The 72089-nt window shown below is 39.2% G+C and overlaps 1 protein-coding gene across 1 annotated transcript; it reads left to right on the forward strand.

Annotated features, from left to right (window-relative positions):
* The first annotated feature begins 37410 nt into the window (after nt 1-37410).
* On the forward strand, nt 37411-44936 carry LOC148018265 (NAD(P)-binding Rossmann-fold superfamily protein). The gene is made up of 6 exons (XM_087661719.1): nt 37411-37683; nt 38071-38243; nt 38410-38595; nt 39051-39213; nt 39453-39639; nt 44434-44936. The coding sequence occupies exons 1-6, from the start codon at nt 37560-37562 to the stop codon at nt 44579-44581; spliced, it is 981 nt and encodes a 326-aa protein (XP_087517845.1). The 5' UTR covers nt 37411-37559; the 3' UTR covers nt 44582-44936.
* Nucleotides 44937-72089: the final 27153 nt, after the last annotated feature.

Here is a 72089-nt window from a genome sequence, read left to right on the forward strand (position 1 = left end):
CCTCTTTTCTTCATCCAAAAAAGTTTGAATGGTACTTGCCAATGTAGGATCTGGAATGTTGGTGAGAGTGGTTACAAGAGTAGGAAACACTTGTTTCATAGCTTTTAGGAGAATAGCAATAGCATCTTCTTCATGTATTGGAGCTTGTATAGAGGCAAGCTGTGCCATAAGTCCCTTCATGTGAGAGATGAATTTTCCCAAATCTTCTCCTGATCTATATTCCAAGCTAAAGAATTCAATTTTAAGGAAGAATTTAGTATTTTTACCAGTGTCTCCATAGAGCTTTTCAAGCTCATCCCATTTTTCTTTAGCAGTGTTTAGTTGATCAACATGATGAATCATCATCTAAGTGTAGCATTATGATTGCTTGGGCACGTTGGTCATCCTCTATATCAACCAGATTTGCACAATTTACAACTCTAGTGCCTTGAATGAGAGCCCAATACCCTCTCTCCATCATTTTGTACTTTATAAGTACCTACCATGGGTGGAAATCTTTGCTATCAAACTTTTGAATTTGAGGACGGACATCAGCATATGTTGTGGCCATTGGGAAGGTCTTACCACTTGTTAGGACAAGGGCAATGTCTAGTCCCTTACAAATTTTCCACTAAATGTAGAAGCAAATCAAACAATTGAAATCAAAGTTGCAATGAAGAGAAAGGCTGAAAATCATACAGATGTAATATTTCAAGGTATGACTGTGGTGGTCCTTTCTTATGTGCAATCTTCTTCTGAGGTTTAATAGTATTTTTAGGTTTTAATGAAGTAAACCTAGATTGGACTTCAGGCTCCTCCTTGTGGTATGGCTTAGTGGATGAAGCTTGTGTTGGACAAGGTTGGTCTATGATCTCAATGCTTGTTGTTGATGATTCCGAGGAGAGTACAATGACACTCATCCTTTTGATTTCATTGACCAGTGTACTTGAAACAAAGTCACTCAAGATATGCAATACACTTCTAGTTTATGATGATCTATGTGTTTATAATTGTACACATAGCCTTACAATTTTAAGCAAAGCACTTAGTTGTTTTCATTTCCTGATAAAAGCATTCAGATTGTGTAGGCATTAGTAGCAATGATGATTTAAACAAAGTGCCTTAGTGCTTACAAGCACTCATCTGTAGCTCATGTTGCTAGAGATGGTAAATGTTGGTCTTAATGAGCTTGATGTTGACTCTTCGAGTAGAGGAATTCTTAAATGAGATTCCCAGATTAATAGTACACCTTGTAAGAGTTGACTCAGTGATTAAAATCACTGTTGATGACTAAACATTAATAAAAATTGAAAATGGATGAAGCTTGAAGCTCCTGGCTATGGCTGCCAGAGACCCACAGTTAGGGTTTTGATCATTGCAGACTGTAGGAGATGAATCAGTGAAACCCTCTTAGATGAGTATAGTCCTCTATAGGGGCTACAATAGCCCTAAGGTAGCTGGCATTATTGCACCCTATACCAGACGAACTTCAGCTCAAACCAATCGCCTGCGAAAACTGTGCCAAATCTGGAAAACACGCAATGTCGGGCTCAGTCGTGGACAATATTGGGGGCAAACTTGACGAGGAGTTGCGCCCTGATGTGGGAAAGAGATCTCCAAAAGAAAGTAGGGGTTGATATGGCCTGCTTTTCCTCCCCAAGTCCTCCATCAGAGGTGGGTTTGGTTTGGCTATGGAGGCAAGAGGTAAAAGATGAAGATGATGGACAATCATGTGCACTTAGTGAGGCTAAGGGTATAGGAAGCTGAGGGAATCAGAGGAGGCTCTGATACCATGTTAGAAAACAGAGTTGTAGCATTGGAATATGTGCACAAGAGGGAGAAAGAGGCTCAAAGTACAAGAACAAATTCTTGTTTAATAAGTTGCTCAAGGTACAACTTGGGTACACTCTATCTCACACTTGATAGTGACCCATAGGCTGTTTATATAGCCTCTACCAAGCTAGGGTTAGGGTTTCCCCTGCCCCTAAGGCTATTCACACCCATCTGCCCTCATACTCCCTTGTTTATAGTGGGTTCCTATCCCTATCTTCTAACAGCTTTTTCAAACATTCATGAGTTTATGTTGGTTCATCAACCTATTAGAGAAAATTATACTAGAAAGGGGAGGGTTATAGAATGGGCTGCAAATCTCATATTCTTGGACCTTCCATTTGGCGGTTTGCATTTTGCTAATGTCCCTATCCCCCATGGGATGAAATTTATAAGGATCACATGCACTATGGTATTTCTTTGGCCTTCTTTATTGTGGTAGATTTTGGATGGTTGTGAGTGATGGTCTCCGTTGGAGGTAATGTATGTTATATAATAGCAAGTGTGTTTATTGACTATCTAAAATGGAATATATTGTAGAAGACTCCATTATAGGGTGGGTTGAGCATTATGTGCATGTTTATGATTTGGAGATAGTGGGTTGAGTAGTGTTTATTCACCACTCCTCTTATGGTCTCTATCAGTGTGATGTTTATCACATGTAGGTGAGTATGTGAGTATGAATATTCTTAGTATCGTGGTTTGATGGTACAAAAAATATATTTTCTAATCTACTTTCAAACTTGTAGTGCTTTGTATCCATGTTAATCATAATTCACAGAAGTGCAACGCAACCCCTCTTTTCATTAGAGTACATCAATGTTTGAGGTATTATATATGAAACAATGGATACATTAGCCTATCACTACATTCTAGATATATCATGAGCCATTGGGCCTTCTAGGGTGCAATGACATGGTAGCTTTAAGAGGAGCCATATATTCTTGGGTTTCTTTATCGAGCTTTACTATCATCAGGGTGAAGCCACATTCTAGATACATCATGAGTCATTGGACCATCTAGGGTGCAATGGCATGGTAGCTTTGAGTATCTTTGAGAGGAGCCACATATTCTTGGTTTTTAGTCCCCATGACTAGTGAGATTTTACTACTTTGACTACACACATCTTTGGGCATTTGTTTTTTCATGACTTTAGACTAAGGGGAAGTAGAACCCAGGAGGAAGAAGCTTGGCGATGAGAGCTATGGCGGATGGAGAGAGAGAGAGAGAGAGAGAGAGAGAGACTCAAAGTGGGAACTCCAACAACCCCAATGTGTGGTCGAGCCTTCCTTTATTCAAACTGTCACTAAAATAATAAAGAATAAGTGACTGTGACAGGCGCCTGCACTTGCAATGTGCAGTGGTGGGTATTGTTAGTGTAATAAAGTGTAGTAATACACGGGCGGCTAGGCGGAGGCGTCTTTACCCTGAACAACCTCCCACTTAAAGGCAAATCTGCCTCAGTGAGAGAGAAAAGAAAAGAAAAGACAGCACAACATGTACACACGTACCAACAGGATGAGGAAAAAGACGTCATCTCATCCAACACCCATCAATCTTCTGAGAAAGGCAAAACACTCTGTAGTGAGGCTCTTCTAAGCAAGTCTGCAGGATTCTACTCAGTCAAAATCTTGACAAGGTCAACATATCTGTCCTCGATGATCTCGCGAATAAAGTGATACCTCACCTCAATATGTTTCGTCTTTGCATATGGAAGACCAGATTCTTGGCCAACTGAATGGCACTCATAGAATCCGAAAGCAATGTAGGTATAGCATGTGTCATACCAAGGCCTGCAATCAAACGGCCTAACTAGATAGCCTCCTTGCAAGTGTTGGGGTAAAAGGCCCTTGGCCTGCCCCTGTATAGTGACCACCCATATTCTTTATTCTAATATATATGAAAGTGCAATAAGGCCATCATAACATTGTTGACAGCACCTACATTGTGTGTGCTCTTCTCTCCCGTGTCTCCTGCATCCCTTTCAACTGGTATCAGAGACACTTCTTCGCAAGCTCTTCTCAGCATCTGCACGAGGTATGAGGTCTTCTCCCTCAGTCATTTTCAGGTACATCAAGGTTTGAGCTTGTGGCAGCCATTAGAGAGCTTGGTTGCTTACCTAGCTTGATCTGGAGCCTTCTTTGGCTTCTTAGCAACACCCCCCGACCTTGGCAAACACCTACAACAGCCCCAAGACAAGGATCTACATTAGGCCTCATCACGTGATGGCCTGCAGGTCTATTTCAGCTTGATCACAGACTCCATTAGCAGCTCCTCCCCTCTTATCTCACCTGCTACCTACCATGGCTTGGTTGAGGCTTGTGTAGGCCATCTTTGGCCCCTATTGGTGCCCCCCTTGGGCTTCTTGATGATTGGCCATGTGTTGAATACCCCCAGGTAGGTCTGCGCTGAATCTGTGCCTGTTTTTACAGCAGCAATCATGAGTTTTTCTATCCCCCCCTTTACTCCTTGGGCAGCCCTCTTATTCCATGAGCAATGGACTTCAATGTCTCTATTGTGTCCTAAGCATTGGCTCTTGGACTTACCACCAACATAAGCACTCCCCACTTTGAATTACTAATAGTACCTATAGCACACATGTTGTCATATAGGGTAGCCCCTTGCTCCTCTTGTTTGGAATCAGTAGAGGTGGTCAGATGATGCTCATTTGTGCTTAGTGGCTACCTATACATATGGGGATATATGCTTCTTGGTTAGACATCAATTTGATCTTGGATTGAGGACCATTTTACTCAATTTAATTGGTTTTTTTTTACATGCTAGAAATAGGGCAACACACAATTCTTGAGTGTGTAATGCTTATGACTCATGGCTATCTGATGCCTACTGGGTGCCTATTGATGCTATATGACTTGGGAATGTATGTCTTTTATTTGGACATGAAGTTGAGCTTGCATTGAGCAATGATTTGCTCAAATTGAACAATCTTTTACATGCTAGAAATTACAGGGGCTGAAGGTATTTAATGCTTTGCCTTGCTATGACTATGGTCTATGTGGTGCTCTTGACTATTCGGGGTGATATGGGTTTATGTTTCGTGGATGCTTCTACATGTATGAGCAGTGATTGCTCTAGTCTTTAGAAGTTGGTTGATTGAGCTTTGATTGCTCAGTGATTCTTGGATTTGTTGCGGGATACCTGGTTGATCAGTGGACTTTACAGTGCTTGGGATTGGCAAACAGTTATGACTTTCTTGCTCCTCTCTTGTCTAGCTTCTATGCTAGTTGGGCTATTGTTGCCCGTCCATGTTAGAGAGAAGATGCTATCTATGCTTACCCATCTATGCACATGGTCTATTGTTGTATACCTTACAGAGCCACTTATTTGGATGTTGTTGTATAGATGTTTGGGCTTCACCTAGAGCTTGACTCTTGCAGGATGCTTTGCCACTTGTCGGTCTTTACTTGACTTGGATGTTCCTTGGTGGCGTGATGTACTGCATAGCTATGCATATGCATATGGTTATGGGATGATTTCATGGCTAAATATCATATTCTCTTATGACAGATGTCTTATGCTTTATTGTACTATGGTTGGTTATGTCATGCAGTTGGCTATGACTCTTCTTCATGTGGAAGCTTTTGCATCCTTGATTGATGCCTTTATATCCTCCCATCCATTGAGGTTTCATGAGCATTTGCAGCATGTTTCTACCATCGATGTACTAGCAGATGATTGTCTTTATGAGCAGGTTCCCTATGTTGGGATAGCCCTCAACTATTTGAGCTCCATGGATGCTACGGATAGCCCTATTCATGATGACTTGGATTCCTTGTCATCTTCTACAGGTTCTTCTACTTCATATGTTGTTTGCTTCCATTGCGGGAAGCTTGGGCATGTTCATAGAAAATGCTTTAGGCAGATTAAGAGCAGCAGAGATAGAGATGGACTCGACATGAGCAGAGAGTCAGAGATACAACAGATGTAGCAGGTGTTACCACTCTTACTAGTGGTGAGGTACATGTTGTTACCCATGAGGATGTAGTTGAGCATGTACTCCTATCATCTAGTTTCCCTACAGCTTTCTTGCTCAGTGATATGGCCTACGCCTCTGATTGGCTATTGGATTCTATGGCATCTTGTCATGTTACTCCACATAGAGCATGGTTCTTTACTTACACGGAGTTTGATGGATGCATTTCTTTGGGCCTTGAGCAGACTTATGCTATTCTTGGTATAGGGGACATACACCTAGCTTTGCCTAATGGGACTTCTCTTATGTCTAGGGATGTTTTACATGTTCCCATGCTTAGTAAAAGCTTGATTTCTATCAGTTAGTTGCATAATGCAGGATATACTATTTCTCTTCAGGATAGGTCATGGAAGATCTGTCGTGGTTGCTTGGTTTTGGCCAGAGGTTCTAGATTTGGTTCTCATTACCTAGTGCATGTCTCTCATGTGGGAGATTCTATGGTTGTAGTTATCCAGATACCACATGCATTGTTATGGCATTATTGCCTAGGCCATATGCACCACAAAGAGATGGAGATCTTGTCTCGTTCAGACTCATTACTGCCTCCTATGCCACTTACAGATCTTGATGCTTGCCCTGATTGTACTCTTGGTCTTTGCAAAGTCCCCTTGGCTTATGGCAATCGTACAAGGCATGCTCCTCTAGATCTTGTCCATTGTGCAGTATATAGGCCTATACCTTCCCATTCACTTGGTGGAGCATCGTACTTTGTGACCTTTGTTGATCATGCCACCCACCTTGTTTGGTCTTTTCCCTTGGTGTAGATTGAGGATGCTGCAGTTATGCTTGATAGGTTTTTGGATTCTGTTGGTAGCAGGCCTAGGTGCTTATAGATGGATTATGAGAGTCATGCTCTCGCTCCCAGCTTTCAGACCTCTTGTTAGCAGTATGGCATTGATTTCTTGTGCCCACGGTATTATGGGATTGCTCATGGCATGTGCCTGACCTTACAGGCAAAGGTTACTTCTATGCTTACCATAGCTAGGTTGTCTTATGGATTTTGGGCTAAGGCCCCTATGATGGCAATCTATTTGGTTAATAGGATGTTGTTCTTGACCTTGGATCGTATTACACCCCATGAGGCATGGAGTGGCATGCAACCCTCCTATGATTACTTGAGGATGTTTGGCTGCCAGCAGTATGCCACATCAGTCTATGTCACGCAAATGCATACTCCTTGGTTATGGAGATGGTGACTTTACGGCTTACAGGATGCCCAGCAGGTTCTATGCAGCCATCATGCTGTCTTTTATGAGATACAAACACCTCTCAGGCTTCTTGATGTGCATTTAGTGTGCTTTATGGCTGATTCTACATCTGTATGTCAATCTTTTGCTTTGTTGAGGCCGCATACTATCTTGAGACCCCGTTTGACTTGTGTCCGGGATGATGGCCCTCTTTCAAAGAATTGACGTTGGAGAGTCTGTATGCTCTCCGCTATCTTTTATGCACTGCGCTGATGCTATGCACCACTCTGATGCTTTACAGCTATATACTTATGAGTTGTGTTGGGAAGCAATCATGGATTGCTCTATTTCTAGAGCTATGGGATCGCTTATCTCCTGGATGTCATGGACTCAAGGATGCTTGACTCTTCTTGTGAGGAGGTTCCCGCCACTTATTGCACAGCTCACTCTCCGATTGGGTGTTGGGTGAGTTGTCATGATTCCTCACCATGTCTCTTTTCTTTTCTTTTGTTTTTTCACTTCCTATCCCATTAGCCTTTTAGTGGGAGGTTGTTGGGGTAAAAGGCCCTTGGGCCTGCCCGTGTACAGTGACCACCCATATTCTTTATTTATATATATATGAAAGTATAATAAGGCTGTCATAACATTTTTTACAGCACCTACATTGTGTGTGGTCTTCTCTCTCGCGTCTCCTACATCCCTTTCAGCAAGCCTCTGTGGCTGCAATATACTCGGCCTCTGTAGTAGAAAGAGACGTACACTTCTGCGCCCTGGTGGAGCCCCAAGAGGAACACCAAGGAAAAGGGGATTCTACTGCAAGAAAATCTATCTTGTAACATCAACAAGCTTTTATTTCATTCTTTTGACGACCAAAACAAAGGAAACAACAAATCTTCACGCAACATCATAGTAGATATCTCCCACGGATTTGTTAGAATCAACCATAGTCTTCAATATCTTCATAGAATCCACCAATAGAACAATGAACACAAAAGAATACACCATCTTTGAATGGAAATCAATCACATAATATTCATCTTCAATGTCTCCATAGTTCTCTCTCTCAATCTATCATACACAGTTACACTGTTTTGATAGAATTCACTATCTCTGACTCTCTCTCTCTCTCACTCTCAATAGTACATCATCTCCTCACTACAATACTTTTATAATAACTCTCAATAATCCTTCTTAGCTCGTGGATACACCTCCCAAGAGGTATGTCTGATATGAAGAGGCACCAGAGCCACTACAATGTCTCTTCACAGCTCACTACTATCATTGTCACTCAGTCTTCTCTTCAGTCTTCAACACTGCTTCTTCCATTTGTTTTAGCTCTTTTGAACTTAGATTCATCCTTTCCAAAAGTTAGAAAATTTTTCCAAAGTCACACATACATTCTACAGAACACTTACAAAAGGTCTACAGAACAGTACAGTACAGTACCAGAGCAGTTACAGAACAGTTACAGAGCAGAGACAGAGGCTCTACAGAAGGTCTACAGAGGGCTACAGAAGGTCATCAAAACCTCATAACTCATACTCAAACCATTCCAAACAAACTATTCAATAAGCTTCCAAAATATCTCAATCTTCATCAATCATCAATCCATGCTTCATACAGAAGAAAATTAGAACAAAAAAAAAGCTCTATAGAAAATGGTTGGTTAAAATGGACCTATCCACAATTACAGACCCTCCGACCATATTTATCCAACAAAATATTTTGTTGCTCCACCCCTTAGATAACTACATAAGTAAGTGTTGATTGTATTTTTTGAGGCCCCCATACGAGGAGAACATATTTATGAGCAGCACATTTACCTCATAGGTCCCAATTTTAACACCGAATGGTGGGTGAGTGTGGCTAGATAGGTACGAACACATCAGTCCTTATTTGGAGGGCATGTCACCGCACAACTTTTTCCACTAGACTTCTTATGGTGGGGAGGGGTGGATGCCCCCCTTTGGCAACCCAAAAGGACCATGTTGCTAAATACTGTGCATTATTCATGGATCTATTGTATATATGTTTGTCAGTTTGTTTTGGTTGCACTGCTTGAAAAGGCATGCATGCAATGATCTATTTAGCATAATAGTTTATAACTCATTTAACAAGATTTAGCTATGCTTTTTTGCATACATAGGCTTTGCTCTCTCCTATTGCACATGTGCTATTGAAGCTTCCTAATAGAAGCACAAAGCTAGGAAGAATTAAATATCACTTGTAATCATCTACAATAATTAAAGTTTTTGATTCTCAATATTCTATGTTTCTGATGTGATTATAAATTTCTTATACTCTATTGCATTCTCTTTTCTTACATATTTGTATAATTTTTTGTTGCATTCTCTTTTCTCACATATTTGTACATAGAATATTCTGTATAGGGAATGTTTGTACAAAGAATATTTTATTGTTGTGGGTACCTATGGAGCAAGCAACTTTTACACTCACAAGGTTGGATGAAGACCACGAATATTTTTATAGAGAATATGTTGGGGTTAGGGAGTGCTTTTAAGGCCATTTAGCATTTTTTGTATGGCTTCCATGTACGTGATTTTGACATACTTTTTCGTTTTCCTTGCCTATGGAGCAACTTTTACACTCACAAGGTCGGATGTAAGCAAACTTCACACTCATGAAGTTGGATGAATACCATGAATAATGAGAGAGAGAGAGAGAGAGAGAGAGAGAGAGAGAGAGAGAGAGAGAGAGAGAGAGAGAGAGAGAGAGAGAGAGAGAGAGAGAGAGAGAGAGAGAGAGAGAGAGAGAGAGAGAGAGAGAGAGAGAGAGAGAGAGAGAGATAGCATTTGTTGAAAGTGATTGTAGGTGTGTAACTATTATAGTATCATGTATGAATATGTGCTTTTTAGAGGTAGACAATAGAATCTTGACCATTGACCATTTGGCAATTCAAATAATGAGGAACAAGAGTTGTGGATATTGTGTTCTTTGCTCTTCAAGTATTTAGGCAAGATAGATGGTTGAATAAACCAAAAAAGTGTAGATATGGCCGAAAGATAATAATAAAGAATACTTTTATGTTTCTTTTAATGATTGGGTGGTGATGGATACAAAATCAATTATGTTTATTCTAAAGTTGCATGTGCTTCCTTTGAATGCAAGGTAATTTGTTGGGAAAAAGGTTGCCATTATCTAGAGAGCATGTAGGTGGAGAGATAAAAGAGGCTATCATGACATGGCCATCCATTGGAAAATACAATTCATGTTTTTCCCCCAAAAAAATACATGGCTTTATTTTGGCCCAAAAGTGGCCCTTTAATATGGATTTATTGGGGCGTGCCTTCTTATCATGACTATTACTCAAGCCCCTTATAGACATGCTCTATAGCTTAATTGGTTTGACTGTGGGTTCAGTTTGCCGAGTTGCATGATTTCTAACATTGAGCTACACTTCTCTAGTGGAATAATAAAAAAATATTCACATCCAATTGTGGTAGTCTAAACCTCATGCCCCTTATAGACATGCTCTGTAGGCAATGTGCAAACAGGAGGGTGACCTCCTTGCCTTTACACACACAAATTTACTTAGGTCATTACTTTTCTAATCAAGCTATTTTCAACAAAATAGAATGGGACAAGTGGAAAGATGATTAGCAATCAACATTGGGGGAAAAGGTTTAGATATTAGATTGTGTAGACATGTAATCACTTTGTTGGGTAGTAAAATGGAGTGGATAACTTTGAAGTCTTAAGGCAAGTTCAAATAGGTCCAAACACTTGCTTTATGCATGCATATTTGGCAAACAAAATAAAAGGAGTGTTTCCTTGGAAACAATATTTGGGAGTGGAGCTTCTTCACCATTCCCATACCAAACAATAAGTGGACAAATTTACAAATGTGAATGCAAGAATTGAACTCACACCATGTATGACAAAGGGAGGACACCTTCCTAACTAGCGTACATAATCAATTGAAGTGATAACACAAAAAATAATATCAATCACTTGTCCACTTGTTTGCAAATAGAAGACGAAATGTATTTTTCACAATTTGCATGTCCTAACTTGCCATTAGCACCCTCATGGGCGCTATCTCCCTTTGGACACATGTCTAAAGGATATCCATTTTTATAGATGTCTACCATGTGTGTAAGAACCCTCATTTTTTTCAAAAATATGGTTTATCTTTAATAAAAAACCATGAGCTTCATGTACACCCAAATCACTGATTGAGCTACCATGGTTCATATAAAAGTTGGATTGTAACCTTCTATCACAATATGTCATGTGGGAGGGCCATGAGTGAGTGCCCATCATAGCCAGAACCACTATCCAACTAGACACTATAAGGATGACACTAGCTTACTTCATTGGTGTGGGCTCTAACACTTGTAATTCCTTGGATGTCCAACTTTTGATGGTCCATGGTAGACACTATGAGGAAGACCAACATGAATTGCATTTTGGTGTGCTTGGGAGAGATCCTACATGAGCTGTTGGGATGGCATCCACCTCATCAATGCTAAATACAGGGCCATGATGTAGCTCATCCTTTGCAAACCTTGCTTCACCTTGTCCTCACACAACTTCCTCACCATCACTACTGCAATAATGCCCATATGACAACAACGAGTAGCGATAGCAATTATAGACCCTACTAAAAAGTAGAGTTTGTGATAGATACGCTAGAGCAGCATTGATGCCAAATATGAGGCCATGATGTGCCTCATGCTTCACAAATCCTGTTTCACCTTTCCCTCACACAACTTTCTCAAGTACAATGATGCCCATATGACAATGAGTAGCAATGACAATTTGCAGAACCTACTAAATAGCAAAGTTTGTGATAGATATGCTAGAGCAACATCAAAGTTGGGTGCAAAATGCTATCAACATTAGGATAAAAACAAAATTTTTATGGAATTCCCTAGTCAGAAATACACACAGTTAAGGAATGTAAAAACTAGGAAAAGTGGGGCATTTCAAAATTACATAGAAATTTTCCTAAGTAGGAAAAAATTCATATCTAAGCAATATTTTCTATATGAATAAAAAGTTTAGATGCGTTTCCCTACTTATTTGTAAGTAGGAAATGTACCAACTTTCCTAGTTTACATGTATTCTTACCTATGTGAATTCCTAACCAGTGAATTACCTAAGAAATTTTTAGCTAAGGAATTACAGAAGGAATTCTCATCTATCTAATGATTCAAAATAGATTGAACAAATCAAGACATCAACATCTAATGCAAGCAATAGAATTTTTAAAAAAATATTTTCAAAGTAGCATAAATGATACATTAAGAAATGATTATGTTTATAAATTGCTTAATATCTACCATATTGAAAAGTAATAAGTAAGATGAATATAGTAAATGTTAAATGAAAATCTATATATAATCTAGACCAAGCACATTATTAGTTGCATATATTAAAACCTTGCCATTTTCTAGAAGCCAATAAACAATCCCATAAATCATATTATCTCACTCATGGCTTCTTGGTGTCCTTACATATAAGATGAAAAAGCTAGCATTTGTCTTTTTGAGATTCACCTATGTAGTTTTCAAAGCTAAGTACATATCATGAATTATATGAACACCAAAAAACTTGAAAAGTATAGTTTCCCTGTTCTCCTTTATCATGTCAACCCACATTGAATAATAGACCAATAAATATTTACTTAATTTACAATTGAAATTTAAATAAAGTGAATTACAATGTGAAAAAAAACTAATTTTTGAATATCATTTGAAATGTTAACCTCAATGCCCCTAGTTTGGGAGATCCTTAAAGTCCTAAGTCAAATGGAATCATCAATTAAGACTATGCTTTTAATATATAGATAAAACAATAATATACAAATTTATATGTAGTACATCTGATCCTTTTTTCTTTGATGTTTTACCTTGCTTCACACTTATTTATTGCAAATGATATTGCGTCTTCTTACTTGTCTAGCGTAATTGTATAGAACAAACCACTTGTGTGATAAATTGTATTTTCAATTATTCAATAAATTATGAAAATAGTCCTACCTCACAGATATATATCACAGACCTTTCACTTTCTTTGACTTTTTTGGAATAATACATAAACGTCATTATCTTAATGGGCCTATATTCAAAAATGCACTTAATAATCAAGGGAGAAACATATATTTGTAAGAAAAGACACTACAAACATTATCTTTTCTTGAATTATGGACACTTTCTTCCATGGTTTGTTTACATCGGTTGAGTATACTCTTTTGGATAGCCATATATGAACAAATTTGAAAAGCTTGCAAACTTTCTATACCTAGTATCTCGCCTTCATTTTCAATATCGTTTATGAACAATACATTTTAAGCATATAAATATCAAGATAAAATATTAAAAACATGAATCATATTATCAAACTTCAACTTAACATAAAGGTAATAATCTCATCTAATTTGTAATATTGAGATCCTTGAAAACTCTTTTCTTCTTCCACAAACATATTCATCTATGATAAATAAACTTTGTGTGTAAGCATTTGTAGAAAATACATTTTCAAAGAAAGTTATTATATGTTAACTTAAAACCATGACCTACAATGATAAATCTATTTGCTTGTAGTCTTGCCCTTTCTCTGCCCTTCAAACAAGCTTTTTTCTTCAAGAGGATATATCAATAAGACAAGGTTATATGTATGCAATGAAAAATTAAGTATTAAAAAATAAGCATATCATATTTTAAAAAAACATTTTCCAAAGCTTGAACATTTGGAACATTGTTCATGATTGAAATGTATACATCAAGTTGATGAGAGTCAACTATAGGAACATATGCTTCACACAACTATCAGTAGAGTAGATACGTATATCATTCTTCTCTTTGATGGTGTTATGATATTAAAGTTTGCAATATCTTCTTATAGATCTTTAAGCTTATCCCAATCATCAACTTCAAGAGATGTTGACAATTCTTTCTACATGCCATAAGTAACTAAACTTCTATTCCTCAAATATTAGGAAAGCCAATTAAAATAGCTTACATTCTTTGAAAGGCTCTTTTTTATCAAACATTCCCTTTCATCGTGCTTTATGTTCTTTCACCATGTGCAAATGTCATGCTCTCTCCATATATATTGACATCCATTAAATATCCATGATAAAAATTCATGATGATTCCCTCGACCAGAAGAGCAGTAAGTGGACTCCTCTGTATAGAAAGAAAAGCTGGGCTTAGAAGGAAGAGAGAATATCAGAGAGGGCATAGAACCCTATCTTATGGGGGGTAGAGGACTCAAATTTTTGGCAAAACAAAGTTTTCGAAGTACCCAAGGCAGTGAAGGGCTATGAATGCCAATCAACGTGGAGAAGGCACGTTTTTAATGCAAATATGGACACTTGGATGGCATTTTGTAACACCCTACCCTTCAAAGGAATAATCCGACTTTCATGCCATATCCAAGAAGGGTAGGAGTGGATCTTAATCCAAGCATCCATGCAAATACAACTTTCCATGGATCTATAATGTGAATGCTACTAAACCCGAAGAAGCTCTAGTATTCACAGCAAGGGACCTATACAACTCAATAGTCCACTTCATCAATGAACTCTCTTCTTGCCCTAATCCCACTTTCCTCACCCCGTGAACTATCTTAGGTTGCTTAGGATACTACTAAGGCAAGATCCGACACCACAAGAGCACCGCCTCCCAACACTCTTTTTTAATCCCAATGGCATAGACAATTGCATTATGGCTAGATTAATGGTGCGAGCTACTCTACTCCCCTCATTTTGCCTAGCCCTCCTAGAAGATATGAATGATAGCCGCTTCGCTGCAATCATCCGTTTCTTTCCACCACCCCTCTCCAAGTATGTCTAAACCTCAAAGGGTACATGCAGAGCTATACATTTCTTGAAAAATGTCTTAAGCCCCTAGAACCACCCTCTCACGACTCAGATGACGAAGACTAGCTTCTCGTCATATGTATGTAATTCCAAAAAAAGGAGAAAAATAAAAACGAAATAAAAGAAAAAGAAAGGAAAAGAAGAAAAGAAAGAAAATGAAAAAACTAAGTTCCTGAAATCATTCGAGTGCCACAATCACTGCACCTAGGCTTTCGTACCTAGCCCCATCCCCCACTTCATGCTTAGGGCACCTCAAGGGCAGGATTTCCAGACTTGTCTCCCTAAGCCACACACTGCATCTACAACGATGCACAAATTGGGTCCTCAAGTGTGGGACAACACCCAAGCTTTTAACTAAACTCCCAGTTCCACTGGCACAAGCACAATGCACCACACGGTAAGATGGACACACCCCCAGGTAGTAGTGCACCCCTTCTTTTGTCTTCAGGTAAATACAAATGCTGCAACCCACCAACTTCGGAGGCCCCATCTCACTCTCGACCTCCACCACCTCAACCGGTTGATTAGTTTCTTCCCAGGACAAATCTCCACGAAACCCTATCATCATCGACTTGCGGGACCATTGTTGCACAACATGTCACCATGCAGCCGATATGAAGCAGAGGAAGACCAAGGAAGCCCAAGTCAAAAAGTAAATGAAGAAGCTCATTCTTCTCAGACAGGAAACGTGCGAGAGAGAAGGTAAGCTCAGAAAAAATGTGGGAGAGCTCCGAATATTTTTGCAAGGTTCTCTCAAGGATGAGGGAGGTCCTGTCAAGGATAAAGGATGCTCTCTCAAGGATGAGGGAGAACCTCCAAGGGATCTCGCAAGGAAATTGCGGGGCACAATGTAATTCATTGTATAAGAGCACCAGGTTCCCTCCTGTGAAAGTTGTACAATCTAAACGAACATAGGAGAAGGGATAAGGCAACTTGAAGGGAATAGGGAAAAGCCAGCTTAAGATCACATCACATCGACCTCGAAGGGTGAGAGGAGGGATCCATCTAACACCATCATCAATTTCAAGGTACAGATCCGCCACCTACCATTCTTCAAGGGGGATCCATCCAATACCATCATCAATTTCAATTGACAGATCCGCCCATCCACCATTCTCCAAGAGGGATGCGTCCAACACCATCTGCAATCTCAAAAGACAAATCCACCCACTGTCAGCGTCAGGGAGCAAACCGCCCCAACGTCATCTTCAATTTCAAGGGCAGATCCATCCAACACCATCCTCAGTAAGGACTTGTATACAAACTCAAAAAGGCATCTGGCTACACCCATCCCACCTTCCAACTACTATCCATCAGTGCCATGGGACTGGCACTCAGCTAGGAGGGGGTAATGTTAACCTCTACACAAGAAAAATAAAAAAAAGTGAAAAAGTGCAAGTCGGGAGCTGAAAGAGGCAGCCCATAAGGAAATCAGACACAATGGAAGAAGCAGGAAGGGAAACAACCAAAAGTGCAATGGTGGCCTCAAAAGCTAAGTCAAAGGCAAAAGTCCATTTTTAACATTGGCCCCTGAAACTTTTGTAAAAGAGTGCCAGGCTCCCTCCTGTGCAAATTTTAAGGGTAGACGGGCAAAATAAAGGAAGCTAAGAAGATAAAAGAACAATAGAAAATATGGGCCTAGGCCACGATCGGTGATCGGCCATGTAAAAAAGGGGATGATTGCCCAAAAGGGATTAGGGTTTTGTATATAAACTCAAAAAGTGAATGAGAAGCTCATTCTTTGGTGTATGGCAAATGTGATCTCTTCTTCTCTCCTTCTTGCTTGCTTGTGTGTGCTTGAGAGAGGGAGTGTGAGAGTGTGAGGGTGTGAGTGTGTGAGGGTGAGGGATTGAGGAGAAGAAGCTCTTGATCTTCTCTTCTCTTCTCTTCTCTCACGCGCGGCTATGGAGGAGAACTAGTAATGGGTGGGGTGGTATGATTGTGGATGGAGGGGAATAGTAAGGGGCAGGGTAGTATGATTGTGGGCAAGGTGAAGGCTTGGGAGGTGGGTAGGAGTAGGAGGGGGAGGAGGAGCATGAGGGAGTGGCAGAGGGGTAGTAAGGGGCAAAGTAGCGGGGGCCGAGATGAAGGCATTGGCCAGGCAACGGAGGCGGCAAGGAAGCAAAGGGGAGGCGATGATAGCCACAGAGAGGCAGTGGGGAGGAGGCCCAGGTTGTGGTGACCTGAGGAAGAGGGGGAGAAGGAGCAGGAGCAGGAGCAGGAGCAAGAGCAAGAGCAAGAGCAGGAGCAGGAGCAGGAGCAGTAAGAAGGGCAGTAGGGGAGGGAAGAAGAAGGAGGAGAGAAGGAAGGGGGGAACGGAAAGGAGGAGGAGAGGGAGAACGCGTGGATGGGGGTCGGATAGAGAAAAAGGGAGAGAGGGGGAGAGAGAGAGAAGGGGAGAGGGAAGGAGACGGTTGGGGGGGTTAATAAATGGTTTTTGGTTTAAATTAAAAAACTTGTTTTGTAAATTTAAAAAAGAAAGTGGGCCCCCTCGTCCTGCGCACCAACACGGGCGGGGAGTAAAAAAATTTGTATTGACAAGAATGGACAAGAGTAAGAGAGAATTCGAGGCAGCCAAATGTGACATGACAAACACCTAGCACGTGTTTCGAGGTGAAAATTGACCGTTTACATGACATGCAAGGGGTAAAAATAAAAAATTAGATGAAAATTTTAATTTGGAGGGATCTGGGCATCAAATGAACATGCCATAAAAAGCAAAACTAGGCAGGGCGATGGGAGGAATGGTAAGACAACGCGTCATGCTTGTTCGACAGTAAATAGGGTTCATGTGGAAAAAGATAAAAAATTGGCCACAAAAAATCACACCGAAATTAATTTTGCAAAATTCATCGATCTAAATGAAATGCAAAAAGAAGAAAAATTGGTCATAATGAGGAGATAGACAGGGTTATCACGTCAGAACACAATTCCGATGAGAAAAGAATCCGTTTGCATGGAAAAAATAGAAAAATAAAACTAAAAAATGTAATAAAAATTTAATAACAAAAAATCAAAAAGTCAGAATGAAATTTAGCAAGAATGAAAAATGTATAGAGTGACAAGTGGATAGAGTTATCAGTTGAAACATAGTTGCAGTGGAAAATGGGATGGTTCCCATGGAAAAAATGATAAAACACATCCAAAAATACAAACACAAATTAATTTAAAACAATCCGTAAGTCGAAACGAGGGACAAAAAAAAAGGAAAAATGTCCAAGGAATAGTGGTCAATAGGGCTTAGAACTGAGAGCCATAAAAAGAAAAAGTGATAGTTCAAAGGGAGAACAGGGTTGTAGGATCAAATTGCAATTTTGGTGAACGTAGGGTATGTTCACCAAAATGGAGGATACATGAAATGATAAAACAATCGAAAGGGTAGAAGAAAGCTACAAGAATGGGTTAGAATAGGCCGGCAGGTGGGTGGCGAAGGGATCCCAATACGGCATAAGGAAGACGAGGTATCTTGTAAGGATCGATTAACAGGATGTTCACAAATGTATGCAACCAACACACGGAAGGACACATCCCCACACTTAAGACATGAATAGATTGGGTTGACTAATCAACATGGCCTAACACTTGATCGGGACCCATACCCATATGTCCCCACACTTAAAACATGACATACACATAAATGAACACAAGAGGCAGGGTTAGAAACACTTGGCTCATTCAATTGGTTGATGTAGATCGTCGACATGCAGCATTGGGAAGTTGAAGTCATCCACAGGAGGTACCAAGGTTCACCTTAGCACGATTATATCATAGTAGGGACCATGCAACATCACCCAATGAGGTAGCATTGTCAATGAAGTTCCAATAAGTCGCCAATGGCGAGGTATACATCACTCAATCTTGACAATCACTCATGTTGGAATGATAGATTAGGCACTCATGCCACAACTCACATCACTCGAGGAGAAGGATTAAGACCCATATCTCACATCCAATTTAGAAATCGACAAGAGAGATGGTTTAGAAGGAGTATACCAACATGCACAATTGATGGTGCATCAATGCGTCCCAATCCATATGGCATAAGTACGAGAAGGAAGGCCAAGGAACTTGGTAGTGTAGTGCGCCAAACAGAGTGAAGTGTATGTTAATGATGGCGGAGGTCCATCCCGTATGTGCAGATGGAAATGAAAACATACCTGACTCCAATTGTTGTAATGTCCCTCAATCCTCACCTCTCTGTTTTTCATGGAAGAAAAATCAATCACGCTCAACCCCCCCTTTGTCCCACACTATATTGATGAATACAAGAGGGCAACCCGATTCCTGACACCCATGGATGTAATCCTCACTATTACTTGTGTAGAAGATTGTATGCCTTGTGTGCAATTGATGGTGCAATAGAGTATCCCGCCCTATGTTAGTATATAGTGCAAGAAGAAAGGCCAGCGAGCCTTATAGTGTCATGCATGCAACACTCCATTCACACATCTCACCTCTCTGTTGGATTGAAAGGGCAAAGTCTAGTCACTCATCCCACCCTCTATTTCATATTTGTCTGATAAATATAGAGGGCAGCCCATACTCACATCCCCATCCAGTTAGGATGAAAGTTCACGTCACTCAAGGGATTGTCAATGAAGAGCGGCTTCGTCTGGTTGATGATGTCAACTTGTGTCGATTGATGAAGAGGCGTAACCAAGGAGGTAGCCAATAGATTTGAAACTTTCGATTTGTAGGTGAGAGACATCATTTGTTGTAGGAGTCAAATGCACTAATGGAGTTGCAGGATACAATGCACAAAGGGGAGCGGCTTCAAAACTACATCTTGGAACGTCGACTAATGATTCAGTTGATCTGTACTACATGGTATTGCCACCTTTTCCACAGCCAGCTTCCCATCCAAGGGTGTTTGCTATCTTTTCTTAGAACGAGGCCTATTATGATAGGGAATTTCTTCTTTTTCTTCCATAACAATGTTTATTATTTTTTCTCTTCTTTTTTCCCTACTCCCAAGGGTGTGTCCACCTTTTCATAAAGAATAGGTCGGCATGACAGGGACAGAAGTCCTTTTTTCTCACAACCGATATATATTTAGATGTTTTATTTTTTGTATTTTATTTTTTGTTGTTTGTTTTTTAATTTCAAAGAGAAGAATCACAAGAATACCATGTATCATAACCATCCTCGCCACCTCTGTTGGATCAAATGAGAAGGGAGCAAAGTAGGAGTGGGGGGTGGCTATGAGGGGCTATAAGAATGAGGCCACCTCATCACAATGAGAAGGATGGAAATCAATAGCAGTATAAGAAGTAGGAAGGAGCAACATCTCAGAAGGAGAGGAACTGTCGGCTATGATTGTTAGGATCCCTAGGGAGGGAAGTACTTCTTTAGGCAATAGCCATTAATTAAGAAGGGATCATCAAAAGTATCGATGACCTATATCTTAACAGAGTCGTTAGGGTTGTCAGCAAGTATCTTATAGGGGCCCATCCAATGTTGTTGAAGCTTTCCTAGCAATGGTCAAATCTCGAGTCATAGGCCAAGACTAAGTCACATTCCTTAAATTCCTTATGCTTGATAAAGCTATCGTAATAGGTCTTTTGTCATGAGTGTAGTGTGGCTTTCATACACTACAGGGCCATTCTATGAGTCTCATCCAAACATTCAAAGTGCAAGAGATGACACTATTGCAGGGACTCATTACCACTTAGGTGATCTTTGATAGCCACGTGTAAAGAGGGTAGCTCTAACTCAATAGGGAAAACGTATTTTGTAGCATTCCTTATGCTTGATAAAGCTATCGTAATAGGTCTTTTGTCATGAGTGTAGTGTGGCTTTCATACACTACAGGGCCATTCTATGAGTCTCATCCAAACATTCAAAGTGCAAGAGATGACACTATTGCAGGGACTCATTACCACTTAGGTGATCTTTGATAGCCACGTGTAAAGAGGGTAGCTCTAACTCAATAGGGAAAACGTATTTTGTAGCATGCATAAGTTGAAAGGGTCTTTGTCTTGTAGCATCCTTATGGGAGGTTCTGTATACCTAGAGGGCCTCTATAAGTCAATTGTCCCAATCCTGACAATGTGCAGCAATCACCCTTGTCAGGATTGATTAGAGGATGTGATTGGTAACTTTGACTTGGTTGTTGGCTCTAGGGTAGTAAGGCATGGACTTGCAATGGCTAATCTTATACAAGTTTGTCAATTCTTCTGTAATATTGTTGAGGAAGTGAGTGTCTCTATCACTTACTAGCTATAAGGGACTACCGAAATAGGTGATGATGTTCTCGTATAGGAACAAGGCCATGTTATTTTTGTCATCCTACTTGAGAGCCTTAGCTTCACACCACTTTGCAACATAGTTCGTATAGACAAAAATGTATCTATTTTGCTCCCTTCTAATTGGCGGATCAATCGGCCCCACGAAGTCAATTCCCAACTTCTCAAACAATTTTAGGGAAAGGATGGGCTATAGTGGCATAGCACAAGATTTGGTAGGCTTTCCCATCCATTAACAAACATCACAATGTTCACAATAGTCATAGGCATCTTTGTGAAGGGTTGGCCACAAATATCTTGTGAGAAAGGCCTTTCTAGTGGCTATTGCTTCTCTTACAAAGTATCCTCCACAGGGCTTGTCATGGCATACTTTTAGAACTATCCAGATCTCATCTCTTGCCACATATATTCACAATACTTCATATTTGCCTCTCTTGTACAGAGCGCTGCCTAACGAGGTATAAGCGGCTAATTCCAACAGAAGCTTCTTCTTCTCACAGTTGAAGATGCAAGGAGGATATTGTTGAGTTGCCAAAAGATTGGCTATATTTGCATACCATGGGGTTATAGTTTCAACCAAAAAAAATAGAAGCATCAGGGAGGTCTGGGTTATCTTGCTTCTCTTCATTGCTTTTCTTGAGGGATTTGTGATAGATGATCAGCCACACAGGACATGGGAGCAACTAGGCTTTGTAACCAATTCAAAGTCAAACTCTTGGAATAGAAGGAGCCATCTCATCATTCTTTCCTTCATATCTACTTTTTTCATCAAGAAGGACAAGGCCTCATGGTCCACATAAAATTTGAAATGAGTTGATAGTAGGTAGTGTCGAAGCTTTTGGTAGCCGCGTTGACGCACACTCTAATATTTCCAATTTTTTTCAGTACAATCACTAAGGGTGACACCCAGTCCGTGTGCTCAAACTGTAAATGAATCCTACTCTCAACAGTTAATCAATTTCTTATTTGATAGCATGAGCGTGCTTGGGATTCATAGCATATGGTCGTTGCTTTTGACCGGCGTTGCATCGAGGGTCATGGGTATATTGTGAGTCACTACACTCAAATCTACCCCTTTTAGCTCATCCAGAGACCAAGCAAAGATGTCTATGTACTCCCGTAAGAGAGCAATGAGAATAGCTTCCTCCTCCTCAGTCAAGTCATCGGCTATGAAGACAAGTCGAGGTGTCTCCCCTTCCTTAGCTAGATTAACCTTCTTGACTTTGGCTGGCCCTTCTATTAGTTCACTCATCTGCCCATGTCGTTTGGCTCCTAGCAAGATCACTACCCTATCTGTTAACCCTCAAAGGAACAAGGTGGAAACGCCAAAAAATCTAAAGCAGAAGACAAGGCCAAGGCAAAAGTGAAACGGAAGACAAAGGCACGCCAAGTAAAATATGGAAACACAAGAAGTGTAAAAAAATCCTAAATCAAAGAGAAAGGCGCACGAGAAAAGTGCAAGTCGATACTTTTGTAAAAGAGTGCAAGGCGCACCATGTTTTATTTTAAGAATGCCACCGTGCAATTTGTAAAGGTAGATGGGCGGTAGGAAGGAAGCTAGGAAGATAGGAGGACAATGGGAAAAAGGGCCTAGGGCCATGTAAAAAAGGGGATAAGGGGATGACCGCCCAAAAAGGGATTTAGGGTTTTGTATATAAAGTTGAAAAGTGAATGAGAAGCTCATGTGTGGCCAAAAGTGGCTCTTCTTCTTCTTCTTCTTCTTCTTCTTCTTCTTCTTCTTCTTGCTTGCTTGCTTGAGCTTGTGCTTGAGAGAGGGAGTGTGAGAGTGCGAGGGAGTGTGTGGGAGGGTGAGGGACCAAGGTGGAGAAGCTCTTCGTCTTCTCCTTTCTTCTTCTCTTCTCTTCTCTTACTCGTGGCAATGGAGCTTGGAGCATGGAGCTTGAGATAGAGCTCGCTTGAAGCTTGCACTTGGATCATGGAGCTACCAAAGTGCTCGGGAGAGGAGGTAACTCGATCAGGCATGGAGGTAAGCTCACTACATCCGTAGGGATGGATAGTGTGTCGGCTATGTGAGAGGTAGCCATTAGTGCTTAGCTTGGAATGCTTGAAGCAATAAGCGGTCTGTGGGTCTTGGCGGTTGATCGCCTCTACACTATCGCCATTCTTAAACTTTGTGCATTGTTTCGGCAGGTCTTGAGGCGTTCTTTGCTCCTCAGCTTGGAGTTTCTTTGACTGCCCCCTTCATTCCTCCTTCAAGTTTCAGTACCTTAAGTGGACTGGTAGGTCCCCCTTGGTATGTTTGGTCTTAGGCAGTTGAGGTATCTCAGGATCAGTATCTAGGCTTGCTTCTGACTCAAAATCAAACTCTTCGTCTTCGCTAGAAGAGGGGGTCTCTCCTGGTGGTCGAAGCTCAGATGGTGACTCTGTCCTGAATAATGAGACAGTGCTTGGTTGGGCTAGGCCTGCTTGCTCATAGTCAATTGCACTTATGTGCTCCAACCATGTGCAATCACAACCCATGCACATAACTCCACTCTTGATTTCTAAAAGTGTTCTCCTTTTTTGAGGTTTGGAGTCTGCTCGTATTTTCTCAATTATATGTCCCTTAGTGTCATATTCTATCCTATCAATTTCTCTTTCGGTTTCCTCGCTGGTAGAACAGCTATCTTCGTACTCATCATCCAAACTATTTCCCTTTGACTGCTCATCATCTCCTAAGCTCTCATCTCTAGCCTCACTATCATTAGTGAGACTAGGGCCCAATTATACATCAAGTTTAGGTCGTGCACCTTAGTCCACTCCTACTTAGCTTGTGAGATCCTTGAGTGGCTTCAGGTTAGCAGTAGGGTTATTGGCTAAGCTACCCGTCATGTACTTCAAGACCTTGTGGAGTTCTAGCCTATTGCTAGGGACATGGAACATGATAGGTTTGGGTCTCCTACAAGAACCTCCAGCCATCATGCACAGTGGTGCTGTAGGATCCCTATTAAGCACTCTCACTTAGGGTCCTCAATTACCCATCTAAGTTTTGGGGTCTTCTCCTACTGGTGGGTTCGTTTAGTTCCTTGAGTCTGACTGAGTTCCTTATTATTTACAAATAGTCCTCAATCAACTGTCACTATGTGTGTGTGTGTGTGCATGCACTCTTTTCCATGCACTATGCAAAATCAGGCTTTCAGTTGTTCTTTAGGTGCACTTCAAGCGTTGAAAAACAATGTGGGGTGCCATGCAGCTTCGACATTCCTGTCTATGTTCTCGGCCTGATAGGGCTTTAAGCTCGGCCGATGGCCGCTCTCATCTCGCCAGTCTCTAGGGTATACATTGCGTCTTTTCGCTCAATCAAGGTCCAACTCAGGGTCTATGGTTCAGTTTGGCGCTTTTAGCGGGGTGGACAACTAGCAAGTTGGCTAGTGTCATTGCTAGATCTACAATTCATTGGTTCTCTTGTTTCTTGTTCCAGAAAGGTATTCTATTCATTAGTATCGCTCTTAGGGTTCGTACGACTATGGTCCAGATCAGTCAAGGTCTATAGATGTCAACTCTGAAAGATTTTAGATTCGCCCCTTCTGGTTTGACTTGGAAGGTCTGAGTGTCAGATTCGGCCTGTCTGAGTGGCCTAGGTTGAATCTAAGGGTCCAGTGTCCGACGATCGAACATCGTTCAAATGCCACATGGCAAGATGGGCCGAATGGCCAATCGTCTGATTCAGACGAGTTGAATATGGTGGTTCGAGTGGTCAGGGCCCGAGTGGACCGTGGGCCGAATGGTCGAGTGAAGTGTTTGAATGTGACTGGGCCAAATGGTGGAGTGGGCAGGTTCGGTTGAGTGGGCCAAATGTGAGTGGTCGAGGGCTAATTTTGGGGATTGGCCCGAAGTGGCCGTCCAAATTTGGGTGGCATTTGAATGATCGAACATCATTCAAATGCCACGTGGCAAGATGGGCCGAATGGCCAATCGTCTGATTCAGACGGGTTGAATATGGTGGTTCGAGTGGTCAGGGCCGGAGTGGACCGAGTGGGCCGAATGGTCGAGTGAAGTGTTTGAATGTAACTGGGCCAAATGGTGGAGTGGGCAGGTTCGGTTGAGTGGGCCAAATGTGAGTGGTCGAGGGCTAATTTTGGGGATTGGCCCAAAGTGGCCGTCCAAATTTGGGAGTGTCTGATTTCCAGGGATTAGACATCCGTGTCCGATTCTAGGAATCGGACCCATGTGGACCATGTCTGATTTCATCGGCACGTAAACAACAGCAACAAAATATCAATTTGTGGCAACGACTTTGGCCACACCCACAAGCAAGGTTCTCCAAAATCCAATTTGGTAGATACACATGAAGGTTTCTACATACCTAATCCAAGCAAAAAACTCCTGGGAACACCAATTGATTCATTGGAAGCTCAAAGTCTAACTCTGTATGTGTGTGTGTACTGTGTAATTTAAAATGAGCCTTCCAACCCCCTTCCTTAGACCTTAAGCCCTTGTCCTAATGCCAAGTGCTGCCCCGTTAATGCTCATGCCTTGTCATCAAATTGCAAGCCCATTTTTTTCCCGGTTTTGGCCTGTTTTACAGTAGAAACCCTAAAGCTTTTTCCTTCGATTTCTTAATCCTATCCTACTCTAAATGCAACAAAAATCAAAACGCAAATACTGAAATGAATCCTCCTACTTGTCTACTCATCAAAAACTGAAACACTTACTTGTTTTGAAGATTATAAAGCCCAAATCTCCTACCTATCTCAAGCTCCGGTTTGGGAATGAAACCCTTACTTCGTCGCTCGATTTGAGGTGGGCAAGTACTCAAGCTTGAATCTGTTGGTTCCGACAATGAAATCAAAATTAATGGAAGCTCATGCTCAACTGCCAAGACCCACGAACCGCTTATTCTTTCAGGTGTTTCAAGTGAGCACAAATGGCTATCTCTCACCTAGCCGATGCACCTTCGATCCTATGGGGGTGTAGTGAGCTTACCTTTGATGCTCTAACAAGTAGCCTCCTCCCTCAAGCAAAGTAGTAGCTCCATGATTCTAGATGTGAGCTCAAGCAACCTCAAGCCTCCACCTTCAAGCTCCATCCTCCGTAGCCACACGTGAGACAAGAGAAGAGAAGAGAAGAGAAGAAGAGAGGAGATGACGGAGAGCTTCTTCTCCTCGATCCCTTACCCTCACACACTCACTCTCTTACACTCTCACACTTCCTCTCTCAAACACACACAAGCAAGCAAGAAGGAGAGAAGAAGAGATCACGTTTGCCACACACCAAAGAATGAGCTTCTCATTCACTTTTTGAGTATATACACAAAACCTTAATCCCTTTTGGGTGGTCATCCCCTTTTTTACATGGCCTGGCCTAGGCCCTCTTTCCTATTGTTCTCCTATCTTCTTAGCTTCCTTTGTACCACTTGTCTACCCTTACAATTTGCACAGGAGGGAGTCTAGTGCTCTTTTACAAAAGTTTTAGGGGCACCTTGCATTAAAAATGCGCTTTTGCCTTTGACTTAGCTTTTGAGGCCTTCATTGCGCTTTTGGCCATTTCCCTTCATGCTTCTTCCATTGTGTTCGATTTCCTTCTAGGCCACCTCTTTTAGCTCCTGACTTACACTTTTCCACTATTTTCACTTTTTTTTTGTGCTGAAGTTAACACTACGACTTGTTGGACATGGAATTTTGCTTCACAAGCACCGTAACACACATATAATTGTAATTAAAAATCAACTGACCATTGCACCAACCAAATAAACAAAATGCATCTCATAAATTTTTATTTAAAATAAGTCAATCATTAATTTATAAAAGGAACTCTATCATCGCACATACACATAGCACCATAACCCACTTAATTTTGTAAATTAAAATCTATCCACAGTGCACATGCACACATGTTATATGCACATTTAATTCGTAAATAATAATGACCCCCAAAGTCACACATGCATGCGCTTTGCGTCACAAATCATTTAATTTTTTACAAATAAATTACATTGGTACAGACCCCTAGTCCAATCCAGTCAAGTCAATCTAAGTAGGGGTTGGGATGCGAATATGACTCACCATGCATTAATATGATAATTTACTAATGAACTATGATTAATTTTTCATCTAATAAAAATGGGTCGTGTAGTTTTCATCCACCCCCTTCACCGCACCATAGGTATATGCCATACGCTTACGAGGATTGGGGTTTTTTGGTCAAAGACATCGACCTTATCCATTTGTATTTATTTTGATCATCCGAGTCTATGGTTTAATCTTGATTTTTGAATTGTGTCTAGGATACAGCATGCATGGTATTTTCTTTTCTTTCGAGTGTTTGCCTACGGGGTTTTCAAGTGTCTATATATCTGCATAGCATGAAGCTTTTAGTCGCATATGTGCATAGGTCACGTCAAATTTTCTATAGGATTATGTGGACTGTTTGGGGAGGTCTCAGTCAGTTTTTAATGTTGTTTTTGTTTCCCTGTTGTCTATCTCAGTGGTCGTATGTGTGGGTTTTGTAGGAATACTTTCTCCTTTTCCTAGTTTTTGTGTGTGTGTGTGTGTGTGGGTGATCTAGTGGGTCTAAATGGCATCTTCTTCCACACCTCCACTTGTGATTCAGCATGTACCGTTACGAATCCATGACTGCTCTCTCCTTTTGGATGTTGATTGTATTCTCAAGGCAGGTCTTCATCTCTTTGTGGCCCTGAAATCCCTCCCAATGGATGCAAAGCTCTATTACTCTTTTCTCGAGACTTACAAGAAGCTTTCGGGCTTGGTTTATGCCGTCAGTTCTGTTTATCCTCTTGCTATTGTCAATGAGGCCTTGTTCCTGCTTTTTGCAGCTTCTCCTGTGCCTAGTGGTAATCATTAATTATCCACTACAGAGATCCTTGCCTTGTTGTAGAAGGAGATCTCTACTCCTTTGGTAGTGCATAAGGTTATCACTAGTTCAGGAGTATCAGTGGCACATATTTCCTCTCTTGTATGGTAGTTATGCCAAATCCTCCAGGAATGCTTTATGTGGGGCAAGCATCCATCTAAGCGTTTGTCCCGAGAACTATTCATAGCGTCTATTAGAATCCTGGAGGGGGTTAAGGTTAATTGAAAAACCTTTTTGTTGGCTAAAATGGATCAGCATTTTCAGTGTGTAACGAAGGGTCAACTCAGTACTGTTTCCTCTTGGGCTTTTCTACAAAAGATCATTCAATTGGCACCTCCCCCAGGTGGCATTCCTGTGCACCTAATCATGTTACACTTTCGCAGCAGTCTCCTCCTTTTGTTCCTTCTCCTCCTATGGAAGTCAATTCAGATTTAGCAGATGTATCCTCTGTCAGGATCATTCGAAAGAAGCACCACACACAAGGTCCTTCTGATCCTCTCCATGTTCTAACCCCTGTGGTATATATGTCAATACCTAAGGTGTCTAGTGGTTCTCTTCCCTCGTTCCTACCTTGTACCAATCTCTTTGCAGCATAATGGAAAGGACAATTGGATCCGCAAATTCCTCCTTCCTTGCAAACAGTGCTTTTTGGGTCTACGCTTTTGTAGCTAGTTTATGGTGTTTAATCTGATTTGGAGACCTCCATGATCTCTTGTCTTTAGACAATCTATACAGGAGTGTACACCTCATTGTAAGACAAAGTGGACTATTTAACCGGCCAACTTAGCAAGGCTCTGGAAAATTTAGCTTTTGAGAAGGATGCTTTGAGTGATATCCATACATAAATAACAACAACAGCTACAACTTTGATGGATTCATAGAAAGCCATAATTAAGGAGTTAGAAGCCAAATTTGCTACTTTAGAAGAAAAGAAATTGTCCTTAACTAAGGAGAAAAATGCAGCTCTTGAGGAAACTATAGAATCAGCTCGGTATATGTGAGGGCCAGTTGCAGTATTCCCAAGAAACTCTAGAGTCACATAAGAAGCTTATTGAAAAACTTAATTAGAAAGTTGCTACTCTTTCAGTTCCTCCTCTAAGCTTAGTGATGTCTTCTTTGCTGTCTTCTAAGGAAGAGCTAGATCAGTTGCAACAAAAAGCTAAACTGTGTGATGGGTTCTTTGCCAAGGTAAAGCGCCTTTAATAGCATATGAATTGTGTTTAGGCAGATTTTGTCCACTATGCTAAATTGGTGTTACCTCCATGATTCTCTTGGATTAAGTATCAACAGCAATGCTTTGCATTGTACATTTTCTTGAGTAATGTGGATTTAGAACCTCCAGAGGATGGGTGCCAGAACATGTGGTCTACAAATGTACTCAAAGCAGTGTTTGATAGATTTGTTGATAAGTTAATCTTTCATGAAGCCTAGTTATTATCTTTTATATATCTTCAAGGAGAACTACATATCGCTGATGAGGAGGACATGAATCTTTCTGTAGGAGATGTGATTCTACAAGGAATCATGTATGTGCATTCTACTACCGAGATGACTTTGGTCGATGGCCTGAAGAATTATCATCAGGACATCGTGGTGTAGAGGCTATGCTTGGCATCCTTCTTTGGAGGATGATGTTCTGGATCCTCACCATTGACGAAGTGTCTTTCATAAGTTGGATATCCAGCCATTGCGATCCCAAGTGTTGAACCATATTGCTAACAATCCCTTCTTCACTGAGGATTTCTTTTCAGCATTTGATTTTCAATGTTCCATGTACCCATAGGATCCTAATGATATCCTTTCTTATTCCCTAATTTCTTATTGATTATCCTTGTATATGGCCATCCTGACTTCTAATCGAGATAGTATCCCTCTCTTATCTTTTACTCCTACAATTTCTCCTCAAATTCCAATTTTTACTACTTGCCCATTTATTGTTGATCCTATATCTTCGCCTACTCCTATTGAACCTACTCTTGTTGTCCCAATCTATTCCCTTTGTTTTTCTAGCAAAAATCTTTCAGAATTTTTTTCTTTCTTTCCCATCATCATTATCCCTTCAAATATCTTCATTTTATGATTTATCTTACCCACCTCTTTATTGTTCCCCTCTTATTTCCTTACCATCTCCATCTGACTATCTTAACCTTCCTTCACACCAATTAGTGATGGATAATCTTGGGTATGACAGTGATATCCTTCATTGACAGCAATGGACATTGAATGATTCTTGATAGGATTAGTATTTAATTGGCCTATCATTCCTGGGTCTTGGGACACTTCTACGCAATGTTCTACTTCTTATCTTCAATTTGCTAGAGCACATGCTTGTTCGAAGGATACCTTGGTATGCTTGGCATCTCATTTTTGTTGGTATCTTGCTTTTATGCATCAGCAATCTCATCTGAATACTCAAAAGAGTATTTCGAACTTGACAATTAATCCTAATGAGGATGTGACTATTGCTCAAATGGATATCCTATATTATTTTGCACAAGCTTTTTCTACTAGGTTTATTATCCTATTGGAAAGGATACGTTGTTTACGGTTTCTCCAAAATGTGCCTCTACATTTTGTGGATGAGAATAAGAGTCTGGAATGTCTCGAGTTGAGTTTGAAGTTCAAGAAAAAGTATCTTCGTCCTGCATAGCCTGCGAATATTTTCTTGGTTGTATTGATATTTTTAATGAAAAATTTTCTATTTACTCTCCACTTTTTGGGAGCATGTGCCATTTAGACTACATTGTCTTGCGTTTGTGTGAGTTCTATGTATGATGTATATGTGGTGTTTTATCCTTCTTACATGGAGTTGAAGACAAAGATGGAGCTAATCAAGAAGTTGATTGATAGTGGTTCATAATTCTATCTCATGGATGGATGCTTATTGTGAAAGCAACCTCTTATATCCTTTAAAAGTTTGTCATGCTTTTTTGTTTCTAAGCTCAGTTAATGGATAAAGGTGTTTTCCTTTCATCGCAATTCTTTATTAGATGTAGCTTATCAGTTGGAGACATGTTTGGATGGTGTTTCCTGAAGTTGCTATGGAAGATCAAGATGAGCTATTATTTTGAACTTTTTTTCTTTTTTTCTAAGGTCTCAAAGATGCTCCCTTTTTTGTATGATTTATATAATGGTTAATTGATTTGGAAGTGTTTGAGAGAGTTTTGGATAATGTTGAGTATATAAGGTTATGTTGAATATCTGATAGGTTCTAATTGGTTTTGTTTTGTTCTGTTTTCTTTCAATATAAGAGATTGGAATGATGATTGATGGATTTTAAGATTGTTTGGAAGCTTATTGAATGATTTTTAATGGTTTTAGTTGAGTTAAGTCCTTTCTGATGACCTTTTATATAGTTTTGTAGACCCTCTACTAAGCTTTTGTAGCGCCTCAATTCTATTCTATTTTTGTTCTGTATGCCTTTGTAAGTGTTCTATGGGATGAATGTGTAGCTTGGGAAAGTTTTTCAATCTTGAAAAGAGATGAATACAAGTTCAAAATATCTCAAAGAAGTGAAAGAAGTAGCTGCTAAAGACTCAAGTGAAGACTGAAGTGACAACGACACTGTTGAACTACAAAAGGACATTGGAGTGGCTCTAGTGACCTTTCACAGTAGACATACCTCTTGGGAGGGGTATCCACAATGAAAGAGGGATATGGGTTATTATTCTTGATTATTCCAATGTACCGTAGAGAGAGAGCATGTGTGAGAGAGATAGAGAGTGAGAGATAGCCAATTTTTCATGCAAAACAATGTATTTATGAGTGAGAGATCAAGAGAGAGACTAAGAAGACTATGAAACTATTGAAGATGAATACTATGTGATGATTCCATTCAAAAGGGAGAATTCCTTTGTGTTCTCTTATTCTTTTGATGAAGAATATGAAGAATCTGTTGAAGTTTTGTTGTAATAAATCCATGGGAGAACTGTTATATGATGTTGCATTAAGATTTGAGAAGATTGGTATTGTTTTTCTTCTTGTGGTTGATTCAAATATGAAAATAATGTTTGTTGATTAAACAATATAGATTTTCTTGTAGTAAATTCCTTGTCTTCTTGGCATCTCTTTTGGGGCTCCATGGCTTCGCATAATATGCGCTATATATATATATATATATATAGAGAGAGAGAGAGAGAGAGAGAGAGAACACATGTTTAAATGATTGAGGAGAAATTGCATTATAAAGCAAAGAGAAAACCATTTCTTACTACACGAGTGCTAGAAACCACCATAGTAAAAGATGTTATTTTAGACATGCTTATGGGGCCTAAAAATAAAAAGTAAATAGATATTGGTGATGATGAGTTTGCTAACATGATGGAGTATGCAACACAGTTTTCAAGTAGAAACATAATTATAAAATGTTTGGAACAAGCCAAAAGGGCCATTACCTCAAAGGGTTTTGAGGCAATGCTAGATCTCAAGAATTGATTCAAACATCCTTTTATTCAATGTGTATTGTTTCTAAGGCAATTGGGCTCACGTCACTAGCCCCATATTTCTAAAATATATACTCTTGGTCCTAAAAGTGGATTGGACTTAGTACATAGAATGTGTCTTGGTGGAAATCTATAAGACATCTAGGTGCATTTTGATCATGTGCACAAGGTTCCAGGCTGTCCAACAATGTTTGCACATGTATATGTCCCCATATCTACAAGAGATATGGTCCATAACAACATGAACTTGCAAAGGATTTCAAAAAAGAGAGACGAAGAAATTGAGTTAAGTTTCCTACAAGCACATGTATTATATCTTTTTTCAAGTGCTCGGATTGGACCAAAATGCACATGGGTTTATCCATCAAGTGACACCTACCAAGGTGTAGTAGCCAAACAAATGTGCCATTATAGGTTGAACAATTTGGTGTGGTGATAAGCATGTCTAGAGGCAATGGTTTTGGGTACAACTTTTTGTTTTCAAGAAAGGTGGTGTTGATATTCTATATGGGGTTTGAGCAATGAACATCGGCCCATTTGTGATTTTCCTACAATTGCTTTATTTGAAACATTCTTTTTTATGCTTACATTAAAATATAGACATCTTTGAGGTGTTCTTAATGTAGCACCTATACAAGCATTTCAATTAGATGGTTGGGTGAACAACAATAAGAATTAGCATTTGCAAACCTACTAGCCTTTCAAATACAATAGAAAGTAGTAGTTAAGTGTTGAATATTATGCATCAAAAGTTGAATGTGTTGAGTTACAACAAAGAAACAAATACTCAATTCTAACATAAGATTTAAATAAACAACCACAACAATGCTTGTGGGTGTGCATAGAAGAGAAAGAGAGAGGGAGCACCAATAAAACATCCAAAATTATGTTCAAAATTATAGATTCTAGATTACAATAAGGAAAAAATCAATAAAATCTCATTTAAGGTTAAAAGTAGTAGTGCATGTATGTGTGCATGGAGAGAGAGAGAGAGAGAGAGAGAGAGAGAGAGAGAGAGAGAGAGAGAGAGAGAGAGAGAGAGAGAGAGAGAGAGAGAGAGAGAGAGAGAGAGAGAGAGAGAGAGAGAGAGAGAGAGAGAGAGAGAGAGAGAGAGAGAGAGAGAGTGTGTGTGTGTGTGTGTGTGTGTGTGTGTGTGTTTATGTGAGACAAAATGTTGCTAGAATACGTCTAGATGGGTACATCTTACATTACACATTTGAAATTTATTTTCTCATAATCAAATTATTTATCCACATATCGCTTGCATTTTTACATTAGCTTGAAAAATTTTGCTCGATGAATGGTTTTCCTCAAGAAGGAGGCATGAAGGTGCTGGCCAAAAAAGGAGAGAAGATTTGTGTATGGGATGATCATTGACTCATGAGACTGGCTCGCAATCTTGAATTTTGTTAGTGTTGAAGAACATTCGCTACTAGGTTATTATATCTTCCAGGAAAAGAGAGCTATGGATAATTACTTGAGCCAATGTGAGGAAGGTGCTACAATGTTGATTCAAAACAAGGTGTGGATGACAAGAGTTATTGTTAGTTTGGGTTGAACATTTCAAGTAGACTATGCCAAATGTGGTGTCCATGGAGAATAGGCATTTTCGGTCCTTGAGTCGGTCGCTAAGGGTGAATCGTGAGTGATAGACATCATAACACTTTCCTCTCATACTTCCAAATGTTTACAATCATTAGATGTAGTGCGCACGCACACACACACGCACGCACATGCACATGCGTGTGTGCGCGCACACACACACACACACACACAAAAAGCCTATTGATGCTCAAGGAATCCAGACATTATTATATCAAAAGCATGCATGGTTGATGCTGCTTTGAGATCCTTGGAGAAAGCTCTAAGAACAACTTCCAATATCAAGGTTGGGGACTTAGAGCTATTGACATGTGGCTCTTGGAACTAAGATGTTGTCTCTTTCAAAAATCTCCCTAGTGCTCAAATGGATGTGAGCATTATTGGCTTCATAGAGGGTGGCAACCTTGATTACAATCAAGCTCCAAGCATACCCAAAGAAGACATGGAAAGAGCATGTGCTATAAGCATCATTGTCGGCCTTCCCTGAAGTCCTCCCATCAACCAAACGCGGAAGGTGAGGACCGCATACTCACTACATTTACCCTAAGCTCATATCAAAGAGAAATAGGACAATGTGGACATGTTCTAAGAAGACTAGTCTTGAGGTCCTATAAGTTCTGTTAAATGTTTCATTGTACAATGAGCATACATAGCCCATTGCTTAACACTTCAAAGTGTTGCTGTAGTACATACTCTTCCTTGCCTTATATAAATACCTATGGCCAACAAATACTAATAATGATGAAATCTTTCTCTCTCCCCTCTCTTTTTAATTTTTGAGTTTGTGCCCAATAATATCATGCATAAGACAATGGATAGTTTAGTATGTGTATGTTACAAAGTAGAACACGTGGCAAATCTAGCAAATCAATTCTCAATCATAAACAACTTTATGACACACATATTAGAACTTAGTGAAAAATCCTAACAAATCAAACATCTCAACTATTAAATACAAACAACATTATAATACATAAGAGGATTTGAATAACTCAATAGATTGAGAAAGACATGAGAAAATCGCACGATTGATTCCAACCTTCCCCATGGTAAAAGCTATGGTTTGCCATCCTTAATTATATATTATAATTTTACATGGATATTTGCATTCATATCTTATATATAATTACAAAGAAAATACAAATAGCAATTGAAATACAAAGTTTTAAGAGTCAAGAGATATCCTATAACATGCTGTAGTTGCTGTGGAAAATTCTATGCTTTGAATCTTGATATTTTGATATCACCATTGCATCTGGAGCATGCCAAAACCCTCAAAAGGACTCTTGAAGCTCTGAATTCCGATTTCAGGATGAGGGATAAATGAAAAAACCTTAGTTGTCACCCTATTCTTTTGTTTTGTGAGCGATCCAGTTACTTTTATAAAGAAAGCTAGAAAAGCCTTCTAAAACTTAATCACATTAAGAAAATAGCAAGGTATTCCATAAAGAAAGCTTATTTCAATAAAAGCATATCTTAAATTTCATATTTCAAAATATATATATTAAAAATAAATAAATTAATAGTACTAAGGACAATGATCTAATTATTACTAAAGAAGTTTAAACTTATAACTTACAAATAGAGTAATAATTTTAATAATACAATATCATATAAATACATAATATTATATATTATACTTAATATAACTAATCATAATTATAAAATTTACGCTTGGAATTATGCTAACGCCAGTGCTATCCAAAGCCATCGCTACCTACTCTACACATCAACTGAAGCATTAACAATTGTTTATAAATAAAATAAACAAGCAATAGTGAATACCTAGCAATCTTCAGCTACAAATAATTGAGAGAGAGAGAGAGAGAGAGAGAGAGAGAGAGAGAGAGAGAGAGAGAGAGAGAGAGAGATTTCCTTTGTTTTGAACATTCATTTTCTGCAATCATAACAATGCATATTAGAGGTGATTGAGAATAAGGTCACCATGACACACGACCTCCTTTTGGTGCATTGATGGTATCAATTTGAAACAGGTTACCTCCTTCTTCGCAATCAGTGGCCTCATTTGGGAACATAGGCGACATGCAAGCATGACCAACATTGGCATTCAAGGCAAATAGGTAGGCATGCAAAGTGGTAGAACAAGTCCTTACTTCGGTATCCATGGAGCGCCACAATAAGCAGAGAACAACAATCTAAGTACATTTTAAGCAAGTTTAATTGGTTGTAGAAATGTGACATTGATTTGCAACCAAGTGCTTATTCGTTGTCTTACATTAGGTGTCCTCTTATAGGGGCATAGGGCTGAGACACATGCCTATTGACTTGCACAATTGACACGGTATATTCTTGATTGTGTGTGGATAGGTGCTAGTTCACAAAACCATAACTTGGTGGCACATTTAATGGAAATTTGGAGACTTTATGTAGTATCCTTAAAAAATAGAGGTACTAGGGTAAGGGGGCCAAATTAGTGACATCTACTAATTCCCACCTTGATTTACCTTGAGATATGGCAGATGAATGTGCCGCCTATGGATACATGCTTGTGAACTTCCATGCGCATGGGAAAGAAAAGGAGGGATGATCTTGCCTAGATTTTGGCCACTTGATGTCTGGTGAGCAAGTTTTCTTTGTTTCAAAATTGGCCCACATATTGACACAAGGCCTTGAAAAAAAATCAAAGGGTGACCATTAAAATGGCAAGTCAATAACTTCCTCCCCCAACCAAAGGGGAACATGTCATTGATTTTACATCGGATTATGCTTTACTGTGCTCTTAAATTAAGGAAGTCATGCAACAAACTAATGTTACTACTAAAAGGGGGAATGTCACTTTTTTTGGCCCCTTACCCTAAATAAACTATAACCAATCGTTTCATGTGGCCTTCTAAGAATGGGATGATGCCATAAATGAATCGCTTTAAGTGCTCCCTATCCCCTTGCCCTCTTTCTCTCTCCATTGGATGTTCACTTTGGGATCCATGTGAAGCTTCAACTCGCACAAATCCTTAGTTCTTGAAGTTGTTACATGCTCTCTCCTAAGTTGATAAACTTGCGTGTGGCAAGGCTCTTGCCTTTTTGTAGTTAGGGCCGTAGCACGCCTAAGTGGATAGACCCAAACAAGTAAAAGCATCGAGGCCACCCACAAATTCACTACGTAAGGACCCCATTTGTGCCAACAAGGAGAGAGGGTGGTTGAGGCAAGAGGGAGCTGCTTAGAGGAGAGAAAAAGAGAGAGAGAGAGAGAGAGAGAGAGAGAGAGAACTTGTGTAAGTGAAATTACTCAGGCGTGGCTCTGCTCTTGGCCTATCTTTGTTGACACATCATGTCGAGCGTAAGCAAAGGAGAAAGAACGTATCTTCTCTCTCTCCTGCAATGAAGCCCAGGTGAAGGGGTCCACTTGACACATCATCGCCACGTAGGAAAGAGAGCACGACCTCAATCAAGGTAGCTCACGTGCCCGGACTTTCATCATCAGTCTATTCCAATTTCCCACGTACGTCTTCGAAAAGTTTGAAGTTGTATCCGTGCATACCACCATCACCACCTTTAACATTCCTCTCTTCTTCTTCGTCATCGGCACCTCCATTGCCTCCCTCCCTCCCTCCATCATCAGCACGGGCAGAAAGCAGACAGTAAGAAACACACAGCACGATGACCACGCCTGCACAGGAGCAAACTGTGTGTGTGACCGGAGCAAGTGGATTCATCGGGTCATGGATAGTCTCCTTTCTACTCGAACGAGGCTACTCTGTGAGAGGCACTGTGCAAAACATAGGTGAGTCTGAGAGAGAGAGAGAGAGAGAGAGAGAGAGAGAGAGAGAGAGAGTGTGTGTGTGTGTGTGTGTGTCTATTCACAAGAAGCTTTCATCATTTTCTTCTGTGGGAAGAGGGGCTCTTTCTCCTTAATTTCCCCTATAATGTTCAACATCATTGGGAAGCACCCCATACCTAGCTAGGTGCGGTTGGTGGGAGGGAGCCCCTCCCCGCAACAGCACCTAGCTAGGTCTGGGATTCCACCCTCACAGAAGCTCATGATATGGTCATAATTCACAATGTGGAAGTTGCAGTGGGAATTTGTCCAAAACTTCTTGTGACTTCATAAGGGAGTTTGTGAGACATCACAGTACGTGACAGCACATTCCTTTTGGCTCGATGATTGCAGATGATCCTGAGGAGACCCAACATCTGAAGAGGCTGGATGGAGCTGACCAAAGGCTGGAGCTCTTTCAAGCTGATCTGCTCATCTATGAGTCCCTTGTAGCTGCAATAGGCAGCAGTGATGGGGTCTTCCATCTGGCATCTCCATGTTTCCTTCATCAAGCAAAAGATCCACAGGTAAGTTGAGGTATGCCTTGAAATGCATGGTTCACTCCCAGGTTCATTTATGTGTTAACAGGACATGTGGTCTCTTCGAGTGGATAGCAGCCAAACAATTTTCCATCATCATGCTGCCCTACACTCATCTGTACTGACTATTTTGGACTATGGCTTGACCCCACAGAATGAACTCATGGATCCGGCAGTGCAGGGCACTTTGAATGTGCTGAAAGCTTCTCATGCTGCTGGGGTAAAGAGGGTTGTGGTTACTTCTTCTGTCTCCGCAATGTTCCCAAACCCCAAGCTTCCACCGGGTATGGTATTTGACGAAAACAGCTGGACTGACATTGACTTCTGCAAGGAAAGAGAGGCAAGGCTCCAAGACAACTATCCTCAGAAGCTTGTGGAATGTTTGCTATAAGGGTTCTGCTAGCAAAATACTGCCATCATTGGTGTGCACCTTAGTAGACAGCAAGGCTCATCCATAGCTTCTACATTTTGGAAAGGGTAGTATTAGCACAACAGTTCATCCAAGTATTGGCAAAGTTAACTCTCAGCATGTCTCAACATCAAAATGATTGATAACATATCATCTATTGTTCTCAAGGATGCTGCTGTTGATCTGTAAGAATTATGCATAATCCTTGGCACACTTCGAAAGGTGCAACTCCTTAATGTAACTCATTTTTTACTCCTCATTCTTGGTGTGATTCACTGCCATAACATGTTCATGAACTTTTACACACAGGGCATTTTCAACCAAATAGTGTGAGGTTTCTAAACGTTGCCTCTTAGTTAATACTGAAGCCACTTCATGCAATGCAGGCTTGGTACCCTATTTCAAAGACAATGGCTGAGAAAGCTGCTTGGGAGTTTGCAGAGTCAATAGGGCTGAATATGGTGGTTATCAATCCAGGGTGTGTAATTGGGAGGATGCTGCAACCGAGATTGAATGCAAGTAGTGCTGTCCTTCTTAATGTCATCCGAGGTAAGTAGTTTCTTGTGTAACTTGTGGATTGCTTCATGGTAAAAGCCGAGAAACTTTAATTACACTTTGTCATCCTTTTACTAGTGGTGAACTTGACTGTGTTTCTCTCATCATATGAGATGAACCTGTAAAATCTGTTGTTCTCCACCAAGACCAAACAACTCTACAGTTCCATGCTCACCTTTGCTTTCATTCAGTATGACTTGCTCATCTCATGTTTGTCTGTTGCTCTGAAACAGGAGTGCCTGATACACAAGAGCTTACATGGCTTGGGAGTGTGAATGTTAAGGACGTCGCTAGGGCTCACATTCTGTTATATGAATCTCCAACCGCTAAAGGCAGGCATATGTGCACCTCTTGCATTGATCATTTCAGTGACTTTGCTGACAAGGTTGCTCAAATGTACCCACAGTACAATGTCTATAGGTATGTGCTGGAGTTATTAATTGCATTTTGTTATTCGAAAACATTTTTTCATATGAAAAGCATTGAAAAAGAAGTAGCTTCTCCAAGTTATGTAAGAATAAATCTCTGCAAAAGAGAAAGTAAAAAGGCACTTTGAAAGAGGTTTCACAGCGCTTTAGAAAAGTGTTACTCAGATTAACTGTACAGTCTTGTAGAACTTTTTTCACTCGACTTTCTACTTGGAGTCCTTTAGTAGAAACTGCACTTTAAACAGACTGACTAAAATATTCATTGCTTTATGACTGTCACGTACATAAGGTAGATGTGAAAAGCAAATATATTTACAGTGATGGAAGTAAAATGGAAGAATTTACTCAATGTAAGTTGTTCCTCTAGACATCCTAGGCTGGTTTGCAGCCATCCAGGAGCAGTAAGCATACGATCAGCAAAGAGAGATCCAAGGCTGCATTTTGACTGTTGCAGCTTTCTAGTGTAAAGTGTAAAGTAAAACTTTACAACTTGCTGGTCTGATCTATAAATTAGGGTTCCAGCACTTGCACAATGAAGAAAAGAGAGAGAAGAAAGTGTGTGAGCTGCAAGTCTGATCTATGAACTAGGGTTCCAGCAGTTGCATGATGAAGAAAAGAGGGAGAAGAGTGTGTGAGCTGCAGGATTTGCCTCCCAGCCTTAGCACCACTCCTTTTTGTTGAGAATAGTAAATGATTGTTGCCCATAGAGGCTAGATGTATGCCCTGAAGAGACTAGAAGATAGATAAATGATGTATGCTCTAGGAAGAGATGTTAAGAATCCCATATGCATAGTGAGGAGAGTGGTACTATCCAAAAAGCTATAAAGGCATGTACTTGGTTGACACTCAGAATAAGGTAATGGAACTATCAGTTTGAGTCACTGTCACTGTCATTGTCCATCTTACACAAGAATGTGTTTATAAGTCCAAGCTAATCTATCTTGGAACCTAATTCACTTGTGTTACAATTGGTATATTTAAGTCTTATGTTGTACATTCATCTTCCATCCTTCATAGCTCCTGTGCTTATCAACACTTTTGTGAATATTTATAGTATAATCCTTAGCAAGTTAGTGCATGGCTGTCCCATCACCCACTTACTTGGCTCTAGCTTGTGTGCACATGCTACGTTGGAGCTCGTGTTTTCAATGGTCTAAACCCTTGGGAACATGTATCACTTAACGTGTAATGTTAAGTTGTTTTCCCTTGAACCTTGTACATATATACTCTACAATATGCACACTGTCCTAGCTCCTTAAAATGTTTTTCCTTAAATATCACATTAATTAATTGATACTTCAATTTATGTGACACTTTCTCTCTTTTAAAAATTGTTTTCTTCCGCCAAAGAGAATTGCATAGTAGGAAACCTTTTTTGAATAGTGGTTACACATACATTCTTTTAAGCTTGTGTGAAAGGGGTTGTGTTAAGCCTCAAACGAAGGTGGAAAATCGGGAAAATCTAAAGTAGAAGACAGAGCCAAGGCAAAAGCGGAATGAAAAATGAAGGCACGCCAAGCAAAATCGGGAAACACAAGAAGTGTGAAAAAGTCCTAAATCAAGGAGACACTTAAGAAAAAGCACAAGTCAATACTGTTGTAAAAGAGCGCAAGGTGCACCGTGATTTATTTTAAGAGCATCGGGCTCTGACCTGTGCAAATTGTAAATATAGATGGGCGGTAGGAAGGAAGCTAGGAAGATAGGAAAACAATGGAAAAAAGGGTTTAGGTTATGGCCGGCCATGTAAAAAGGAGATGACCGTCCAAATGGGATTTAGGGCTTTGTATATAAAGTTCAAAAGAGGAATGAGAGCTCATTCTTTGGTATGTAGCAAAGTGAACTCTTTTTCTTTTCTCCTTCTCCTCTTTGCTTGCGTGTGTGTGCTTGAGGGAGGGAGTGTGTGAGGGTGAGGGATTAAGGAGATGAAGCTCTCCACCATCCTCTCTCTTCTCTTCTCTTCTCTTCTCTTTTTTTGTTTCGCGCGTGGCTATGGAGGATGGAGCTTGGAGGTGGAGGCTTGAGGATGCTTGAGCTTGCATCAAGAATCGTGGAGCTATTGGAGTGCTTGAGAGAGAAAGTAACTCAATCGAGCATCAAGGTAAGCTCACTACACTCAGAGGGATAGCGCATCGGTTATGTGAGAGGTAGCCATTAGTCGCTTGGAATGCTTGAACAATAAGCAGTTCGCGGGTCTTGGCGGTTGAGCTTGTACTCGCCTCAACATTTTGGTTTCGTTGCCGCGACCAATAGATTCAAGCTTGAGTGCTTGCGCACTTCAAATTGAGCATTGAAGTAAGGGTTTTATCCTCGAACCGGAGCTTGAGATAGAAATGAGATTTTGGGTTTTAATCCGTGCTATAAGTAAGTATTTCTGGTTTTTGATGATTGGTTGAGTAGAAGAAATCAATTTAGTACCCTGCTTTTGATTTTTGTCGCATTAGTAGAATAGGTAGGAGAAATTAGAGAGGGAAGCTTGAAGGTCACTGCTGTAAAACAGTCTTGAATAGGGCATTAACAGGGAAAAATGAAAACAAAAGAGTGCTCAGATGCGTCGGAGTCGAAGTCGAAGGTCGAGTGATTGGGAAGACTAAGGTGGAGGCTAATGAGGGCTTAAGGTCCTAGGTGACCGGGGAAAATCTCATTTACAGTTTTGGCTTTGTGTGTGTGTGTGTGTGTGTGTGTGTGAGAGAGAGAGAGAGAGAGAGAGAGAGAGAGAGAGAGAGAGATTGCAGGTCCAGGTTCTGCATCAGATTGATCGGAGCATATTGGGACTTTCAGTGACATTCAAGTATGGAAGGCCCTTGGCCTACACTCCTTGATTCTTGGAAGTTCTGGTAGCCACTAGCGACATCTATCTTTAGATTTTTGGACAAATAAGTGATCGACATGTATTTCGGCCGACGGAATCGGGCGCCCCTCCATAGTGTCCGATTTCCAGAGTTGGATTGAGCGACCTATCCGATTCCCAGAGTTGGACCACTCGTACAACCTACGTGGTTCGATCAGATATCTTGTCCGATTTTGAAAATCGGACAACCCATAATTGGACACACAACCCGTCCCTTGATCCATTCGATTGCGACGCTTGGATCATAGAATCGGACCTGCAGCCTTGTCCGATAGGACATACCCGCTCCGATCTTCAAAATTGGACCATTCTAGAATCGGACACTTATCAAATCGGACGTCCGATTCCCAGAATCGGACACACGAAAATCGGACCGGCTTTAGTTGTCCGATCAGACACACACTTGTCCGATTGTGACAATTGGACCCGAATCTGTCTGATCCCTAGAATCGGACACCGGTAAATCGAATGCAGCCTGAGTGAGAGAATTCGGAAAACTGACAAATCCCGACTAACGAGAAGCGTGACCCGCACTGAAAGAGCTCCAAACTACATGAAGAGGGTTGGAAATCAGGTGCCAACTGATGGAGACAGCAATGGACAGCTTCGGCTGAGATGTCCTTTGCGAACAGGGTGTGGGCAGCAAGTTGAAACACCTGAAATCTGCAAAAACGAGATTGATTACTGAATGGAGGGCAATATAGTTATTTATAGAAAGTTTGGGCGCTCCCAAGTGGGTTTGTGCTTATGGGACACAGAAACTCTCTAGGATCGCGTTTCTTTTAAATAAAGTAGGTTTCTTCATTAATTAAGCAAGTTTTGGGGCTGTTTAAGTAAAGCTAATGCATTTTTAGCTCAACATTGGGTGCCAGCTGAGAGAGAGCGCCAGAGAGTGTTGTCCTTTGAGAATGAATCTCAAGTGCAGCAAACCATCAATGTTGGAGAATAAATTTGATGCAGAGGGTTGAAGATGATATGGTAACAGGTTGTATATAAAAATGTAGTAGTCAATAGGGATGGAACAACAAAAATGTAGAATATAATGTCTAGCAAGTCTCTCTGATAAGGGAGGGCAGATATCCAAATTGCAATGACATGGACACAGCCAAGAGCCATGTGGGCAGTGGCAGGCAACAAGGCTAGCAATAGCAGGCTTAATAAAGGTATCGATTGGCTGGGAAGGAATTTGTAACAAAGTGGTGCAACCAAGAAGATAGGAATAAGGAGCAGGTGATGGCGGTAGTTCCAAGGGGTGGGCTCATGGAGCAGGAATACAAATGGTATGTCTGGCATATTCTGAAATTTGTGTTGGGTCTAGAAAAGTAGTATGTCTGGCATATTCTGAAATTTGTGTTCCCATAATTTGTCATAAGTGTATAGGGTCTAGACAAGTGGTAATTACAATCATTGAAAAGGTTTCAGTTCCGTATGGACATCACATAGATGCTTGTAGAAAAGGGATCAGCTTCCATGGAAAACATGTTTCTCTTGATGTGCTTATAATAGGGATTTGTCCAGCAAAGTTGCATGCAGAAAACTAGTAGATTGTGTAAAGAAGATTGAGAGGTCTTTCTAAGCCAGAATCTTGAATTCTCACTTACCAAATTTTCCATGGTCCTGACTTCTCAAAATTTGTGAAATATAAAAAATCTAGCACAATCTTAATTTCCATAAACCTTACTCTTGATTTCTCAATCAACAATTTGTCATGGTCCTGATTTCTGAAAGAAATTTAAAATTAACAGTTCAGCATAATCTTTATCTCCAGCTTTGAATGGACAATTTTCTAGATAGGTTAGTTATTTTTCTGAACAAGTCTCAGCATGCACAAATGGTTGGTTATTCTTGCAGTTGTGGTGTTCAACTTGAATCAAAACCCTAAATGACTTACTGTGATTGTTACAACTAAAGATACAACTCATGACAATGGAGTTGCAGGTTCAAGGAAGACACACATCCGGACCTGGTGCGCTCGGCCAACCCATCAAAAAAGCTGATAGACCTGGGTTTCACCTTCACTCCCTTAGAAGAAGCCATTCGAGATGCGGTTTTATCCTTGCAGGAACGACAGTACCTGCCAGCCTGATTGGACGATACACCTCTCTTTCACACACACAATGAAATGCTTGTGAAGGCTATGTCATCTAGCCAACACCTAAGGTTTCTCCATTGCTAGCTTATGTGGTTATTTCATTGTAGCAAACACTTGGGGTTTCTCTATCACAAGCGTATGTCTATTTACCACGTAAGTTTCTTTATTACCGATTTAATGACTTAACAAGTCTAACCAAGTGCGCGCTCGCCGGCGCTACAGCATGGCCCTAAGTTTGTCTTCTTTAAAAATTTGTTTTAAAAAGACACAAAGATTGTGAAGTCCTAGTAGACAGTATTCCTTGCCAAAGCCCAATCAAGTAAATACAGCCTCACCCAAGTTTTCATGAGTTAGCATGTAAGTTAAAATGAGTCTTGTAAATGATATTGTTACATTGAGGAGACCTTTGTTCATGCCTTGTAAACTAGTCTTGAGAATCCAACTTTCCTTGCAACCTTGACTTAGAAAGGTTTTTTTTTTTGGGTCGTTTTGAGCAACCCAAGGCCTTAATGGTGAGGGCTTAATCTTCCTTCCAATATAAATTCAAGAGATCTATGAGAGCCTTCTCTTCATGTTTAATACTGGTGCATGGACCCATTGCCACAATCATGACCTTTTAGTAGGATTATTATCATGCTTTATGTACCACAACACAAGATAATGTGAATGCCCTTTTTTATTTTAGAGGTGATCGAAATTGTTTGTTTAGAGTAACAGCTATTAATTGTTAAGATGTGTTGAGACAACTTATGGTTGTATATGTGACAAGCTTCAATCGGTGTAGAGAGGTTCTTGAATTGAGACATTGGATTAGGATTATCTATCAATCTTTTAGCTTGACCATTTGATAACCACTTAACTATAAAGCTCAAAAGGTAACAGTGTGTAGGCCATTGTGATCTTTATCTCCTCATTGCGACTTTAGATAATGCCTTTCCTAAAGATTCAAGTTTACTCATGGGGTTTATGCCTTGCTTATCTCAACTAAGAGAGGACTCTTAAATTCAGCAAGTAGCATGCATACTATGTAGTTAAGTTGTATCTAAAATGTGAGTGTCTCATTCAACTTGATCATTCATCAACATGGCTACATGTCTTGCTTACTTAACATGGGTAAGAACATTACCAAGAAGCATATTCCTCTCTCATTTGCTATTATATCATAGATCAATATATCCTTTTAGAAGTTGTTAACTTTTTGGATAGTTAATGTTGGATAACTATGTTCTTGAGGATGGGCTTACTATTCCCAAGTTTAAAGTGATTTTTTAAACAAGTTACATCGGTTGTACAACTAAAGTAATTGATGTATAATAATGATGATATTTGTTTCTTATGCATTTGACCTTTTACAAAATCTTTCAAATTACACTTTTATTTTTTAAGTTAACATTTATTCTCTTTAGAAATAGTTCATTAGAAATGCATGCAAACATAAGTGTACACATGTATCAAGGTGGTCCCATTGTTCCATATACAAAACTACAAATGTGTTGCCTACTTAGTCTTTTATTTGTTATTTGTTTCAAAAGTATCGTCTAACCATGTTCTTGACCACATACATGTAGACACTTACATGCATAAATGTAACTTGCATTTATGTGCTTACATTTGTGACCATAAAGTACAAATAGTGGTTGACATAAATAAATATAGAGATTTGTAGTAGTCTACAATTGACCCAGATAGATGTACAAATTTTAACCTATTTAGGGCACTTATCAATACATATGTACACGTAGCCACATCTAAATCTCAACATAATGCTCCATTTTGCTAGGAATTAATTAGAATAAAACTCCATTCTGTTGGGCCAAACTAACTGTTATTTACATATCGTAAAGTTGAAAATCATTTTGATGTATGTATGACCATTCATATTTGTAAACACTTCAAGTTCATCGATACATAATATTGTTTGAGAAGAAATTTTGTTCATGTCAATATAATCATTATCCTTGAACGTTGTATTGAAGGTATTATTTAGTGCAATAAGGCCTTTGCATTTTGTTGTGGTGTATATCAATAAACATTGGGAATAAGACATGAAATCTAATATCATATGGAGAAGATGGTGACCAGAGCTATAACAAAGGGTGGGGTCTTGAATGGTTTAAAGATTAAACTTAAGGTAACTAGTTGCTTTGATGACATGTGGATAGAGGTCAAGAGTCTATAAGCAAATACTGAGATTGTTAAATGGTTTTCTTGTCCTCATACACACACTTTGACAAGTCTTCAATGCAATAAAGGTTAGAATAAAGATATATATGGTTGTAGCAAGATTGCATGATAATAGAGTAGATTATGAGCATATTACAAGGGATGGGATAGATTGGACTAGACTACAAAGCATATACTAGAAAGGTTATATAATGAATAAATAAGAAAGGATACATATGAGAGTGAACTAGATTGAAAAGAACCCTACAAAAAAAGAGGGCATAGCTTTCAATGATATTCTATAATGGATTGCATTTGTAGCACAATCATTTATGATGTGACTATCATGTATTGTCCAAATAGTATCATGACATTGAACACAAAATCTCTTAAGCACTAAGTCATTCTCTTGGATTGTGCACTTATATCTTATTTGTTCATCTTAAATTCACTCTCTTTGTAGCACGGACGATATAAGTGTGTCCACGATTGTGTGGTAGAGAACCTATCCTTTCTTGGAGCTTGCTCTCTCTCTCTCTCTCTCTCTCTCTCTCTCTCTCTCTCTCTCTCTCTCTCTCTCTCTCTCTCTCTCTCTCTCTCTCTCTCTCTCTCTCTCTCTCTCTCACATATAATCAAGTGGCTACCCTAGTGGTAAGCAATCTGTTTATCAATTCTATGACCCAAGTTAAAATCTCCCTTTTTTTATTGCAATATTAAATGACTATGTAAATGTAGGGATTGAACTAGAGATCATCTAGTCCCCATGTGTTCAACTTAACCAATTAAGATGCACCCATCTACACCCTCTCTCTCTCTCTCTCTCTCTCTCTCTCTCTCTCTTTCTCTCTCTCTCTCTCTCTCTCTCTCTCTCTCTCTCTCTCTCTCTCTCTCTCTCTCTCTCTCTCTCTCTCTCTCTCTCTCTCTCTCTCTCTCTCTCTCTCTCTCACACACCTTTGACTTGCATGCACTCTTCCTTTTAGTATGGCATTCATACACCAACCTTGACATGTTAAGCTTTGCTAATCCCATTGCGTTATAGTGCATTGGTAATTCCATAATCCATTGTGCTTGCTCCTTTCTTGCAACTTGTTGATGCTTGGTTAACACCACTTCTATTGTCATCTCCCTTTTAAATGTCCCAAGCATTGATAGGTTGCTCCTCACCTACACAATAGGCCCTTGACCATTAAAACTAACAAAGCTATTGACGTTATCATTCGCACTAGTCTTGCACCCATTTTTCCATGCCACCACAAGAAAATTGCCACACAACCATCACTTGGTTAGGATAACTACCCAATTTCTAATCCATTGTCAAGTATCACCAATTTTCAACTCCCACCCTTATCTTAGCCAATCTTTGTCTAAACTCAATCAATTGCCACAAAAAACCCCCATGCCATTGGCTTGCAAAACTAGCGTGTCTCCTTTACACACACACACACACACACACACACACACACACACTCTCTCTCTCTCTCTCTCTCTCTCTCTCTCTCTCTCTCTCTCTCTCTCTCTCTCTCTCTCTCTCTCTCTCTCCCCATATACCTCAGAAAACAAAGACCAACAAAAAAGTAGTAATGGCAGAGAGGTCTGTCTTGAGGATGAACTCACTCTACTCATGAGAGAGAGAGAGAGAGAGAGAGAGAGAGAGAGAGAGAGAGAGAGAGAGAGAGAGAGAGAGAGCTCTTGCAAGGCACACAATAACATACAGAGAATATACACAAGGTAGAAAGATGAAAACCCTAATCTTTCTTCTTCTTCTCCACTATAACAATCTACCAAGAAAAAGAGAGAAGTACAACATACATAATATACAAGTGGTCTATAATGTGAACACGCTAACTAGCAATATGACTAAATAGATATCTTGTAACTCAAATAGGCAAACTAATTGATGTCCAGCTATATAAGTATCATTAGAAGCATGTGTCGATACAAGTACCATGAGATGAGATTTTAAAGCTCGCTTTTCAAGATTTTGAAGCACTTTCGAAACTTTCTATAATAAAGCACAAAGTGCATATACTTATAGCCTTAGCTTGAGTGAGGAGTCTTAAGTCTTAAAACTAGGGTTTAGTATAAAAGCTTAAGATGTAAACATGTGCACATCTTTTTTGCATATGAATCAAAGTGTTGTTGAGGACTCCAAGTGTGGACCCCCCATCATAGAAAGAGGTGTGTTTTTTGCTCCACCATAGTAGGAGGTGGGTATCTTGTTGGTTTCCATGTACTTTCCCATTGTATTTCTCTTACATAATATTGAGATTCAAAGCTATGGTTACCTTCACTATGGCTATTTCAAGGTTTCTTGGTGCATTTTGAATATTTCTTGGTCATAGGTTCTTGTTATAATCTAGTCACACATATATTAAAGACAAGTACTTGGAGTTGAAGGCTTGGTCATAGGGTTTGGTTGATTAAAAAGTGTGAATAGTTAGGGACTTTTGCAACAAACCATGCCTACTTTGGAGCTTCTCAAAAGAGACTTTGAAGAGATTGGAGGTTCTTGACAAATTTGGTAGGTTGTGGCCATTTCACACACTATTTTCATGATTCTCTAACAAAATGGAGCTCATAGACTTTAGAGAATACTAAAAGTGTGGTTACTTTTTAAAGCACAGGGTTTCTCTTTACTTTTCCAAGTTTTTGCTTAAGCTTTCATGATAGGGGTAGCCATGGATTCTTGGTGAAAGCTTCCAAGATCCTAAAGATTTGTAGGGGCTTTTGGCATCTTTATGCTCTTGACTGAGATTTATCTCCAACATTGGCCCTTTGTCCAACATTGAAACATTTTTCCATCATTTGAAGCAATCTTCTTCTCCTAATCACCATGGACATCAAGAGACATTTCAAAAACAAGCATTAATGGAGATGTATCAAGATTAGGTTCAAATCTTGGTAAAAGAATCTTCTACGGTCAATGTTATAGAAGATTTCATCAAGAATTGAAGCACTCTTTGTTCTTGAAGGCATGGTTATTACCTATAGCAACCAAATATAGGGTAATTAATTTTGGAGGCTCAATCATTGAGGTTGGATCATTCTTGATCATTCTTGAAGCTTATTTATTGAAGTTGGAGCATTCTTTATCAAGCTTGGAGTTGATTTTATGTGGACCAAGTGGCATTGAAGGTTCTTCATGGTCTATGCATTGATTTCAATCTATCTGAAGAGGTTACTCATGTCATCTCCCAATTTTTAATCTCTCTTAAATCTCTTGCTGAGCCTAATTAATTGTTGTGAGAGAGATTAGGCATGACAAAATCTTTTTCTCTATATGGAAGGGCAAGAAGTGAGTTTTTTTGGCAACCCTTCTATTCTCATTCCACATAGTTCACTTATTCCATGCTTAGATGTACCCACCTCCACTTCCACTTCCACCACTGCCTTCTCTCTCTCTCTCTCTCTCTCTCTCTCTCTCTCTCTCTCTCTCTCTCTCTCTCTCAAACAACCTCCTTCATATATCTCTCTCTTGCAACCCAAAAATAATTCATACTACTACTCTAGATTGATAGAATCTGTATTATATTATAGTATGAAAGGTGTTGCAACAAATAGTTCTCTCTCTCAATATAAAAACATTCATGCAAGTACTTTAGGTTTGACAAAACTTGTATTGCATTGGATTATGACATGTGTTGCAACCAATAGTTCGCTCTTTACTTGTAAATAGTTCACACACACACACACACACACACACACACACACACACACACACACACACACACACACACACACACACACACACACACACACACACACACAATACAAAATAATTTAAGCAATCCGAATCTAGATTTGTACTATGTTGACCTATGGCAATTGTACTATTGTTCCACAAACTAAGAGTCAATTATAGTAAAGGATTATTATAAATTTGATCATAGCTAACCATGCGAGGTATGTCTATGTTTTCTCAACAAAATAAAATACATTTTCTCTAAGAATTAGCATAGCCATTGCTTTGATGGTCACACTATGGGTGACATTGGTAAAGTTCTTTTGCTTCCAAATATGAGATGCAAGTTCTCTTCGGTAAGCATGGGTTAGTATATACACATGTTTACATTTGCAGCCATTCAAAACACTCACTAAACATTTTTCTTTATACATGGCTCTAGCAACCTTATTAAACATTGGTTAAAAAATAAAAATGCATTATTAAATCTTGCATATTTTTGGATTATTTATTGTGGTGGCAAGAAGGGATATTGATTGGTGAAAACAAGTATAAATTCAATGCTCAATCAATATTCTTAATATGAGAGAGAGAGAGAGAGAGAGAGAGAGAGAGAGAGAGAGAGAGAGAGAGAGAGAGAGAGAGAGAGAGAGAGAGAGAGAGAGAGAGAGAGAGAGAGAGAGAGAGAGATCTTAAATAGATACACACACTCATGCATGCATGGACACAGGCATATACATAGAGAAAACAATCAAGGTAGATTTGTCTAGTGTATATTAGAGAAATAAAGACATAGCTTTAAATATTGTTACTCATAAAAACTCTAATCCACCTTGGCTGAGTAATTCATCAATGGTTTGCCTAGTCTTTAAAATACAATATATATTCTAGATACTTTGAATGCAAGGAATTTCAATTAGAAGGGCATTAGGACTCAATGGAAAAGAGAGGGAGGAGAGAGAGATAAATATAACTTTTGGATGAGAAAGAGAGGAGATAAAAATAATTATTGATGAGAGACAAGATGGAGGTGTTTTTAAAAAAATAATTGATAAGTGAGAAGAGAAAGAAATGTAAAAAGTAGTTAAGATAGAGAGGTACCTAATTTAAATTAATCTAAGAGAGGCCCAAAAGTAATATTATAGTATTATAGGAGAGAGTGCTAGAAAATTTTAAAGCCAAAGAAGGGGCTCCTAGTGCCCTCTTCTTTGGCTTTAAAAATTTCTAGCACTCTCTCCTATAATACTACCTTAGACCCTCTTCTATATTAATAGCCTTGGATCTTTATCCACACACACACACACACACACACACACTCTCTCTCTCTCTCTCTCTCTCTCTCTCTCTCTCTCTCTCTCTCTCAATACTTAATAGCTTTGAATTTTTATCAAAACACACACACACACACGCCCTCTCTCTCTATGTGCATATGCACATGAGTGTGTATGTGTAGTTTTAAAAAATTCTAGCAACTTTCTCTTATAATACTACATTTGGGCCTTTCTACACATTAATAGCTTTGGATCTTTATCAACACACACACACACACACACACACACACACACACACACACACACACTCTCTCTCTCTCTCTCTCTCTCTCTCTCTCTCTCTCTCTCTCTCTCTCTCTCTCTCTCTAACTTGTGATCAAATTTCTCTATTAAGTTTTTGGTCTAAGTATAATTAGATTAAAAAGTTATATTTTGATGATAATTTCAATAGTATAAAGCTTTTTAAAATATTTGATAAGGTCTCTATTTTTCCAAATACACAATGCAAAGACAATAGCTATTATATTATGCTAATTGTTAGTTTTCTATGTTATGAGAAAAAAATTTCCCAAAAGAGAGGACTCCTTTTTGTTTAAAAATTCCAAATATTTCAACATAGTTCATTCACAAAGTCTCAATCTACTATGTCACACATTAAAACATATCATAAATACACACATAATATGATATTCTTAGCTAGTAATTATTTTTTATCTCTTCTCTCATCAAACATTATTTTAAGACTTCTCTCTCTCTCTCTCCTATTCTCTCCAATTATATATATATATATATATATATATATATATATATATATATATATATATATATATATATATATATATATATATATATACTCTTGACTCTATTGAGTCTTAATGACGAGAGAGAGAGAGAGAGAGAGAGAGAGAGAGAGAGAGAGAGAGAGAGAGAGAGAGAGATTATGTGACTTGCTTTGAATTTCTTTTCCATTGAGAAGGGGGTTGCTAGCAACTCGTTGAGAATAGGGTTGCTAGCAACCCCTCCTCGAGTTGAAAAAATTTTACACAAGTTTTCTCTATCATTTCTTTGAGGGGATTTGTGAAATTTTTTCACTAACTAGGGATTGTCGGTAACCCCTTCTTAGTGAAAAGAAATTTCATAAGTCCTCTCTAATTTTTTTTAAAACTAAAAAAGGGGCTGCTGGTAACCTCTTCCCAGCCAAAAAAAACTTCATAAGAGATAAAGGAGGTAACTTGTGATTTTTTTTTTTCCAAGAAAGGGTTGCCAAAAACCTGTGTTCGGCAAAAAAAAAATTCATGTCCCCTTAGAGGGATGATGGAGAGAAGTTGTGTTTTTTGTTTTTTTGGTAAGGGGTTACGTCAACAATTCCCTTCCTGGTGGAAAAAAGTTCGAAAAAAGTTCAAAGTAAGTCATATAATCTCTCTCTCTCTCTCTCTCTTTCCCATTTTTAATGAAAAAACTATTGCAATATTCAAGTGGACAAAGATTTGTTCTTATAGTTCACATAGGTGATAAAGAGAATTTCAAACCAAATGATTATATGAGTCTCAAAAGTTGTGCTAGTTAGCAACATGAAGTCTTCTTTACATGCATAACTTGGTATCCTTCTATAGAAGTATATTTGCAATGGTATCTTGTTGATGTGTTCTCTATATGTAATAGAACTATGAATGGTAGGTTCATGTATGGGCAATTTGGAGAAGGTTCATGTATCTTAACTAAGCTAGCAAGTTTTCATGGGGGAATCTAGGAGTTTGTTACACAACACCCATTTCAACCTCTAGCAATGGAATTGGAATGCTATTTAATATTTATAATAAATATATTCATTTAATTTGCGTATAGTAGTTCACTAACTTGCAAATGCATTTGTGGATTTAGTATTTTTTTTATAGTAAGTACATGCAATACAATGCAAAATATATCATTACATTAAAATATTTGATCGTTAAATTTTGGAGTGTAAAATCAAGAATTTTTTGAATGAATAATATCACAAGTAATGAAGCAATGCGAAGCTATATTTTACAGAGATTGTGAAACAATTACTTGCAAGGGTCTATTGTAAACGAATACATAACTTCAATCCATATATAAGCCTAATCAAATGAGGATGAAAGGGAGTAAGAGAAAGAGAGAGAGAAATATGTAAGTATAAGTAGATATGTCTATAATTTGTTCGAGTGTGCATAATTAAAGTACTAACACATTAGGATGTTATTATAAAATGCATACAAAGAAGGGAGGGAGGAGGAATATGAATGTATACTAGTGTGACATCACTTATTATGCATAATTGAACCACTAACATTATGATAATACTATCAAAGATAAGTACATAAGCTTAATTAGTGATATAAATGAGTGAAGAAGAGAGAACTACAAATGCATATATATATATATATATATATATATATATATAGAGAGAGAGAGAGAGAGAGAGAGAGATGTGTTAAGTGTAAGTGTATTTGGTTTATGTGCACAATTGAAGTACTAATACATCATAATGTAATTGTAACATATATGCAAATCATTGAGAGAGGAGGGTGTGAGTGTATATGTGAGTGTGATATTGCTTATGTGTGTATAATTCGACCACTAACATTGTGATACTATTATAAAAAATAATCACATAAGCTTAATGTAGTGATGTAAAGAAGTTAAGAAGAGAGAACTACTAATGCGTTGAGAGAGAGAGAGAGAGAGAGAGAGAGAGAGAGAGAGAGAGAGAGAGAGAGAGAGAGAGAGAGAGAGAGAGAATTGGTTGTGGTTCTAATGAGGAGGGGGAGAGTAAGATGTGTAAGTGGCGGTGGTGGTAGTGGTGGTGGTGGTGGTGATGGTGGTGATGGTAGGGGTACTACTAGAGGTGGTGGTGGTGGTGGTGGTGATGGTAGGGGTACTACTAGAGGTGGTTGTGGCAATGGAGGAGCAACAATGGTGCTTGATATATGCCTCATATATGCCTAGAAGAAAAAGAGGACCGAGTGGACTATGTGGAATAAAATTGGAGGTTTCCAAAACAAGCTTGCTCCAAAAGCTCGCTTCTCGCACATACTTCCTCTATCCAAGCTCATTGATCCATTAGAGGTAGCCTATTACTAGAGCTTCTAGCCCTCTAACTTTTGATTGATTCCAACCAATTTATTAGCCATTTTCTTCTCATCAAAATACCTACCCTTAACATTGCTATGATGGTGTGTCTCTTGAGCACCGTGATTAAAATATTGTTCATGAGGATAAGTGCCAAAATTGTAAAGCAGTGAGTCACCACTAAGTGGTAAGTCCTTTATCCCATCTCATTCTATTGAGCCCTTATATCAATTAATACCCTGCATATCATGGAAGTTAATAACGAATCCTTTTAGCCTCGCATTTCATCAATATTTCATAAGCCTTATCATGTACCTGCCATGTCTATCCCTATGAGGAAAAACAAATGCTAGGCAAGTTGGTAAGACAAAAGAGATGTGACCCTCCCTTACCAATTATGACCCTGAATGGGTGCACAATCTCAACCCAAGAGGTACTTTGGTCACCCCGATGATCTAGAGACCACAAAAGTAATTGCAAGTGTAGCTATATCATTTTGAGTGGATGTTGGAGCTAATATAGTCAACATTACACCAGTAAATCATTTACCCATAGGGTTTACATGTATAAAAAAGAGAGGAGAAACATGGTATTTTAATTGTGGGGATTTTCTATAGATACTATAGGGATTAGAGGTTCATTACAACAGAATTTTAGTCATATCTTTGAGATTGTAGATATTTATTGTATTCTACATGTGTTCTATAGTCCTCTACAAGTGTCTATAGGTTTCTACATGTGTTACAGGTGATTTGGGAACACTTAAAGGGGTCAAAACATGGCTATAACATGTGTAGGATAGGGTGTAAGAAACTCTTGGATAGATACAAATATTGGAGTACATAGTTTTTGTATATATCCATAATTCAAGCTTCATAGCTCCTTACATGGAGGGAAATGTTCGCTTTGTCTTGAATTAATAACGATATCATTTAGACATTTGTAGCTCAAGTTATATCCAAATTACTAACTATTGGTCATTAACACTCCTATGCATATGGCTAAGAATAAAAGGAAGGACTAAGTCATGGACATAATTAATGAAGACGTTAGAACCTACCAAACTGAGCAAAATCATTCAAATGAAACTCTCAACCATCACTAAAAAAGATGAGGGAACAAGTGTACTCAATGCTCAAAATATTCATAGTGTGAATGAGGAGCTAAATCACATGAATTTGGGTATTCATAGTGGTTTTCATAAGCTCAATAAGCCTATGGATAGAATAGAGAGTAGGTTTGATGAATTGATAGTAGTCATAAAAGGTTTGGGTGGTAATATGTAGAATTCATAGCCTACTCAAGACCCTATTCTAGCCTCACATCCTACTACTTTGGCCCCATAAGATAATCTTAGTAGAATATATTTTGATCAACCACATGGACCTAATTTTCAAAAATAAGAGCCATTAAAGATGAAAGAGACATCCCATCATCCTCAAGTGCAAGCTAAATACAAGCAAGGCCTCAATTTATCCCAAACGATGATGATAGAAAAGAAGAAGACCTTAGGAATGGAGACGATTATCATGGTTGTAATTCATTTTACAAATTATTTTACCCTTAGCCTTCAACCATGCAAAAGGAAGTGGAAGCTCATAACCAACACAACCGTCAAGACAAGCCTAAAGGTAGAATATCATTTCATAATCAAGCAAATAGAGAGCATCATTCATTCAGTCAGTCCTCTAATCATTGATTTGGACAATCACCTTCTCATAGCAATCAATTTGAACAACCATTCTTTAGATAAAATTCATGAAGACTCATGGAAGCAATAGACACCCTAATGCAAATTCATCACCACATTACAATGATAGAGAATACAAAGAGAAAATCAACATTCCAAATTTCAAAGGGGCAAATCTTCACCATTGGAATGGGAGGAATGGACTAACAAATTAGAGATATACTTAACACTCTATCCCTACAATATTGAAGCCAAAATTTACTATGCAACCCTTCATTTCAAAGGATATGCTCCATGGGTGGAGGTACATGAGGAACATTAGAGAAGTGTTTCTCACTTGGGAGAAGTTTAAGAAGGTTATGCTTGATGTTTTTGTCTTTTTTATGGAGAAAGAAAAGTTGCAAAGGAGATTGTATGACCTAAACCAAAGAGACATGTTAGCTAGAGATTATGCTTACATGTTCTTGATCCTATCAACGTATGTTGAGGGGATTTCAAATTTGGCAAAGTTGAAGAGGTAAGTGTATGGACTTGACCTTCATCTCTCATCGGAGGTTGGTGCTGCACAACCTAAGAACATTCATGAGGTTATTCACCTTGTTGAGCAGTACAACCAAAAGTATCAAAGGGATATGTCTTCTTTTTAGCCCAAAATTGTGGGGAATACTTTATTTAACCAATCCTCAAGATTGGGGTAGTATTTCAGCTAGGAAAGAGGGATTTAAATAAGATGGGAGATTTCAAAACACCTGCAACAAAGTCCTAACATTTCCTATAGTTTACAGAGCCAATTAAGGCACTAACTTTAGGCTTAATGTTGAGAAAAAACTTGAACTTTGAGTAGATAGATTTTGGTGGTTAACCTTCAATCAACACTATGCAAGACAAGCATGTGCCAAATGATAAGCTGAAGGATATGCACACAAAAGGTTCATGTTTCAAGTGTGGGAGCCTTACCCACTTATGAAGAACCACATGAAGAAGAGGATGTTGCTAATGAAGAGTTTTATGATGTGATGGATGGATTTCCATTCTATCTAGGTGGTCTCTCAATGTTGTGTATTGTTTCTCATGATGCATGGACTAGATATAGAGGTGAAAATACTCTTTGGCTCAAGGGGCTCATAAATGGTTCTTGCATAAAATTTCTATCATAAAATAAGCTTTCGTAGCTTGGTAAAAATGCAAATTTTATGATTGGACAAGCTGCTATACAGTGTCTACTTTATTATGACAGTTCATTTTCTAAAATTGGTCATAACAATCAAAACTCATGGCAATTTTCCACATGATAGCCCTGTTTGGATAGTTGCAGCATTTCACAAATATTCATTTAATTTCACTTTATTGATTCAATGGGATCTTCTTTAGTATGAGGACTTCTATTTTAGTGTGGATCTACATCATTCGAAGCTTTCTTTATAAACTTCCATTGTGATTCTTCCTAAAAGTACAAGCTTTGAGGACAAAGCTTCTTTAGGCTAGGTAGGGTTGTAATAAAGTACAAAGTGTATATACTTATAATCTTAGCTTAAGTGAGGAGTTTTTCTTAGAGCTAGGGTTTATTATAAAAGCTTGAGATGTGAACATGTGCATATACTTTTTGCATATGAATCAAACTATCATTGAGGACTCCAAGCTTGGACCTCCCACCATAGCAAGAGGTGGATATCTTACTGATTTTCATTTACTTCCCCATTGCATTTCTCTTATATGATGATGAGATTCAAAGCTATGGTCACCTTGGCTATGGTTGTTTCAAGGTTTCTTGGTGCAACTCGAATATTTCTTGGTTATAAGAATTGCACTTATTTATAGTTTTGTAACTCATTTGAAGTGGAAAATGAAGAAATAAGGTTCAAATAAAGTCCATTTCACAAGGTGGTCAAGGCACAAAACACAAAGCATTTCAAAAGCAAAAGTAGAGTGGAGCATAAAGTCGGCCTTTTTAGAAGTGGTGGAGGAGTGTCTAGCTATGATATTTGCATAGAATTGCATGTTTAGAGCCAAAAATCATGACAAAACACCTTAGTTTGTGGACGAATGTGGTTTGGGATAAGAAAATGCCCATATTTTGGCAAAAAATGAGTGGCTATGCCCAAATTTAAAGAGGCACATGGCTAAGGTGCAAAGTCTATGAGTGAAAAGTTGTGGAGAGAAAATGTAAGAGGAAAAAGCCATAAAGAAACAAGGGGCCATGGTTGATTTGATTCTCTCCATCTTCTCATGTTTAATTCTCATTATTTGCCACATTAATGTAATCAAAATGAGGCCTATTCTTTGGGGCCTATGCATCTATACCACTCTTGTAGTCTAATATGTACTTAAAAATAAAATATTTCAATATTTCTCCCTCTCCTATTATGTAGTATTTCTATATTCTCCTCCATAACCACTAAAATCAATTTACATGAGAAAGGAGGTGGGTGAGATGGAAGAGAGAGGGTTGTGATTATGCATGGAAGGAGGATGTACGAGCATTTATGAGACTAGAGGACTTTCATCAATGGTCAAATAGAGTGTCACTCGGGGTCCAATGGTTCTTGCATTTCTCATGGCATGCATAAAATAATCTAAATCACACGTAACTGAGTGCCTATGCTACATAGTTTATGGAAGCGAGAATTCATAAAGTTTTTTGGGCTAAATATGAGTCTTTGTAATAGTTTTTTCTCTAATCTCTCATAAAAATAGTAAAAATAAATAAAAACTACTTTAAAATGCATAATAAATGGCAAAAAAGTTAGAAAAGTAGAAAAAATTTGGTACAACAGATCTATTACTATTCTTTATTATCATAAAGTCATCATCTTGATCACAATTTGTAAAGAAACTCTTCCACTAAGTGTGTTTTATGTGAGTTTGAAGCATGAGGGTAGCCCTGATACACTCATACGTGTGGCATTTCATGTGTCAATGATATAATGCATTAAAAGGATGATAGAATGAGATGTTTTCAGTTTTCTTTGTTCATCAAAATCATTCTTATGTGCAATTTTACGATTATATGTATATATTATGGTAGCATGAGACTTGGGCTTGGATCATGACATGGCAACGCCAATTGTGACATAGTTTTGTATGCATGGAAATATATGTTTAATGATAGATATGTTTGGCACATACACTTGCATATACCAACACTTTGCAATTTTTTTCTCTCTCTTGACCAAGTGTATGCAATAAGATCCAAGCTATTCATGGATGTTAAGTGGCTCAAGAGAGAAAGAAAGGAGTAAGTGACACATTGCAAATAAAAGATGGGATCTAGTGGGAACCAACCCTAATTGGATAGGATACCCGTACTAGAGAGGCCACAATATTTAGTCAAAGGACTCTATGTTTATATCATGAGAGGTGTTTATGTTTGGGATATTCCCTTGCTTAGAGTTTGGGATGAGGCAATTAAGGACTAGACTACATAACACAATGTTTTAGTGTAGTGTGAGATTCTCTAATAAGTCTTCTCGTTGGTTGTGGCTACAAGATAGTGGGAGGTTGGGTTGTTAGGCCTTAGAGTGAGCTTGACTATGAGACAACCATTGCTGAGCTCGTTTTAGGCCCCAGTAGGTGGCATGTTTTCCGAAAGTCCACTAGGATTCCCATTTGGGCCCAAACTCAATTTTCATGCATATGTCTCTTTGCCCAAAAGTGAAAGAGAGTTACTTAGGCAAGAGCGAGAGTGCAAACTAGAGATCTCTCATATCAACAAGAGGATCATGCAGAATAATTAAGGAGATGAGCGTAGATAATTTGTAAGTACTCCCTTGCTTGTAATAGTCCCATTTCACTTGAAGTTGGGGGCAATCACTTGAAATTTTCCTAGCATGACACTCAAGGGTATGGTAGCTCAATGGTATTAGCACCTTGTAGCTAATTCAATTACCATTGTGTAAGGGTTTTATGCCTCTTTATATAGGGAGTTATCCCTCATAAAAGGTGGGAAATACTAGCTATATGTACTTAATGAGACTCACTAAGAGTTTTAAGTAAGCATAAAGATGTATGCTCAAAAGTTTCGTGAAGTTTTTCATTGTTTAGATACAAACATTATATTTTCTTACTACCAAACTGTATTTTTTCTTAAGGGGTTTGGAGTTTACAATCCAGCTTCACTTGTCTGACACTGCACTCAATGACATAGATGTGGCTATAATTGAAAAGATGGGGTAGAATCGAGTATCCAAGTAGCTTATGTAGCGAAGGGTGCAAACCCTCTTGATTGCTAGCATAATGCCAAATGCAGTGTTGTTAGGCTATAACCCATTGCTTGCATTACCTTCTAGTAACTTTGTGGGTTAGACTTAGGTACCCTTTGATCAAGGGTTTACATAAATTTCTACCCCTAAGATGTCTAATGTAATTTAGTCATGCCTATGATGTCCATGAGTAGTGGACAGGCTCCCATGGTGAATTAAGGAACTACACTACAGGCCAATCCTTTACAAATAGTGAAACCTAATGTGCGGGTGGCTTTTGAAGCTATTGGATATGAATCTTCTATATCTAATATTGTAGAATAAGTGAAAGAAATGATGAAACATTATACTAATATGATCATAGAGCAATATAGTCAGATCATAATGGATGTAAACTTTCTTAAGCGGCAACAAAACTTGATGGAACTAAAAAGCCTGATGAAGGGGGCCCATTGAGATTTAGCTATAAGTGGTGTGGTGGTGGCTAACATCTTCTATGTAATCATCCATATGTAAAATGTGATATGTGCAAAAAATTAGTTCATATGGCAAATGCTTGTTGGAGCTGAATAAGTTCACTTAGTAAGGTAGTCAACAACTAGTTAGCCATCATCAGAATGATGGAAACACTTGGGGGGGGGGGGGCTAAGAAAATATTGTAGAGGGGAAAAGACACTCTTGACGAGATGCCTAGTGGGATTAATTTGGTTGAGACACTTTTGATCAGACAAAATATTGCTTCTAATGACATTAGGGCATGGGGGGTTAGAAAGTGAAAGAAGATTAGAAGGCCAAGTGAATCTAATCCTAAATCAAAAGTTATTGACAAGAAAGTCATAGATGAAAACAGTCAAGAAATTTGTCTAGAACCTAATGGTGATCTAGAGGAGCATATGGTTAAGAATAAGTGTTAGTTGAAAGCCAAAGAGGTTGCTAAGGCCCTTAGGAGGCTGAAGGAAAGGATGGTATATGGAAGGGGAAAAAAAGGCAGTAGCCAACTTTCGAGAGTTTGACATAGCAAATGCCCTATGTGAAGCCAAACCAGATATGAACTTCTTATCATTAATTTGGTTGTCAGTGAATGCTTGTAAGAATCCAAGAATGTCCTATAAATTGATCATGTCATGAATCTTGTACAAGTCAATTGAGTAGGCAATCAATGGTGGGAACATGTTAATAAACACTATCCTAGGGTTCAAGCTTATATGGATGCATCTTGATAGAAAGTGCAATGGTAGATCTAGGCTCATTTGTAAACATTATGAGAATGGAATTGTTGGAGAGGTTAGGTCTACCCATTCAAAAATATGTCACAACCATCTTGAAGAAGACAAAAGATAGTTTAAGACAACTAGAGGAGACAGTATCCCAACTACCTATGATGATAGCACATATTGAGTGTATTCTTGACTTCCATGTGTTTCGATTGACTGGGAAGCCAAGCTATCAACTCTTGTTGGGGTGACTATGGATCTTACATTCTAATTACTTGGTTGATGTCCCAAGTTGCCCATTGAATAAAGGGGACAATTCTAGAAGCTTATCCTGAATGCTCATTGAACAAAAGGGCCCTGCCTCCCACTACAAAATGGGAGGCACTTGGGGGGACCTCTGTGGCTAAAACTTCTAGTTTGAGTGAATTTAATGAGGGTTGTACCATGGAGAAAGTCTATCATTTGTGTTTAAATTAGACCATTGGAGTGAAAGATAGGATTCATGATGTTAATGTGGTAGAATTAGATCTAGGGACTCTCAATTATCCTTTCCTATTGGAGTTTAGTGGTTCCTATGGAACTATGATGAGTTGAAGATGATTCGCCCCCACTATTACTATGCACATTATCCCATCAAAGGAAGGGAGTAACGAAATATATTGAATGGTGATTGCCAATAAGAAGATGGTCAATGATCATTATCCTTTACTCTTTATCGATCCAATCTTATAAGAACTAGCATGATGAAAGATGTATTCTTTCGTGGACTATTTTGTAGGCCACAAGTAATGAAGACAAGCTAAAAATGACATTTATTATGGTGTTTGGTACTTTTGTGTACCATGTCACGGTCATTGGTTTATGTAATGCCTTGCAATCTTGGTAGAGGATGAGTGATAAGTCTTTTGGTGACATTTTGCTAGAAGAGCTTAAGATATTTATAGATGATCTAGAGTTGCTACAACTTGAGATCAGTACCTCATTATATTGCAAGAATGTATTGTGAGGTGTTGAGAGTATCGTATCACACTTAATCCACAAAAGTGTGTAATTGGGGTGCCTATGGTTTAGTGTTGGGACATGTTGTGAGTGCAACTAGCATTATTATTGATCTAAAAAATTTATTGTTATTGTAGCAATGAGACCACCCACCACCACCAGCCCACCCATTATCCTTGGTGAGGTTTGCAGTTTCATTTCATTAGCCCTAGATAGGTTCACTCACTAGCCCTAGGGAGGTTCATAGCTTCATTTCATTAGTCGGCTACTATCAAAGGTTTATTAATGCTTTGGCTAAGCAAGCATTGGCTTTGATAAATCTTTTTTTGCACAACCATGTCTTTGAGTGGACAGAACCTTATAAAGTGGTGCTTGAGGATGTAAAGTTTGAATTATCCAAAATACTAGTCTTAAAGGCTCCTAAAAGAGCAAAGTATTCTATATCTATACATCTCCACTGATGCATAGTATCAATTATTGCCTATCCTAGATCTAGAAAACGTGGTTAAATCATCCTATTGCTTTTGCAAGTTGGAAGTCAGGAATATAAAAGCGTTGTTATAGCTACAAAAGTACTAGAGGCTAGGTGCCCATGTACCAGAGGTGAGAGATCATAGAGGAAAGATGACTTGTCATCCTCTCCACATGATTACAAGGGGACACCAAAGGTCATGAGGGCTGGTAATTCTATATAGGGAGGAGCTACAATACATTGTGAGGAGAGTCAAGGAAGCTCATTTTATGTGGATGTGAAGACACATAGATCCCCCACATGACATATGCACCGCAATAAGGCACTTTGCTCCTACATGCTTCAATATGCTACTCAGGGGGGTATTGACCCTATCTATCATCACTATATGAGAATATCGTGAATTAATTTTAATTCATACACATTGTAGAGGTCATTAGAGGAGATGGGACTTAGTAGGACACTATAAAATGTATAGACTATGGAGATCACCTTCTGATGCTAAGGGGTACACATGGACTAGCTGTTCTTAATAGCCTACTACTAGATGGCTAGGATTGGATTCTCTCACATGCTCTGCACACAAGCATGCACTTAGAAGATTGAGAGAGGACCCCTCTATAAGGCCTTTACAGATGCTGAGGGTGAGTAATAATGGATAAGCTATTAGGATTCTTGCATGTCATTAGAAGATATATAGTCTTTTACCATATTCTCATGTGGCATTAGGATTATTACCTTTCATTACAAGATATATAGTCTTGTACCATCTTCTCATGTCACATTATCATAGTAGCTCCAAATCATGACTACATCCATTTCAGTATCACTATCCATGTGATTTGACCTCACAATTGAGATGCCCTTAGCGATATGCTAAGGTACAAGTTTACAAGAGACATGGGCGAGTGGTTACTCAAGCACCTTTATTGGGCCTTTTAGGACATGGACCTATACATAACCTTGGAGGAGTTAGCAACACAACTCATTTCCACTCCATACCTTGGCTAGCTTGTATTTCCCTCACCTATGACCTCCTCTCACCCCCTTGAGCAAGAATGACCCATAGGATAGTTAGTATGATGAGGAAATTCAAGAAACTCATGCTTACCTCAACCACCAACATGAGAAAGAACAAGGGAACACACATGGCTAAGAATGCACAATCTTTCACCACCTCATGTGGAGGAAGAGAGCATAATTGGCCAAGTTAGAGTCAAGTCTTTATTAACTATTCTTGGGGCAAGAGAGCAAGCTAGAATGGAAGGCATTCTAGGAGCCCAGAACCCATATACTTGTTACCTCTCTAGAGACATCTCTAGAGACATGGTGCGCATACACTATCTTCTGTTACCGAGGACTTGGATAGCCTTCTCTTCCTTGAACACAAGAGATCAATCCCAACTCCTCCACCTTTTTCAGCATATCTATGGTTTGAGATACCATGACAATAAACTCTAGAATGGTTGGGAAAAGACAATCACGAAATGGTAGTAGACTACCTTTCACATGTGGGAGATTCATTGTCACAACTCCAAGCTTACATGTTTGGGAAAATACCATGACGGAATGGTAGTAGACCACCTCTCACAAAATCTAGAATGGTTGGGCAAAGACCATGCTGGAATGGCAGGAGATCACCATCGACAAACTCTAGAACGGTTAGGCAAAGACCATGATGGAATGGTAGCAAACCACCTCTCACATGTGAAAGATGCATTGTCACCACTTCTAGCTTACTATTTAACAAATCCCTTTGCAAAGGCTTCCTTACCAATTGATTAGCTACTTATTTAACATAGCCCTTTGCAAAGGCTTCCTTGCTAGTCGGTTAACGAATACTATAGCACCAAATCTTAAAAGTTGGAGATCCCATGATTCCCACTAACTATAGGATCATCATAGTTGGCCATGTGCTAGCAAGCTTTATGGATTCGTACTAGATAATGAGTTGAGGAAATGGGAAAAGATGCACCAATATTAGGCATCTGGGACATGCATGGCTCAACAAAGGATATTCTACACTTGTCTATATTATTGCAGTCTAAGCTATTATCAAGGAGAGTAGAGCACAAGGCAAATGGATCTAATGTTGCTTTGTGATTTTTCACAAAGAATTTGATATAGTGTCATGTGCCAAGCTCATGTAGAGATTACAGGAGCTAGGGATCCTTGGTAAGGTGTGGTGCAATGTCCAAGCATTATATGAGTTAGTTAGATCCAAGCTCTAAGAGGGATGTCAGAGGAGATCATCGACACAATTGGAGTGGAATAGGGCTACCACTCGCACCCACTCTATTTGGGCTATACACTGATGAGATATCAAAATATTTTGATAGATCGATAGGAGGTGGACCTAGTCTCGGAGGAGTATTGTTACATCTACTATTGCATATGAATGATATTATTCTCATCTTAGATAGCCGAGAGGGGCTAAAATGCCATGTAAATACATTACATGTCTTTTGCTTGGATAGAGACATCACTAGAACCTTGGGAAGACCAAGGTTATGATGTTTAACACCTCCACCCACCACCAATGGAACATATGATCAATAGTGATAGTGGAGGAGGTCCAAAGATATTCCTATTTCAGGATTATGTTTGTAGGTCCAAGATTCACTATGAGGAGAGTAGTTGAGGATAAATTGACTCAAGGCTATGTGTCATTGTGAACCATGGAGATCTAATGGATGTACATGCAAGAACCCTAGATGAAGCTTTGGCTCTTTCACACATTAGTTAAATTGAGGTGGTACTTAGGGATCTAAGCTTCTACCATAGGATGACATCCACAATACAATAAGCAAAATTACTAGGTAGAGGGAAGGTTTATGATGGATGGGAGAAGATGGATAGGCCCCCTAGTGATGATGATCTCCTTGATGATTAAGACTAAGTCTTGAGTGCTACATGAGATAGTTAGAGTAGAGATGGGTGTTAGATATGCTCAATGCCCCACCCTCATAAGGTGCGACCAATGACCCATGGTGCTCAAAGTTGTAAGGCCCCCATTATGAGGAGAAGCCAAATGTGAGCCCGGATATTGGTTGAGTCTTGACTTGTATATCAGATGAGGTCTATTGTGACCGGATGGCAAAAAGGTGACCATTGTGGGTCTAATCTTTGGGTTGGAATGAGTAGTTGAGTTGGTAGCAACTTGAGGTACATTGCATCGAGTTGCGGGGTAAAGGAGTTAAAAGGGGCCCCTATTTTGGGGTCGGGGGGCAGCCACCCCGGCTCGATGGTAAAGGGAATATTCCCTGGCCGACTAGTGGAGGCTCATATGGTAGGTCGTTCACACCGACCTAACCGCCTTCGCGGGCTATAAAAGCTAAACCCCTTCACAACCATCAATCATCTATCTTTCACCCAGTCAGAGTTGTTCCAGCTAGCCTTAAGCTCTTCACCTATCTTCTGTCTAGATCGTCATCTAAGCTTCACTGTGGAAGCGCATGGGTGGACAGAGCCATCTCTATATCAATTGTTTGGAGCTAAAGAAATTTTCTAATTCTCCTCTTATCTGTTGTGTACTCTCTATCTCTATCTCTTTCTCAGATTCTGTTCGTTGCACCGTGTAATTTTTACAATGGGAGCATAGCCTATCATGGTTATGGACTTCCTTAGATGCAATTTTTATGCACATGATTTAGAGTGTTTTCTAATATAGAGATGATCTAGACTTGCTCTAGAGTCATCCACATAGCTATCATCGCAAGGTGACACTAAGTAGAAGCATAACTAGATAAACACATGATGGAAACTTGTGGGCTATGCTTTACCTCTATAGCATAGCTCAGATTCCCATTCTTAGATCTTAGCCAAGAGGACATCAACAAGATTATTAGGATGGACATCTTTAGCTAGACATAGCTAGAACCTGCTTACACCTATCCACCATCTAGGGACAAAGATGAATTTCTATAGTAAGCATCTTCTACATTTATCTAAAAATGATTTTTTAATCCCATAGAGATACATGACAGACACATGTCCCATTTGTTAGCTCTACATATTATCGCACTAGTTATGGAGGAGTGGATTCCCTTTCCCTAGATGGCTAGATCTACCAAATTTTTCCAACTTGAGTTGGAGATTGAGGAGCACTACATATGCATGTGCCTAGTGTATTATGAGATTAGTGCAAACTTCCACTATCTATTCTAACAGGGGCTTAAAGCACTATATCTAGGGTGATGAACTTTCTAGTTGAGCATTGCTTAGGATTGTTCTTCTTGAAGTTGTGCTAACATAGAGACCACCTCTTACACTCCCTATCATTACCCCTTATGCAACTCATATCAATGAGATAATGTCCATTTCAAAACAATAAATTAATGTACAAAAGACTTTGAATAAGTGTTTTTGACAATGAAATGTGATTTCTTGACACATTTGCATATTTACACATTGCTAGACATAGGTGCAATTAATAAAATTTATCCCATATATTTAAGATACGAAAAAGCTTACACATTTTAAAACTGGCCTTTCAACATGAAAACATTGAATAATTTAATTGCATAGACATGTTCCTCTCACAAAATTAGTGACTTATAAGTTTTATGGCATGTGAATCCAACACTACGAGTGCACCAGGCCTAACCCGCAAGAAACAAGGAAGAAAATTGGTTTTAGTGCAATAAAATAATGGAACAAGGGAAAATAAATTAGAAGTGGAAAAGAAAATTCACAATATATCTTTTTAATGAAGATAGAGGGCTAAAAAAAACTTGCCTTGTGGGGAGAAGGCACCCTCAAAAGAAAGCTAAACTCAATGTATAGTGATTAAAAAGTGAATAAAACAAAAAAACCATATTAGACTCTCTTTCCCTCTCTTCCCAAAATATCTATATAAACCTCCCCTTTTAAGCAAAAAACTCAGGATTCTCAACTTCATGAGAGATTGAACCCCTATGACTAAGCCTAAGAACAAGAGGATTTCAACTACATAATCCATTCCAGTTGAGACAGCCTCTACTATTCGTAATTCCTCTAGCATCCCAATATGATTGTGCCTTATTTCTAACTATCGTTGTTTTCATATTCACCAATTAAATAATGTTATGCCTCACATAAAAACTATTTACACCATCTCCTACTTTTAGCCACTTACTCTAACCCCTTGTTTCTACCACCCAAGCCTAGGAGGTGACTCAAAGGCCGAAATGACTTCGGCTTGTGTTTAAACAATTTTTGAGTGATGCTATACCCCACTTCACCATGAGCAATAGTAGATTTGAGTTTGGAGATTGTTCACCCGCGTTCTTGAAGTTTGTGTCCCAAATACTATTTTCAATGGCCCAAAAGAGACATAGGGAGAACATTCATGCTTCCACCATCAATGAGGCCATTGGCGAAGCTTAGGGTCATCCCAAAGCTCAAATGCAACTTGAGGAAACTTACATAATCCAAAATAGGAATGGTTGCACTCCAACTCAAAGATGTGATTGCTCCATGTAATGATTAATGGCAAAACGAAGATAATCAAGTTTGGGTAAATTATGATCCATCAATTTTACTCAACAACCTTCTTGGAAATTCTCTCTTTTCTTATATTAAATTTTATGGATGGTCGTATGCATAATAATGGGGTTCAAAGAAATAAACCCAAGATGGTTGAAAACGGACACATAGAAGTATTATCTTGGCTTTAAAAATTGTATTGGCTAAGAATTGACTTTTAAAAATCCTAAGAAATTCCAAAAAAAAAATTCGAATGATATTTTATTTTTATAAATGGGACACGAGAATGAGATAATGATAATTCATGCACAACCTAATTTAAAAAGTGTTTAAAAGCATTGTTTGTGGTTGTAATGTGATTGCTTTTGTGTTTTGAACATAATGGTTATTGTTGGGAGCTCACGCTTAACCGCCAAGACCCACTGACTGCTTATTATTTAAGTGTTCCAAGCCGAGCATTAATGGATACCTCTCACACAGCCGACGCGCTATCTCTCTCTACGAGTGTAGTGAGCTTAGCTCCATGCCCTAGTCGAGTTGCCTCCTCTCCCGAGCACTCCGGTAGCTCCACGATCCAAGTGCACACCACGCTCCAAGTTCCATTGCGGCGAGCAAGACAAAAGAAGAGAAGAGAAGAGAATAAGAGAGGAGAAGATGAAGAGCTTCTCCACCACGATCCCTCACCCTCACACACTCACTCCCTCACACTCTCATACTCCCTCTCTCAAGCACAAGCTCAAGCAAGCGCAAGAACAAGAAGAAGAAGAGGAGGAGGAGAGCTACTTTTGGCCACACATAAGAATGAGCTTCTCATTCACTTTTCAACTTTATATACAAAACCCTAAATCCTTTTTGGGCGGTTATCCCCTTATCCCCTTTTTTACATGGCCGACCGTAGCCTAGGTTCTTTTTCCCATTGTCCTCCTATCTTCTTAGTTTCCTTCCTACTGCCCGGATACCTTTACAATTTGCACGGGTGAGAGCCCGGCACTCTTAGAATAAATCATGGTGTACCTTGTGCTCTTTTACAAAAGTATTGACGTGCGCTTTTTCTTGTGTACGTTTCTCCTTGATTTAGGACTTTTTTGCACTTGTATTTCCAGGTTCTTCTTGGCACGCCTTCGTCTTCCTTTTCACTTTTTCCTTGGCCTTGTCTTCTGCTTTAGATCTTCTGGATTTTCCACCTTGTTCATCTGAGGGTTAACATTGCCCCCCTCTTAGACGAGTGCTAGTCCCATGGCACTCATTGTTGTAGGTAGCAAGCTTTGGCATGCACCGAAGATGTGGGTAGAAGGGACTATAATGGTTTGCCATGGAGGAGTTGTGGTGGTGGTGCAAATGAAGGTCATTGGTGGCACTTTGTTGGACTAATTGACTGGTGATAGGGTTGTTGTAGTTGGTCATAGGGATGTTCTTTGTTGGGAGTTGCACTCATGGCTAGCACAGGTATTGGTTGTTGGGGATTCTACTCGTGATGATTCTTTGCTGAGCTTGCAGGATGATAAAGGACAAGAGTTTAGAGTTGAGTGTTGATGAAGAGCTGACGGCACTTTCATTGGAGTCTTTAATACTTGCAATTGAAAACTTCTCATACGGTCTCTCCCTATTGGTTAGTGCTAGTCTTCTTATTGTGCACAAGACGTAGTTTGATTGTTTGGGAGTATTTTCCTACACTTGAGAACCCAAACTGTGTATAGATTATAGTGTAGATATTATGTGAGTGCATGTGTATACTTAGATATTACATAGTTAGAAGACTGCTAGTCTTGTTCCTCGTAGCAATATGTGGATAAAGCGAGGGTTCAATGGGGTGGAAAAAATTATTGATGTTGAGGAGAAGTACACTTGAAGGCTTCTTGAGACATCATTTGTGATTTTGACAACATGATGTAGCATAATTGAGCTCATTGATGCCTTAGCTTTTGGTAGCTGGTGGCTACTTATAGTGTTTAAAGAGTATGGTGTACTCTTCATGGTCTTTCATGCCTTGCTCACCACCATTGATTGTGATGGTACTGAGATGGAGTGAGAAAAAGAAACATGCAAATGGTTCAGAGTGACAGGTCTAACCATAGGTGAGACAAGCTCCCTAGGTATGTCCTACCCTTGATGTGCCCTGAACAATTGTGGGGGATTTGTAAAGGGCTAGGGGACTGGGGACAGAGCCAGCCGACCAAGGTCACTGGATGTACCTAATTTGAGGACCCCTAGGTGCTGTGCTGTGATTGTGAGTGCTTTTTTTTCTTTTATTTTCTTCTCTTTTTGATTTCTCTTTTTTTGGATAAAATGAATGCAACCAATGCAATATATTGAGACTATCAGCCTTTCATTTGGATTGAGAAATGTCGAGATCCAAAGGCTGTGAAAAATGGATGTTACAAAGATGATTGTGTTACTAGACTCAATGCTAGAGGAACAATTGTTGAGATGCGGAGATATACTTGAGATTTTGCAAACCTCTTTGTAACATGTGAGACATCAATACAATTGAGGTAGCAACTGGAGTGAGTTGTGCATGGACAAGGGATAGAGCATCTGCCAAATTGAATCCTGGTTGATGAAGAAATGTTTGTCATTTTTGAGAGCGTGGCTTCTAACCGAATGCAGAGTTTGGCCAAGAAAGAGAGAGTAGCCAATGACTATGCATTGGGCCATGCTCAAATGCAATGTCTACTTTCTGTAGGGGTAATTTTCTCTTCCAGTAGCGGGGCTTCTGTCATGGCTCTTTGTTCTTGGTATTTCTATTGTTTTTTCTGTAATGGCTCTTCGTGGGGTTGGTGGTCTTGTGTGACTTGGACATTGAACGCTTTCATACAGGGACATGTGTTGTCTTGTATCCACTTGACAACTTATGAGAATACATGCAAGTCATATGCTTCAATCATAATGAACAGGTGCAGCTCAAAAAGACATCACTTATCTGAATCCCCCAGGATTGTACCGGAGTGTGGCACATGCATCAAGTACTCGTGGTAGCCTACTCAATCACAATAGATATTTTGCAACATTGAGTAGTATGGTACCTTGTCCGAGTCTACTAACAACATGTAACTCCTCCTCAGTGAGAATTTTATCACTCAAAGAATTCTCTCAGCTAGCTCCGACTAAGTCCATACCCCGAACGGCAGTTAGTACTCAAAAGGAAGTTGACGCCACATAGGTTGGGTCTCTTTGAGACTGTCATTTGGCCAATCACTCCTCTGAGACTGTCATAATCTGGGATTCAAGTTCGGCCATTGTAGCATGGTTTTCAAAC

The sequence above is a fragment of the Lygodium microphyllum genome, chromosome 21 (assembly GCF_053477565.2).
Source record: "Lygodium microphyllum isolate KBCC chromosome 21, Lygodium_microphyllum_v1.1.10, whole genome shotgun sequence".
Classification (NCBI taxonomy): domain Eukaryota; kingdom Viridiplantae; phylum Streptophyta; class Polypodiopsida; order Schizaeales; family Lygodiaceae; genus Lygodium; species Lygodium microphyllum.

Excerpts from the sequence above, each read along its gene's own strand:
- LOC148018265 (XM_087661719.1), top strand. The coding sequence starts at position 37,560 with ATGACCACGCCTGCACAGGAGCAAACTGTGTGTGTGACCGGAGCAAGT. Across the intron at positions 37,684-38,070 it reads AGGCACTGTGCAAAACATAG|ATGATCCTGAGGAGACCCAA; the intron begins GTGAGTCTGAGA and ends CGATGATTGCAG. Across the intron at positions 38,244-38,409 it reads ATCAAGCAAAAGATCCACAG|AATGAACTCATGGATCCGGC; the intron begins GTAAGTTGAGGT and ends TTGACCCCACAG.